At 37.2% G+C, this 72,089-nt stretch overlaps 1 protein-coding gene and 1 long non-coding RNA gene across 2 annotated transcripts; one reads left to right on the top strand and one right to left on the bottom strand.

Annotated features, from left to right (window-relative positions):
• Positions 1–6,376: 6,376 nt before the first annotated feature.
• Positions 6,377–13,001, bottom strand: LOC135087329 (uncharacterized). Its single transcript, XM_063982127.1, has 3 exons — positions 11,541–13,001; positions 6,985–7,164; positions 6,377–6,744 (listed from the first exon to the last, which is right to left on the bottom strand). Exons 1-3 carry the CDS (start codon positions 12,535–12,537, stop codon positions 6,377–6,379), a joined length of 1,545 nt encoding a protein of 514 aa, XP_063838197.1. The 5' UTR covers positions 12,538–13,001.
• A 9,522-nt stretch (positions 13,002–22,523) lies between these two features.
• LOC135087339 (uncharacterized) lies at positions 22,524–26,940 on the top strand. The gene is made up of 6 exons (XR_010260750.1): positions 22,524–22,827; positions 22,920–23,068; positions 23,437–23,493; positions 23,769–24,251; positions 24,676–24,727; positions 25,507–26,940. It is a non-coding gene; the product is annotated as an uncharacterized LOC135087339 (long non-coding RNA).
• The last annotated feature ends 45,149 nt before the right edge of the window (positions 26,941–72,089 follow it).

Below are 72,089 nucleotides of genomic sequence, written 5' to 3'. Positions count from 1 at the left end.
CATAAATGTTGCCGTCCAGTGTCCAGACCTTCGTGATGCCAAATCTCTTGCGTGCCTCCATGAAAAGAGTCTGTCGACTACGCGTGAGGAACTCCGAGATGACAGTGGGAGTACCTTTTAGCACAGTCTTCTTCTTCCAAACGGTGGATTTTATTGAGTGATCAGCAAACTGTACCAGAATTGGACGTGGCCTGCCTTCTCTGCTGGATCCAAGTCGATGGCATGCCTTCAAACCTTCAATGCTGATGTGGTCACGTCCGACAAGTTAAAGCGGGCCCTCAGTAGGTCACAAATCGATACCTCTGGGCTCAAAGGTCGTAAAGGACAAAATACCGAAAATGAGTTTTTTATACAGTTGTACTCAGAATTTAATTCTCTATCGATCTGTATATTTAGTTTGTCGAAATTCTCAAAATAAGTGCCTTTACGACCCATCATATTTGATAAGCTAAACAGAATTCATCGTGAAAATTGGGATGTAAATACCATTTGATTTTTTAGTACAGTTAGCATGGTAGTAAAGAACAAGTAAACACAAATTTTTGGGCGTATAATGTACATGTAGTATAATCTATTGTCCTATACAACCCAAAATGTTCGGTGCAGTCCTGTTGTCCCCCCTGCTTGGCCCCCCTGGGGGAGCCAACAGGATTTCGAAATCCTGTTGTCCCCCCTGGCTAGGGGAGACAACAGGACTGGAATTTTAATCACTGATTTGAGGACTGTTGTCCCCCCCTGGCAATAAAAGTCATACATTTTTATAATATTTAAGAAAGACTGGAGTACCTGAATGAATGCCAAATTGCCAAACTGAATACCTAGACGTATGTCAAATATTAATAATTAACATTATGTTACGAAAACAAATATAAGTTTTTGGTACCGGTTCTATTTCTGCATATTCCAAAATCTGCTTTACTTGGGTTTAACAGATCGTTATGAATTATCCCTTCTAAATAATATTATAAATGCGAAAGTAACTTTATCTGTCTGTTTGTTACGAATTCATGCCTAAACCATTTTGATATTTGGTTAAGATATAGTTTTGAGTCCTGGGAAAGGACGTTAGACAGTTTTTATCCAGGTTTTTGAAATAGATATGCGCTCTATATTTTTTTCTGTGACAGACAAAATTTTACGCGGATAAAGCCGTGGGCAAAAGCTAAGTAGGTACCTCTATATGCTATTCTCATGTATAAAAAATATTAACTACTGTAAAGTTTATCAAGTGTAAGAAAAAATCGATTTAGTAGTTTTTACGTGAAAGAGTATCAAACATCCATACTCACAAACATCCGCATTTATAACATTAGTAGGTAGGATGCTAAAACTGCATAATTTTAAATTAATCATAATATTCAACAAATTAGCTACTTGCTCAATGATTCATCTAGCGGACGCCCGCGACTTCGTACGCATGGAGTCCGTTTTACCCCCTTATGTATCCTACGTATTATTTCCTATCCTTAAATAAATAAATTCCGTTCTTAGCGGATGTCTAAGTACATCCTATGAAACCTACCAGCCAAATTTCAAGTTTGTAGGTGTTAACACCGGCACCAACACCTATCAAAATGGTAATTAATTATTTGAAAAACGTTTAGGTATTCGGTTTGGCAATTTGGCATTCAGTCAAGTACTTCAGTTTTTCATAATTATGTTTGCCAGGGGGGACAACAGTCCTCAAATCATTGAGTAAAAATTCAGTCCTGTTGTCTCCCCTAGCCAGGGGGGACAACAGGACTGCACCTCATACCAAAGTCTATATAATTTGTCCTTTACGCCCTAAACAAATATTTTAAAAATCTACAAAGAGAGGATATTAAAACAACTGAGTAGGTAAATTTTATAGACGTTTCTTATTGTATTTAAGTATGTGCGTTTAGAACAAACGAAAGAACTAAAAAACCGGCCAAGTGCGAGTCGGACTCGCGCACCGAGGGTTCCGTACAAACCTGCAAGGTTTACAAAGTTCGTTCATTACGACAATCGAGTCATAACTATGGTATTTTTATTGCAAAATGAAATTCATAACATTACAATGGGGAAAGATGGAGGAGGAGCATAAATTTAAGACAAAGATCTCTTTATCGTTTAAGTAATCCTTTATTTTATATTAACATATATCATTTATCTATAATATAACTGAAACACTTATACTAGCCTTGCAGCAGACTTGCGAAAGTTCTTTTATTAAAGTTATTTATTTACTAAGTTTTTTAGTCACTATTTAGAAATCTGGTTCAAGGTTTGTTTTTGTTTGGTTTTCACGGGTTAAAGGCAATTACATCTAAGTATTTGATATGAATTTCAACTTGATAGCTCTACGCGTTCATGAGGAAAAAAGTAATAAGTTTATATTTATTAAAAAATATATATTTTGTAATGTAACTAAAAATTTAAAGTTTTCGGAATTTTCCCTTTATGTGTGCTATAAAACGTTACTTCATGCCAAATTTCAAGATTCTAGGTCGACTGGAAGTACCCTTTAGGTTTTGATTCCCTTGCGAGTACTTGCGAGTTTCAAAATATGCAGCTTAAATTGCTGTTTCTTTTGATTGCGTTGACATAGAAGTTTGATTTTGTTACAGCTTAAAGGTATTATAGACCTGAGTATTTGGTATGAATTTCAATTTAATACCTCTACGCGTTTATGAGGAAATGGGTAGTAAGTTTAAAATTATTAAAAAAATATATATTATGTGATGTAACTAAAAATTTATGGTTTTCGTAATTTTTCCTTTATCTATGCTATAAGACGTTGCTTCGTACCAAATTTCAAGATTCTGAGTTCACGGGAAGCACCCTGTAGGTTTTGATTCCCTTGCAAGTGTCGAAAATTTGCGGCATAAACGGCTGTATCTTTTGATTGCGTTGGCTTAGAAGTTTGATTTTTTCACAGCTTCAAGGGACAGTAGACCTGAGTAATTGATATAAATTTCAGCTTCATACCTCCACGCGTTCCTGAGAAAAAGGGTCTTGACAGACGGACGGACGGACAACAAAGTGATCCTATAAGGGTTCCGTTTTTTCCTTTTGAGGTACGGAACCCTAAAAATCATCAAAAATATGTAATAAAACTATTTTAGAGTGTAACGATTATGTGATTTGTACATTAAAAAATGTTGACATCTATCCACATCGGGTAAAGCTCAGATCATAGAAGGGAATAGATGTGAAACGGGGGCGTGGCGCGTGTCTCCGCGATATGCCCAGAAACGAACATCGCCCGCGACGCCAGGTTAGTCGCGATTCAGTCGTACTGAGGAAATGTTCTCCGATATTGTTGGATAATGCGTCGTAACGTGCAATAACATAAGTGAAACGAAGAACTACAGGAACAATGAAGTCATTTACCACATGTAAGTATTGCAAATCCATTGGTATTTTGCTTATAAATAAAAAAAACTAAACATTTTTACGAACGAATTCAGTGCCGTGACATTTACTGCGATATCGAAATTAGTGGTGATAAAAATTCAAACACGTTGTACATTGACGATTTAGTTAGCAACCACTTTATGTCATGCGTAACTACTGCGCAATGTATTTTATTTCTTCCGATATCCACTGACGCGTGAAAATACACAGTACGGCCGCATGTGCCGGTCGTAACATAGTGCAGGGCTCGTGTTCCGTTTATTCCCGATGTCCCCCACTATTTGTCCACCACTGGTGGACATCGAGAAAAAAAGTTGCAATGTCCACCAGTGGGGGACAGCGCTACTGAAATCTTCCCGTTGGGCCCTACTGGTGGACACTGAGAAGAAATGAGTTGCTCTGTCCCTCAGTGGTGGACATCGAAACCAAAAAAGTTCCGTTGTCCTCCACTATTATATTTGTGTTCATGAATACAAACATTTTAAGTAAATCTTATACTAATAATTATAATACATACATTTTTAAAGCATCTTTATTATAGTTTAAAACAATCCTTAATTTATACTGACGCCCCTAGGAAGTGTGCGTTAATCGGAACGGTTTTGTCATTTTTAATTTTCCAAGTACCCACAATGTTCATGTTATCAGAAATTATTGTGTCGGTAATGTTACTATTTTGCACTTATTATCTGTAATAATGTCGGAAATTGCAGGATCTAGTTCACGACAAATTGAAAAAGTTTACATAAATAGGAAAGGTGGGATGTTAAAAAACTGAGAATCATATTTGATACGAATTAAAAAAAAATATTTTTTAATAATCACGAAAACAAAACAAATAGTGGGGGACAACGGAACTTTTTTGGTTTCGATGTCCACCACTGAGGGACAGAGCAACTCATTTCTTCTCAGTGTCCACCAGTAGGGCCCAACGGGAAGATTTCAGTAGCGCTGTCCCCCACTGGTGGACATTGCAACTTTTTTTCTCGATGTCCACCAGTGGTGGACAAATAGTGGGGGACATCGGGAATAAACGTCGTGTTCTAATACGGTTTCCTATTATCGATAAATATAAGTAAATTATTATTTTCTATTTTCTAATTTTGAATGAAAAAATCATGAGTTGCTTGCGATTTTTAAGTTTTTACAAAAACAATAACAATAGTAGAAGGGATTAGTAACTGTCAACTATGTATATAATTACTATAAGAGCTAGTTGAAAGCCTAATATATTCATTATTTTTGATAAACATAGGCGGTACGAATTTCGCCATAATTAAAAAGTTAATGCGCGATAGTAGTTAATAATAATTACAGTGATCCTGTTATTATTATTAAAGTAAATAATAATATATTACCAATATTGTAAATACTGGTAAAAATCGCAAGTACCTACTTAACCCATGACTTTTCATACAAACTTTGTCAGTCTATAACTTCTATACTCCATCGATAACGACATTGAGCTTTGGTTGGGGTAAATTAATATAAGGTAACTTCATTTAGTCCCAATAATTGATTCTGAGTTTTTCGTCCATACAAAATGGAACTGACTCCTTTATGCAAAAATCGTTAAAGAACATAATAATAACGTATAATAATAAAAAGGTTTTCATACAAGCATTTTTTAAACCAATTTCGAGCCTTGCCCCCAGGATTTAAAGTATCGATATCTTATCGACTCCATTTTATCTTTCTTCTCTCTAATTGCTTTTTTCAAAGTGTGCGTCACGTCACGCGGCCATTGATTGGCCATAAGGCACGCCTTCTGGCCAATCACAGCACTTTTAAGCCGGTTGCACATGTTGTCGTAGACTCTCAGTCGCTTTGTTTTTACACAGTTGAATGTGTGTGTGGGAGCTGTGGTGGGGGAAATGTGGGGACACTGGTTCTCGTTGTAGTTACGCGCTACTTCATATCTATTCTCTTTCTATGATCTGAGGGGTAAAGTAATGATGCTTTTTATTATTTCTCATATTTGACGAAATTAGGTATTTGTCAGGTAAAAGATAATTAAAAGATGATTTAACAAAATGAAAACATGCTATAAAATAACGTATTACCTAATTAAGTTAGGATAGTCAGCATACAAATTTGAAAAATGAAAAAGCTAGATGAGAAAAAGAAGTCACCTTACTGTAGCACCAAAAGGTGTCATTATTACACGACTGCAGAAGGAGTGTTGCGGAGAAAAACTGGAGCCGGTTTGGTAAAGTTGTATTTGTACTACACGCAGTAGATGTTGCTTTTACATTGGTTCGAGAGAGAATGTTACAATGGTCGCACTCGTGCACAGCACGGACGGTCGCGCGTAGCGCCATCTATGATTCCTTGTTTAAATCATTTCGTAAACTGTTAATTGTACTGTTAGTTCTTATAAAGCAAGATGAATTATAGATGGCGCTTTACAAACATAATTTGTTTTATAATAATATAGGTAGATGGCGCTAACATGGGTTCGGAACATGCTCCCCCCTTGAAATAGTTAAATAATTTAATTTTAAGTATTTAAATTGTTGTATTTAAAGTGTATTAATTGAGTTTACCTACTAAGTTAAGTGTTTACATTATTAGGTTTAATTGCTACAATAAATTGAAATCTAAATTACTTGTGTATTATTAATTTGTTTGAAATAGGTTACCTACCTATCTATGTACCTACTCTGGTATTTCAATGAAACCCACACAACTTAAGTATTTATTGAAGTTTCACAAATAAATATTGGCATTAATGATAATGTACTAACTAATGCAATACAGTTGAGTACTATCTAATAATATGAAATTATACTGTATGAGTTTAAGATACATTTGCTTGAAACAAGTATTACACAATATGAAATATGAGTCTAAGTTAGATTTGGTTACAGGCAAAATGGTTATAATATAATAGTATGATACTCTAGATATTTTAAGTTATTATCAATGATAAATAAGATACATTACTCGGTTACAAGAAAGGTTAATACATAATGTACTAAGTTATTTAAGTAAGTTAATTATTATCTAATATTGGTAGAGGACAAATCTTCGGGAAGGACAGCTTGATGGTGGAGCCCTGGGATGTCTTCAGTGTGGCAACGCGAGTCACGCCGTCGCCCCCGGGGTGTGTCTCGATGATCCTTGCCAGTCTCCACTGGCATGGTGGAGTGTGCTTGTCCTTGATGAGAACTACGGAGCCCGCTGCCAGCGTGGGTCCCTTGGAGCTCTGCCACTTGCCTCGTTGTTGGAGTAGCCCCACGTAGTCTCTTGAGAAGCCCTTCCAGAAAGATTGGTAGATCTGTTGGAGTTGTTGAAAGTATTTAAGTCGGTTGGTTGGGACTTCGTCGTATTGGTAATCCGGCAGTGCCATTGGAGTTCTTCCTATTAGGAAGTGAGCTGGTGTAAGGACTTGGAATATTTCGGAATCGGAAAAAGGAATGGGACATAAAGGTCTGCTGTTAAGGATGCCCTCTATCTGAATTAAAATTGTTGAGAAACCTTCATAGGTAAGTAGACTTTGTTTTAGGACACGCTTAAGATGATATTTACAACTTTTGACAGCGCCCTCTACCAAACCATTCATGTGAGGTGAGTAACTAGGTACAAACTTCCATTCGATACCTTGGTCGGTGTACGAAGTTGTCAATTCGTTAGAATTCGTGTTAAGAAAATCGTATAGCTCCCTTAACTCCCTGTCAGCACCCCGAAAGGTGGTGCCGTTGTCGCTCACCACCACTCGTGGCTTCCCGCGTCTAGCTATGAACCTTCTGAACGCCGATAGGAAGCTGTGAGTTTCTAGACCTGTAACAAGTTCAATATGTACGGCCTTCGTTGAAGAACATATAAAAATGGCAATATAGGACTTGTAAGTTTTGCAACCACGCCCCTGCCTGTCTTTGAGTAGAAATGGACCCGCATAGTCTAGTGCCACAGTGTAAAATGGCGGCGCCGGTTGCACTCTGTGACCTGGTAGGTCGCCCATAATAGGCGTCGGTGTATGTGGCTTGGCTCTGAAGCAAGGTACGCATTCTCTAAAAATGTTATTGGCTAAAAGCTTACCCTTGATAGGCCAGTACTGCTCCTTCATGCTAGACAGCAGCAGCTGGGGTCCTGCATGCATGAGGCGGACGTGCTCGTTCCTCATAATTAGTTTGGTTAATGTGTGATTGCTGTGTAGTATGATGGGGTGTTTTTTGTCAAATTCGTAGTGTGATTGACTAAGACGTCCTCCCACCCTTATAAGATCATTATCTATAAATGGTTTAAGACTCAAAAGTTTTGAGGTTTTAGGTAATTGTGAGTTATTTTTAAGAAGTTTGTATTCGTTAGGAAATGATTCTATTTGTGTAAATATTATTAGTTTATTGGCAGCTTGCCTTTGCTCTTGGCATGAAATTGGCCCTGTAATTTTGTGGGTTTTATTTTTGCAGTTGTGTAAAAACCTTAGTACGAGTGCAAATATACGAAATAGTTTCGTGTCACTGGACCACCTTGAAATTAAATTGTTTATGAATGTGTTGTCGTTAGCCCTATTTTGTGTTGTGTTGCATAATGTTTTGCATGGGGAATGTTTTGCCTTTAGCTCAATTAATTCTTGGGTTTGCTGTTTATTTTGAGGCCACTCACCTTGTGGTTTACTCAAAAATGTTGGACCTTCAAACCAAAACTTAGAGGTAGTTGTGCAGTTAACTAATTTGTCAGGTAAAACCCCCCTTGAAAGCAAATCTGCTGGGTTTTCATTACTAGGAACCCAGCGCCATTTGGACTTGTCTGTTAGAGCTTGAATCTTGGTAACTCTGTTGGCTACAAATGTATTTAGCTTGTGAGGTTCTGTCTTTATCCACGCTAACGTGATAGTCGAGTCGGACCAGTATTGAATGTCGTTTATAGGGACTGAGTGATGACTGCAAATCCTTCATATTGACTGCCAACAATAACGCCGCACTCAATTTGAGTCTTTAGTGGTGCTACTCGTGTTTTTGAAAATAATAATCGAACTAGAGTTTGGCCTTGTGCATTGGTTGTAAGCACATAAATGGCCGCCCCGTAAGCTTGTGTGGAGCTGTCTGCAAACCCATGTAATTGGAAAGTTGTATAATTGCTTATTGTAACTACTCTGGGAATCTGTAATAATCTTAGGTATTGAAGTCCATTGTAAAATGTTAACCAATCTTTTAAAAGAGTTTGTGAAATAGGTTGGTCCCAATCCGACCCGTCCACCCATAGTCGTTGAATGAAGCATTTGGCAAGAATTAGGCATGGGCCAAATAGACCCAAAGGGTCGAAGATACTTGAAACTCGAGATAAAATAACTCGTTTTGTTACATTATTTGGTATAGGTTGCAAATTAATTGAATAATTCAAATTGTCGTTTTGGTTTGACCATTGAAGTCCTAATATTTTGTGCAAGCTATCCCCTGGTTGTCCGAGTTGGACGCTTTGTGATGTTGTACTTTCTGTTTGTGTAGGTAGTGCTTGTTGAATTTGTGATGAATTAGTTTTCCACTTACGTAGATGAAAGTTGGCTGTGCGCAGGACTCTGTCTACCTCCAGGGCGACCTGCGTGATTCTGTGCTCATCGTCACCTGAGAAAAGTAGGTCATCAGCGTAGAACTGCTCCTCGATCGCTGCGGCCGCTGCGGCTGCCACCGGCAACTCGGCTGAAGACCGTGCTGCATCTGGAAGTTGTTGCAAAGCAGTGCGAGTTTCTTGTGCCAAATGCAGTAAGCAGCGTGTTGCAATGTGCGGCGCAGGTTTCAGCCCAAAGCTGAGTGTTGTTAATTTGAAAGTTTGAAGCTCATGGTGAGGCTCCTCCCTCCACAGAATGCATTGCAGAGATTGTTGATCAGCATTTATGTGTATGCAACAAAACATTTTACGTATGTCGGCGTTAATTACATATTTGTGCAATCGAAAACGTAATAAAATGTGATTTAGTGTATCCTGTTTGATTGTGCCCTTGTGCAAAATATCATTCAGAGAATACCCGGACGAAGTTGGACAAGAAGCATCGAAAACTACTCTCAGGGGTGTGGTAGACTTCTCTAGGTTGACAACAGCATGATGTGGTAAGAAATTAAGCGGGACGTCAGAGGAAGTACATTTCTCCATGCGCCCTGTTTGTTCAAATTCTCTCATAAATTGAATATACATTTGCTTAAACTCATCGTTTTTTGAAAATTTTCGTTCTAATGAATGGAATCGTTGTTGGGCAATGTGCTTAGATTGACCAAAATTACTAATAGGAAATTTGAATGGTAATTGTATTACAAAGTTGCCCTCAGCAGTGCGAGTGTGTGTCATGAACACCTTCTCACATACTTTGTCATCATAGGACACTTGATCATTATGGGGAGTGAATGGATTGTCACCACATTCCTCCATTTCCCAGAAATGTTTTAATTGAGTTTTTAATGATAAATTGCATCGTACCTGTATGGGACTTGCTAAAGACCCTGATACTATCCAGCCCAGCTTTGTCTTTTGTAATATAGGACAGCCCTCTCCCAGACTATGCCTTCCAAAGCACAATAAGTTGTAAAATCTATCTTTTCGACCACACTATGAGCACATAACATCAAAAGCCAATCAACTCCTTGGTTTCGTCTTCAGATCCACTAAAGGTTTTAAAAAACCCCGGTCCTTGCTTTATTTATTCTCCGCTATCGTCAGGAGTATCTTGGAGTACGGCAGCCCCGTTTGGTCTCCTCACTACAGGGTACATATTGACGAAATTGAGCGGGTACAGCGGAAATGTTTACGAATGCTTAACTATCGCCTGCGTCTGGGTCGTCCAGGTTTCGATTATGAAGCAAGTCTTCAAAAATTTGGCATTCAAAAACTTGAATTGCCTCGAAAATATTTTGACTTTGTCTATCTTTACAAAATAATTAATTCGGTTATAGACACCCCTTACTTACTTTCTCAAATATCATTTCACATCAAACATAGTGCTCGAAGATCCAACAAAACTAACCTTTTTGCATTACAGATTTTTAAAAACAATACCTCCTTTTACAGTCCCTTAGTTAGAATGGCTCGTCAGTATAATGAATTGGCAAAGCATAACCCGGAGATCGATATTTTTGCTTCCAGACTCACACATTATATCGAATCACTGCAGGATGTCCTCTACGCCGCGCCTGACGGGCTCGGTGATGACTTTGAGTCAGCTCGACGTCGTCGCTGAGTCTCGCCTGATTAACCTACCTACTTATTTGTTTGCTCGCGTCCGTACGTTACGTGCATGACTGCGGTGACGTTTGAACTGTACTGACCTACCCACCTTGCTTTTCTAATAACACATACTTCTGAATTACAATCTAGATCTAAGCAAAACAATTTTGTTAAAATATTTTTTTGAAAATTGTAATTTGTCATGTGTTTTATAAAATAAAATAAAATAAATAGCTCGGCGCCAATGAGTAGGTCAACCTCACCCGCTGAAGAGAAGTTCTCGTCTGCCAATTTGATGTGAGCTGGAATGTTCAAGAGTTGAGTTATTTTTGGTGAATTATAATTTGGTAGATTACAAATTTGTGGCACAATTAAACAAGTCAGCTTTGTTTGAAATTGTCTATCATTTGACTCAATATTGAGGTTACAATATTCTTTTATTTTGGTTGAAGTATCATTGAAACCTATCACTTCCATATTGACATTTCGTTTGGCTAGTTTCAACAATTGAAAGGCCTTTTCTGAAATAAAATTGGATTGTGAGCCACTATCTAGTAAGACTCTCAAGTTGTGGGTTTGATGTCGCGAGTCGTATGCTCGGACCATTGCTGTAGACAAAAATACATTTTTTTTGATTTTTGGTTGGTGCGGTGACCGCATTATTATGTGTATGAGTATTGATTGAACCTGCATTTGCTGCTGGCTGTACATGTTCCCTCACTGGCACTTGGTTATTTGATTTATTGGTTTGGTGAGAGTGCAGCGAGGTACTTGAAATTGGTTGTGCAACATGCATTGTAGAAGGAGTCACACTGTCAATATGTAACAGTGTGTTGTGCTTACCTTTACAGTACTTGCAGTGCGAAGAGCGACAATTATATTGCTCACATTGTGATTTTTGCCTAGGCAGTTTGCACACAAATGAAATGATTTTACAGCCCTATAGCGTTCCCTTGCATTCAGAGCCAAGAAATTGTTACATTGGTAAAGATAGTGCCTACCTTTACACTGCGGACACGAAGGATTTACAATTGGCTTTGAGGATGTGGTTACCAAACTTTTCCGTGCCTCCGGGCCCCCAGGTTTAGTGGCATTCAAGTTGTCGAGAATGTCAGCTCGCCTCCGTATAAAGTTTTTGAAGTCCTGCAACGAAGGTAGTACATTTGAGCTTTGGTTTTCCTCCCATGATCGTTGTAGCGAGGAAGGTAATTTGTTCGACATAAAATAAATGATAATTAAGTCCCAATCATCAATGGGAATGTTAAGTGTGTGAAGTGATCGCAGATGTTTGTTTATATTATCAATTAATGCTCTAAGTGACTTGGCATTTTCAGATGAAATAGATGGTATTTCAAAGAGAGATCGAAGGTGATTTGAAACTAGTAAGCGAGGGTTGTTGTAGCGTTCACACAACAGCCTCCACGCCATTTGGTAACCATCAGATGTGTATTCTATCGAATTGACAACCTCGAGAGCTCCGTCCTTCAGACAACTGCGAAGATATTTAAACTTTTGTATTGATTTTAATGAACTCTGATTTATTAAGGCATCGAATGTCTCCCTAAATTCAAGCCATTCCCTAAAGTCACCGCTAAAACTGGGTAATGCAATTTCTGGAAATTTAATGGAGTCAATACATTCACTACTATGAGATGGTTTGGCTTCAGGTTCATCATTGTCGTTTCTAAAGGCCATAACCAGGCCTTTGGCCTTGGCTAGGCTCTCAAAGTAAAGCTCCTCGAACTTTTCACGTTCGAGGAGTTGAAAACTGGTGTCCTCGGACAGGCACTCTAATTGCATCTGAATTGTGTCAAATTTCTCATAAGTTGATGTAACATTTTCTATGCGAAACTCAAGGTTTAAAATATCATCTGCAGTTAATGGAGTTGCTAAATTATCTATGAAATTGGTGAATTGGGTAAGTTTACCCTTAAATGCTGCTCTACTGCGTGAAAGTTGAACAATGTCGTTGGGAAAAGTTTTGTCTTGTGACGTCATTTTGAAAAATTGTGTAAAATTTGGTTAGAAATTGTAAGTAAGTAAGATAGAGGGTTTGGTGTGAAATAATAAAAGGAACCAGCTCACTCTCCTTTAGAAGCTCGAAGTCGTCTTGGCGTGGTCTTGGTTGCACGTAGAGGTTATGCACGCTTTATCTTCCGGCGGCGTCGAAAAATTGATGAAAATATCCAAGCGTCGCCCCCGGGCGTCGCACGATGGAACCAGCTCACTCTCCTTCAGAAGCTCGAAGTCGTGTTGGCGTGGTCTTGGTTGCACGTGGTGCACGTGCACGTTTTTTCTTCCGGCGGCGCAATCGGCGGACGACGGCGTCGAAAATTGGATGAAGTATCCAAGCATCGCCGTCGGGCGTCGCACGCAGGCACCACGTAGAGCACAGGGGTCACCAAAATTTGTTGCGGAGAAAAACTCTGGAGCCGGTTTGGTAAAGTTGTATTTGTACTACACGCAGTTAGGTTTGGGTAAAAAATATCGAATGCTTGCCCATCCCTACACGCAGTAGATGTTGCTTTTACATTGGTTCGAGAGAGAATGCACGGGGTGGAAACGCCATTAGAGGTTTGCACCGGAGCAGTGAGTACCGGAGAATAACCGGTGATTTACCGGTAAAAGTAATCGATTGAAATAATCGGTACTTAACCGATTGATCTCCGGTGATCGTCGCATATATTTTCTTATATAATAAAGTAACACAAATAAAAGACACATTCAACAATATTTTTTTTTATACAATTATTTAACATGCCACTTATTTACCAACTTGTTTCTTTCTAATTATATTAATTTTTTCAGTCATTAGTTTTTGTATAACGCCTAAACAAAAACAAAGGGTAATATTTTGGTGTTATACATAGAATTCGAATATAAAAAATATATAATTCAACTAATTAAGACATGACAAAAAAACTGAGGTATGTCTCGTTTCTGTCGGGTCTGGGTTTTTTTTGTATGGGGCGTGACCGTTCTTCTTTAACACTAATATGCATTTATATCGTGGCCAAATCGTAAAATTGATCACGTTATAATGATGTGACCAATTATTTTATAAAATGGTGTTATTTCAAGAATCGTTGAACCGATTTAGAAGAAATTTAGTAGGAACACAATAATTTGTGATCATGGCAAGGACATGGAGGGGGGGGATGCCAAAGATGCCAAACTTTCTCTTTGATGACATTACGGTATAAAGTTACAAATAACAACACCAACTACAAAGTACTTCTGCTTAAAAACTTGAAATCGAACCGCCCTTCCGCCACTGTAACGCATTGTAACGTATTTCAAGACCTCCTCTCCCCCCAGATTGCATTAGGTAACACTAGAACGCCCCCTTAGCAACAAATACCACTTCTCACTTTAAAAAAACGCTATTTTTGTTTTCACCCACCAGAATGGGTGATAATGGGTAAAAACCGGGTTTTTACCCAAATCACCCAGTTTTAACCCAATCGGGTGAAATGGGTTTTTACCCACTACCCATCTCTACATGTTGTGTTTCTTAAATCAAAATCAGCATTTGCTAACAATATAAAACGTTTTTTTTTTCTTAATAAATGATTATATAAAGTATATCAATCGCTTATTCTTATTTCATCATTTTGAATGTATAATTAAAAAATAGGAACAAAATTTCTTTATTCTCCGGTGATCTCCGGTTTTTCACCGGAGATTGCCCGATCACCGGTGAATTCAATCGGTTGTTAAAATCTCGCTCCGGTGCAAACCTCTAAACGCCATTGTGTTTTGCAAGAAAGGATTTTTTCCTGGCGGCTTGGTGACTGGAATTGAACCGCGACCGGTGCAGACGGAGAAGATGGTGAATTGTCTGCACGTGAAAAAGAGGTTGTCCGGCTTGCAGAAATTTATATAAGTTACCGTTCCTTGTGTGAAATTAGAAAATGTAAATAAAACAGCTCCCTCTCAATTGACACAATTTATTTTTATCTCGTATGCTCATATACAGTTAACAATTAAGATATTATAACCACTGTAATAGATAGTGCCAACCTCAAGGGATTCAGGGTCGTTAAATAGGTTCGGTTTGGTGAATATTATTGCCACTACAAATTTCTTAAAACTCAGCCTAAATATTAAAAGACTCTACTAGTTAAGATAACTGCGCGATGTCAGGTCAGAAAGACTCCTACTTGAAGGATGGAAAAGTGGGTACCTTGGAAGCCATGCGGTTATAAGCCGTTACCCTGAACGTTCCTCTCTTCTTCCGGGGTCCAACGGGTCTCGCACACTTTTAGGTTACAAGCAGCGTCCTCCACGGCCTCAAGCGCGCAGTGCCAGATAAAGCTCTTGCATCTCTTCGACAGGTAAGCGTTCAAACTCTTGCAGAGACAGAGGTTTGATGACAAGGAGGAAATGCGAAGAGATCAGCAGTTCAGAAAGGAGTAATAATTATAGAAATCAATATGAAATATTGAAATATCTAAAATATGAAATGTAAAATCGTAAAATATGAAATTTGAAATTTGAAAATATAAAATTTGAAATCCCGCATGAAGACCGTTCGCTAATCTGAGCCTCACTCACAGTCTTCAGCATCCCAGCTGATCCCAGCCCTCGTCCAACATAACGTTTAGGAAACCTCTCATGTGTGAATATTTTTAAATTATATTAATAAATTATCGTGGATGCATTCCGCATCACACGATTTGAAACATGGGGGATTACATCCCCGAAAATAATAAAACTGCGGCCGCGCAAGATCGACCAAAATTCCAAAGTCATTTGACAGCTCAACTGACAGCTTGCGAGTCATTGACATCGCAAGACGTTTCGTTTCGCCGCTTAGAAAAGCAAATACTAATAAAAACCATGATGAAAACAATCTCCTGAACACTGAAAATATTCTATTAAAAAATAGAATAATCAAAACAAAAACATTAGGAAATGTTTCAATAAAATATATTTGAATTGACTGAGCAAAAAGCGCCATCTATTGCAAATTAATTCTAAATCACGCCAATAGATGTCGCTAGTGGTATCCTAAATCCAAACATCGAGTAAGAAAAACAATTTGTGAAAAACAGCCAAAACTGCAACGCTACAATACCCTCCCCCCTAGACATTCGCACGGAGAAAGAATCTGAGCTGCCCTCAGCGAACTACAAACTGAAAAAGAAAAAAAAAATGTGTCTAAACGCAGAAAGACCCCAAAAAGAAAACATTCCAGCAGAAACTTCAACTGAAAAAAAAAATCTAGAAAACAAACAACGAGTTGTAGGGTATGCTGACATAACAGGAACAAAAACAAACTGACTTTTCACTAAGCAAAACAAACCAGATGAAAACCAACTACCAGGACTGATGTTCTTCAAACCTAAAATAATCTCTGCTGTCCGAGCATAAATATAACCCAACACTAACATACAATCATCTTTCAAACCCCTCTTTCATACCTGTAAGCATCAGTTTCAAATTACACTGCTTGCCACCTGCATTCAAAATTCCCCATAGAGTCCCAACTGTGAACCAGTGGTACTCGAATCCCCAGTAACGTTGTAAGGCTATTTCGGCCATTACTAACATATTTTCTGGAATAGCCATCCAGTGGGCCCTAGGGAAAGTGTATATTTCAACACATGTCATCCCTAGAAAAAAAATGTCTGGGTTTAAAACCACAGAACAAAACGTCGCTGGCCACAATATAAATTGGACGTCATCGCAACAAAACATAAAACACAGGGAATAGTGCATAAAAGCACATGATGTCATCCCTGGAAAAGACAAAACAAACGAGGCATGTATACAGGGTGTTTCTTGTAAGGTGTCAAGCCGAAGGCAGGTGATAGGTGAGGACTAGACCTATCGATTTCACCCCCATGTATGTTCTACGATTTTTCGTAGTTTAGAAGTTATCGTTAATTTTGTGATTTTTTCAAATTTTATGACCTAGTAGGCATTAAATTTTTTTATCTTTTTTTTTGGTTGACTTTTCTCAGATTTCTTTTTTTTTGACAGATTCCCTATTAATTGCAGATGTTTGAAAAAAATAATCACCTTCCTATCTTTGATGCAAGATACAAAATTTTTGCTAGAAACATAAAAAATATGCTTTTAGCAGAACGTTCTAAAATTTTCTACTTAAAAGTTTGAAAAAAAAAAGAACTTCCAAAGGTCCAAAATAATTTTAAAAACTGCGCAGTTTTCTGAACCTTCATAATAACATAAAAAAACATGTACTTAATAGGCCATTATTTTCTGTAATCGCTCCACTAAAGTGGTAAGTCGGAGATTTCGTTACATGTTTTTGACTTTCTTAGGACTAACTAATGTTTGCAATCCCCTAAGTTTACGTACTGTAGAACACATTTAGAGACAATAACTGAAAAGAACATTTTTTTATCCACAACGAGGAAGCTCTTGCCCTTCATCTGGTATACAACAGGGAATATGAAAATATTGATGAACTGCGGACAAAGCTGACTGAAACACAAAACCACATTACAATGCAAGAAGAAGCTTTTGTAAATTTACGAAGAATTTTTTTACTTCGTTGTCAAAATATGTGCATTCAGGTCAAAATTAAATCATTACACCCTTTTTTGCTCTCCCTCTCTCTCTCTCACACAGACACACTCACACACACACTTACACACACACACACACACACACACACACACACAAACTCTTTCCCTTTCTCTCACACTCTAATAGGTAGGTATATCAAATTTAATCGTAAAGTAACAATCACTACTGTGGTCTAGTGGTAAGACCACCTATTTAGGACAGCCAATTCCTCTGTGGTTTAGGATTCCGGGTGAAGCTCGCTGATCATCCATCAGTTTCCATCAGGTCAGATGAAGGGCAAGAGCTTCCTCGTGGATAAAAAATGTTCTGTTCAGTGATTGTCTCTAAATGTGTTCTACGTAACGTAAACTTAGGGGATTGCAAACATTAGCTGTTAGTCCTAAGAAAGTAAAAAACATGTAACGGAATCTCCGACTTACCACTTTAGTGGAGCGATCACAGAAAATAATGGCCTATTAAGTACATGATTTTTTGTGTTATTATGAAAGTTCAGAAAACTGCGCAGTTTTTAAAATTATTTTGGACCTTTGGAAGTTCTTTTTTTTTTTCAAACTTTTAAGTAGAAAATTTTAGAACGTTCTGCTAAAAGCATATTTTTTATGTTTCTAGCAAAATATTTGTATCTTGCATCAAAGATAGGAAGATGATGATTTTTTTCAAACATCTTCAATTAATAGGGAATCTGTCAAAAAAAAGAAATCTGAGAAAAGTCAATCCAAAAAAAAAGATAAAAAAAATTAAAGCCTACTAGGTCATAAAATTTGAAAAAATCACAAAATTAACGATAACTTCTAAACTACGAAAAATCGCAGAACATACATGGTGGTGAAATCGATAGGTCTAGTCCTCACCTATCACCTGCCTTCGGCTTGACACCTTACAAGAAACACCCTGTATAGGAGATACATAGCACTCACACAACACAAAACAAAAACACAGAGATAAAATCTCTGGAAAACAATTTCTGAACTATAAGTTACAGAATAAAGCACCGAGGCTAGTAAGTATGTAGCAGTTACCCGACAACTCGATTGTGTCCAAAAAAAAATTGCTAAAAGAATCTACCGTTAATAAATTCCTAACAGAAAAACTACACAATTACGATTGTGTCCAAAAAAAAAAATCTAAAAACTAAACTCAAGTTAGTTATGAAAGTAAAGTACCTACCTACCCAGAAAAAAAAATCCTAAGTCCTACGACTGAGAACCTTGGTATAACCACAGTATAACCATAATTAAAAAAAAAAAAAAAAATATTTTTGAAAAAAAAACTAAGTGGCAAAAATATTTTCCAAAAGTTATAAGAAAAATTATTATTATTAATTATTAAACTACACAAAAGTTATACAAGAAGAATGGCACTTTACTAAAATTAATAACTTTTTATTGTTATCAAAACCAAAATAATAATCAATTAAGTTATTCCCGTATAAAAATTAACAAGTTAGCAAGTGTACCCACAAACAACTCACTAGCCAGTAATAACATTATGTACCAAACCTTATAATACACTGCAGTATAATGCCTAAATAACTAATAGGAATATCTGCCTTAAGTTATAAAAATTTTGCCAAATTAAATTAATTAATTTCAAAAAAGGTTATAATATTATGCTAACATTATGTAATACAAAATAATGTGTACTAGGTAACATGAAATAAAAGTTATATGTCCATAGTGACACAAAAGCAATTTGTTACCTAAGTACATAAACAATATTAAAGATTTAAGTTAGCATTATGTAACAAAATATCCGGGTAGGTACTTTAAAATACATTATGTACTTACTTATTATGAGTACAAATGAATAAACACTAAAATTAAAACTAAAACTGTGTTTATCTTGTTTGAAAAAACAAAATAATTAAAGTAAGTAACTAAAAGTTATAAGCTATAAAGCCCAAAAACAGTGTAGGTGTCGCAGGCAAATTGTATGAAACCGCATTTTACAAATGGCGTCGTCAGTTCACAAACGCTCGCTGTTCTATGAAATGCCGAAGGCAAAATGTAAATTGCCTTGGCACTTTATAATATGCCACAAAATTTGATAGCCAATTCAATCGCCGTTTACAAAATGCCGCGGCAAATTGAAGAATTTAGTTCTTTTTCTTACCACGCGAGGCGCTGCCAATCAAAACAAGAAAAATGGCGTCGAGTAGTGGTGTTGTGATACAGAAAAATATTGAAAACAGTGCAAATTCTACGTATTCAAAGGACTTTTCACAAAAAACTATTGTTTTAAAGACATTTATTTTACGATTCAAAAATAGGAGCAGTGAAAAAGCGTTGACAAATGAAAAAGTTTTTGAGGTTATCAGGCATGTAAAAAACGCTAAGGTGACAATGGGATCTGGTGCTCGGAGGACTGCTGCGGAATATGGTATGGTATAAAAAATATGATGTATGAGTATTGGCGATGTGGACTATCTTATTCTGAAAAAAGACAGCCCTGAGAGCCCAACGGAAAACATACCTATGGAAGACTATTATGATATTATGTGAACGCTAAAGTGTAACCTTGTTGGTGATCAAATCTATCTATACTTATAATAAATCTGTAGAGAGGTCAATTCTGTACATGAAATATATTTTCAAAATAACTATCTGGGGGTGATTAGTGATCGATACTGATGCCAAAAATGCAATCAGTAAAATTTTTGTCTGTCTGTCTGTCTGTCCGTCTGTATGTTCCTTATAGAAACAAAAACTACTTGACGGATTTTAACGAAACTTGGTACAATTATTCTTCATACTCCTGGGCAGGTTATAGTATACTTAGGAATTCCCACGGGAACAGGATTTAGCGGGAAAATCCTTTTGTATGAAAAATCTAAACCGCTTAAGTTAGACGCTTAAAACTTGGCATGCAGGTACCTTAGTAAACTTAAAGCTTAGTTACAACAGGATATTGCAAAATTCCCACGGGAATGGGAGTTAGCGGGAAAAAACTTTTGTATGAAAAAATCTAAACCGCGTAAGACAGATGAAGGGGGTAAAACGGGATCCACGCGTACGAAGTCGCGGGCGGCCGCTAGTAAATAAATATTGTTAGATATTCATAGGGACAGTGGACACGGTAGTCGAGGCAAAATTCAGTACCAAATTAAAGATCGATATTGTCTATTTGAATAGAATTTGAATTACTGAAATAAGGTCCGATTTATCCAACATGTGTTTTATGATGGTCACCCTATTGCAACAATCATAGTCGAAATTTTATCAATTGAACGAGTCGCCAATTTGCCTTCGGCATTTCACAGAACAGCGAGCGTTTGTAAACTGACGACGCCGTTTGTAAAATGCGGAATCATACAATTTGCCTGCGACATAGGTATAAAATAAATATAACCTAACAAAAAAAATGTTACTTACTTGTCCCAACATAATATACAAAATAAGAGTTGCAACACAAAAAATATGTAACCTAACATCATGTAAACTAACCTCATATAGAGTAGTACGCTCTGTTATAATGGTTAACATAATATTATGTAAAAAGTTGACAACTTAAAAAAAATTATGTGGGCATCACAAATAAAATAAATTACAAAAAAAACAAGACAAACAACAGCACACACATGAGAGATTCCCTAATAAAAATTATTAAACAATAAAATAGAAGTGTATGAGCGGATAGTCAGCACACAAAGTTGCTTCTATTATTGGCTTTCCACCCATAAACTTCATAAAAAATAATGTGGCAATAATAAACATCAAAAGATGGGCGCCACTGCAAGAAAGGATTTTTTCCTGGCGGCTTGGTGACTGGAATTGAACCGCCACCGGTGCAGACGGAGAAGATGGTGAATTGTCTGCACGTGAAAAAGAGGTTGTCCGGCTTGCAGAAATTTATATAAGTTACCGTTCCTTGTGTGAAATTAGAAAATGTAAATAAAACAGCTCCCTCTCAATTGACACAATTTATTTTTATCTCGTATGCTCATATACAGTTAACAATTAAGATATTATAACCACTGTAATAGATAGTGCCAACCTCAAGGGATTCAGGGTCGTTAAATAGGTTCGGTTTGGTGAATATTATTGCCACTACAAATTTCTTAAAACTCAGCCTAAATATTAAAAGACTCTACTAGTTAAGATAACTGCGCGATGTCAGGTCAGAAAGACTCCTACTTGAAGGATGGAAAAGTGGGTACCTTGGAAGCCATGCGGTTATAAGCCGTTACCCTGAACGTTCCTCTCTTCTTCCGGGGTCCAACGGGTCTCGCACACTTTTAGGTTACAAGCAGCGTCCTCCACGGCCTCAAGCGCGCAGTGCCAGATGAAGCTCTTGCATCTCTTCGACAGGTAAGCGTTCAAACTCTTGCAGAGACAGAGGTTTGATGACAAGGAGGAAATGCGAAGAGATCAGCAGTTCAGAAAGGAGTAATAATTATAGAAATCAATATGAAATATTGAAATATCTAAAATATGAAATGTAAAATCGTAAAATATGAAATTTGAAATTTGAAAATATAAAATTTGAAATCCCGCATGAAGACCGTTCGCTAATCTGAGCCTCACTCACAGTCTTCAGCATCCCAGCTGATCCCAGCCCTCGTCCAACATAACGTTTAGGAAACCTCTCATGTGTGAATATTTTTAAATTATATTAATAAATTATCGTGGATGCATTCCGCATCACACGATTTGAAACATGGGGGATTACATCCCCGAAAATAATAAAACTGCGGCCGCGCAAGATCGACCAAAATTCCAAAGTCATTTGACAGCTCAACTGACAGCTTGCGAGTCATTGACATCGCAAGACGTTTCGTTTCGCCGCTTAGAAAAGCAAATACTAATAAAAACCATGATGAAAACAATCTCCTGAACACTGAAAATATTCTATTAAAAAATAGAATAATCAAAACAAAAACATTAGGAAATGTTTCAATAAAATATATTTGAATTGACTGAGCAAAAAGCGCCATCTATTGCAAATTAATTCTAAATCACGCCAATAGATGTCGCTAGTGGTATCCTAAATCCAAACATCGAGAAAGAAAAACAATTTGTGAAAAACAGCCAAAACTGCAACGCTACAGTTTGACAGATGGTTAGTCAAATGTCATTTCTAGGAGCATCCACGTAATCTCAGCGAACATAGCCTGTAGGATTGGGCCAATTAAAAAAAAAAAGAGTATCCTTTACGTCAACTGTCATTTTATAGATGACCCACGCTGAACTGTCCCACCAAACTCAATGACAGGGGGGCGCTCCCATCGTTCAACTATATGGTTTCCAACATGGCAAAAATCTGAACCAGCGATCCGGTATTGACGGTGGCGCCCCACTGTCAATGTCATCGACAGGACAGTCCAGTATTTTGGAACTATAATGACATTGACAGGACAGTATCCACTCATTCATTCGCTGAATTCGCTCGCTCATTCAATCAATCATTCATTCACTCAATTCTTTTCTTTTCGAAATTCTGAGTTAAAAAAATCTTGATTCCGAAATATTCGGAAATAAAAGCAAACAAAAAAGCAATTTTCATTGCTCATAATGGTCATTTTACCGTATTTACATTGTTTACCGTGTAAACAAGATTGTTTCATATTACGTATACGATACCAAATGCATCGTGACCGGTTGCTCGTCCACCAAGTCCAGGGTTTTTTCTCTGGCACGTGATGAAGCATTGCAGGCTCTAAGGATACAGTAACTCCTGCTTGCAAATCCTTTATCAGGAACTATGACAAAGGAGCAACTTCGTCAAAGAAAGGCAAGTGATTTTAGGTTATTAAACAACATTCCAAATTGCTATAAAATTTGCTGCAATTTCCCTAGGACTGAACTGACTGATTTTTGTTTCAGGTCTGCCAATCGCATTTTGAGGATAAATAAATCTAAAACAATCTATTGATTATGATGAATGGATGTCCAATTTTTTTATCCATGAAGAAAATAATAACATCTCGGCGACCATCCAAGCTGTTGCTGATCAGGTCATCCAGTAAGTTAAAGTAAGTATATACCTAGATTAAACCATAAAGTGTTTTGCAAGTACTAATTTAATTAGTCTATACGAATAAAGATATTTTAATTTTTTGATTTGACTAAAGAAGTAAACAATGTTCTTAATAAGTATTACTTTTATTTTAAGATCAATCTACTTAGTCAATAAAACCAAAATAGAAAGAGCTATTTTACTACATTTCAATAAAACAAATTATCTTTATTCTATTTGTTTGGATTAGGCACCCTACATAAATTATACGAGTATTATTAACACAGTAACTTACCACTAAAAATTGAAACACTAATTTTAACATTTAAGATTTCAATACAGGATGTTGCAATAGATGATTGTTTATATTTTTTTTCTTTCTAGCTGCTAATAGAGATAACTTCAATTCAATGTTGTTGCCAGATAATGCTGTGAGTGAAGGTATGTTCAACTCAGTTGTAAATAATACCTAAGTACTTTTAAATTGATGAGTCACCTACAATATTCTTCGAACATAATTTATAATTTCAATATGTAAAATACTTATATTTAGTAAAGGTTGCAGTATTCTATCTTATAAAATTATCTTTTTAAATTAATTTTACATAGTTATACCACAGGTTATACCATCATACTTAATTAATTTTATAGGTTTATTTTATGCTAATTTTTTAATTATGTAATAAATTTTAATTATGTTTTATTAAATATTTCAGAAACTGTATCCTGCCATCTACATCAGAGCCACATCTGTCATTATGGATAATATTATTGCTGCGTCCTAAGATATCATAATAATGTATTTAATTTATTAAAATTCCCACGGGAACGGGAGTAAGCGGGAAAAAACATTTGTATGAAAAAATCTAAACCGCGTAAGATAGATCAACGCACAGCCGAAACGGCTAAACATAGGCACTTGAAATTTGGAAGGGACGTAGCTTAGGTACCGTAGAGATGCACTAAGAAAGGAATCCCCGAAATTCCCACGGGAACGGAAATCAGCGGGAAAAAACATTTGTATGAAAAAATCTATACCGCGTAAGATAGATGAAGGGGGTAAAACGGGATCCACGCGTACGAAGTCGCGGGCGGCCGCTAGTATTCTTCTAAAATTATTAATATCCGATCCGACTCCTTCCGTCTCCAGGCCATAAGGCTCTGGAACTCTCTGCCTGAAGAGACCAGGCAAGCGTCTAGTAAGTTTTCTTTTAAAAAATCTGTCCATAATCACTTCCTCCAAATGATTTCATCTTCATGAATTGTAATTTCAGTTTAACTCAATCATCTATTTTATGTATGTATTTATTTATTATATATTTTATATATTATTTATGTATGTAGCATATTATTATTTGTTTTTGTTTTTCTTTCCTGCACTAGAAGTACCGCCAAACAAATTTCTTTTCTGCTCAACCCAAAGGTAAACTGGTCGAGAATGCTTTAGTGCATTAAGTTCGCCTTATGTACAAATTTATTTTGGCATAAAAGTTTAAATAAATAAATAAATATTAAGTATTTCAGTTACATGTTTTGATGCTTTTTACAAAGTAGATAATTAATTTTAAGTAAGCATTTATATGATTAATACATGTATTATACTATTGTTATTAATTATTTCAGGTTCAGCTTGCAAATAAACCCATCAAGCAGAGGCGGTACACACAAACAAAAGGTGGACTCTTTGGGTTTTTAAAACGGAGCCCGAAAGCGTATGAGCTATTGCGCCACATATTTATTTTGCCTAGTCAACGATCAAGAAAATGAAGGTATTGAGTGAAAAAACTGCCGCAATGATACAGCCCCAAATTTGGAAGGTTTGACAAACGCTCAATAATATCATTTAAATATAAATTATGTACAGTCGAGTTCATAAATATAAGCGCAGTGCCAATTTAAAAAAATATTGTAAGCGTTTTAACGATCACACAAATCTAAAACAAATTCAGACAAATGTAATCATAAGCTGTTCATAAATATGTTGCGGTAACGCAGTATTGACTACGCTACTGCGCTATAATCTGTTGATAATGCGCGTGTGCATATACCTTAAGTTGTAAAGGCTATAAGGTTTATTTTCGTGCGCCATAATGACTGTGATTTCATGGATAAGTCCACGCATGCTGTTTTTGATAATAATAAATTATGAAATAAATAAAAAAATCTGCTCTTTACGTAAATCGATTAAGTTACTAATAATTCTGAGTCGCTCATAAAAAAATGACAACACCTTAAAGAATCACCCAGTATGTAGTAGTATTATCCTTAATAATATTGTAAATGTTACACCAAATTTAATCTGGTTTAATATGAATGGAATAAGCGTCGACAGACATCACGTGCACACAGTGGACACAAGTCGCCAATTTGAGTTCTTTTTCTATTATTATAAACCGCTTCTTCAGTCTGTTATGATTTGTAAGAATCATAATAATGTAATTAATATTGTTTCAGATTCCGGCCCAGTGTATGGTTTTTTCAACTAAAGTTTTTTGTTATTTTTGCCTCAAGAATGTACTTATTGTGAATTTCTTTGTTAATGGCTGTATAGTTTTACTTGAGTCAAAGAAAATCGTAGTTTTTGTATAAACAAATAATTTATAAATCTATATTAGGGTAAATTTTATTGTCGTCTTTTTTTTTCTTAGAAACTTGCAGTAGATTATTCACTTTTTGGAAACTGATAATAACTTGTTAATACCATAATTTATTATGGAAAATTGTACTGTTAAGTAGGTCTTTTGTTGATGGCTGTATAGTTTTACGCAAGTTAAAGAAAATCGTAGTATATTTTTTTCTACACAAATTTTACTTATAAGGGGACATAATTGATTGTTTGTTTGTTTATATTGAAGAGGCTCCGAAACTAAGTACTGGACTTTTTTTCGGAAAACAATTTGAAAAATTATTTCACAATTAGAATCCTTCATTTTCCCTAATGAAGATAGGCTAAAACCGGATTTTTACTGGCGGTACGAAGTTCGCCGGGTCAGCTAGTTTCTTATAAACATGCAAATACGGTAAAAATGATTCATTTTGTTAATGGCTGTCTAGTGTTACGCAATTACAGGTAATCATCATTTTTATTGTAAACAGAATTAGGTACCATTTATTTATAAATAGCTTTTGCCCGCGGCTTCACCCGCGTGAAATTTAGTGCCACAGATTGGCATAAATTATACCCTATTATGTTAATCTGGGTTACAAATAATAATACTGTAAAGTTTCAACCAAATCCGTTCAGTAATTTTTGCGTGAAAGAGTAACAAACATCCACACAAACTTTGACCTTTATAATATTAGTAGGATTTATAGTCTGCGACAATAGAAATGTTCGCTCGCTTGTAAACAATAAATTATTGCAAAAAGTTAATAATTATATTATTCTGTTCTGTTGGCTTCAATGGTGGGTACTTTTAATTACAAAAAGTTAAACTCTCGGTAAAATTGATATTTAGTATGGAAATGTAATTTTAAACCAGTGTTCATCCCATTCATAGAGGAGGTTTAATTGTCGAAGGTTCATCCTGGGCTTAATTTCTTTTGTAATAATGGGTTTAATGACTAAAATTGACTCAAACAGAGATAAATTAACTAAGAATCTTTAACATTTACTTACTTGGCAATTAAAGATAGATTTACTCAAATTCTACTTCCTACTAATATTATAAATGCGAAAGTTTGTATGGATGTCTGGAATCTGGATGTTAAATGTTTGTTAGTCTTTCACGAAAAAACTACTGAACGGATTTTGATGAAACTTTGCAGTATTATACTTTAAAACCCAAAGTAACTAACATACAGGGTGGAATTTTGTAATGCCACTCGGAGGTAAAGTACTCTTAATACTGTAGATACAAAATTGTAGTCAAAGAAAACATTTCTTTATTTTTTAAAAGAAATAGGACTGCATTCTAAGATTTCCAAAACTTAGCTTGCCACACCCGGGAATCGAACCAACTAAAATTTGTGAAAAAACTACAGCCTTTATTTTATTGCACCGATCGTTAAAGTTAAGTATAAGGATGAAATCTTAAATTATTGTAATTATTTACGGAAAATCGTATGGTATGGTGGTGTATTTTCGCAAAATTTTCGGAAATCTTTGAATGCAGTTCTCTTTCTTTACAAAAATAAAGGAATGTTTCCTTTGTGTAAAATTTTCTATCTACAGTATTAAGAGTAATTTCCCTTCAGGTGGCATTACAAAATTCCACCCTGTATAGGCTATAATTTATGATGATATTTGACAAACTAAATTACACGCGTGTGAAGCCGCGGGCAACAGCTAGTTACTGAATATTATATTCATAAATAGTTCAGTCTCAATGTTATTGATGAAAATAAAGCCCAACCAGACTTTATTTTCTATTGGCGCGGTAGGTTTTCTTTTATTTTCCTTAAAAACCTGCAGTTGATGATTCTGTGAATTAATGGCTGTATAGTTTTACTTACTAATAGTATTTCATAGTTTCCTAAGTTTATGGTGCTTACTTATAATTATCGAGTTAAGCGGATGATTTTTTATTCCATTATTATTTTGTAATTTTCCTTACGGAATAAGAAATCATCCGGTTGGTATAATTATTATCTTCGAACGTGTAGATAATTCTAAGATGTAATTCATGTTCAGACTCAAGTGCTCAAAAGATAGGACCACCTTTGTAATTTTGTCGATAGTTGTATGCATTTGTTTTTAAGTTGTATTTTTATGAAATAAATTTCTTAATAAAACTTATTTATTTGGTTTTTTATTTCTATAAATAATTTGAAATAATAATGTACCCGTACCGTTATTGGTGCGGTAACGTTACTCGTTATAAAATATATTAAAGCGGTACTGCAACGTCGCTAAGGCAGTCGTTATTAAGAAGTTACGATCTTTTTTTTTTTTTTTAGCGCTACCCAATGGAAGTCCATAGATGCCGGAACTTTTACTATGAACGGACCAATCATAGGGCCGTTTCCTATCTGTCCCTGTCTCATCTGTGAGAGAATGTTACAATGGTCGCACTCGTGCACAGCACGGACGGACGCGCGTAGCGCCATCTATGATTCCTTGTTTAAATCATTTCGTAAACTGTTAATTGTACTGTTAGTTCTTATAAAGCAAGATGAATTATAGATGGCGCTTTACAAACATTTGTTTTATAATAATATAGGTAGATGGCGCTAACATGGGTTCGGAACAAGGAGGGTTATGTTTTTTCAAGTGTATGTATGTTTTGTATGCATAAATCACACAAATGCTACGCTTTACAATTGACAACATTTCAAAATTAACAAGACCCTAAAACAAAAATACCATTTCTTTATTTTCCTGTCCTGAGTACTAACATATTTTTTTCATATTTTTTTATTGCTTTATTTCTGAGAAAAAAAATAAAAACGAAAAAATATGTGATGACGTCACTTATACGGTTGAATGAGATAGTTACCTTTGCCTACGAATTCACGTTTTTGTTGAAAAAAAAAAAGTACAAACAAAATAAATATGTCAATGTCACTTGAAGTGGAGAACATAAACAAGTACGAATGGTTTATTTCGTTAGATAATAAAGGGGATTTATTCTGTTTACTGAGTGACTTTTGAGTCGTATTTTGTCAATAAAATGAATCCTAATGAAGCGTGGATGCCAATGAAGGATCCGAAATATTGTTTCTTACCAATCTGCAAAAACTGTTCAAGAGATCATCAGAAAGCATTTTTTGCGGTGCCTAGCTCCGCAAAACAAGAGTGGTGCAATGCTGTGGGTATTACATGCCCTAAACGCGTTTTATATATATGCGAAGATCACCTCAATGTATGTAACTACATTTTTAAATGATATTATTTTAACATTTCTATTAGTTGTGTTTGTGACACACTGATATGTTTATTATTTTTTTAGTTGGAGGAAGATGTGGAGAACTATAGGTATTGGAAGACAATGAAAGTGCGACCAAAGTTAAAGTCTCGGCTACCAGAATCTCTTAGAATAACGCTTTCAACGGATCATCAAAAAATTTGTGAACCTAGACCAAGCACATCTTCTGCATCATCTACACAATCGAATATAGGGGCATTTTATAATAATCCCTTAATAACTAAAGCCAGCAAAGCAGTACAAGTGAAGCCAAAAACATCAGATCGAACTACTTATTGTGCCATTTACAAAAAGAAAGAACAGAAACCAGAAGTGTTTGAAGAAGATTATGAGATGGAAGAAGTTTTACCTTCAACTCAAGGAAGCACCACCTCTGCTGAAATCTCAGAAACTTCATCTGTAGTTGTCACTAAAACTACAAGACAGGGTAGAAACTTTATGCTTAACCTGATTGAGAAAAAACCACAAAACTACATATGTTTGCCAAAGAATTATTATTGGTTGATTGAATATTTAGAATTAAATCTAAAAATAAAATCCTTTCATATAATAATCACATTATATAAAATTAAAAATAGCACACCCTTTTATCAAATTTCAGGCATGTTTGAAGTGTCACTAACCACATTATGGAGAATTTTTTTGAAGACATTGTGTACTTTATCTAAGTTCTTTAAACAATTAATATTTTCTCCACGTGTTTATGAAGTCAAAAGAAACTTGCCAGCCTCCTTCAAAACAAATAAAGAATATTCAAATGTTTTTTGCATTATCGATTGCTTTGAAATAGAAATTGAAAAACCATCAAATCCCATTGACCAGTCTCTAACATGGTCACAGTACAAAAATGCTAACACTTTAAAATATTTGATATCCGTAACACCTGATGGTTTTGTTAACTTTGTATCTGTTGGCTTCGGTGGACGTATATCTGATGCCAATATAGTAGAAAACAGTGGTTTTCTGGATGTGCTCCCACCCAAGTGTACTGTATTGGCAGACAGAGGATTTAAGCACATAGATTCTATACTGAGTAGAAATCAGAATAATCTACTTCGGCCACCCAGTGTCTTAAAAAATCAAAAGTTATTAAGGCAGGAAGCTATCAAAAGCAAGGTCATTGCCAGTCTACGTATTCATGTGGAGAGGGTGATAAGAAGAGTGAGGCAGTTTAAATTATTGAAACCACATTCTGTAATAAATAATAAATTAATTCAACATGCAGATGATGCAGTTATTGTGGCATGTGGATTGATAAATTTACACAGTTCTATTATTAAGAATTAATTAGCTTTTAAATTTTGCTTGTCACATATCGTTAAAATTAAAGCCTATAATGTTATTCTGATGTATACACAAAAATGCAGTAGTTTCATCAAAATCCGTTCAGTACTTTTTGCATGAAAGTGTAACAAATATACATCCTTACAAACTTTTACATTTGTAATATAAAGTAGGATTAATAATATTAAGTTTATAATATAATAGGATGAATAAAAGACTCAAATATACAAAATTATAAATGTTTTATTTTGCACTTTGTAAAATAGTCTTAAAAATAAATTGTTTCCAAAACTCTTCAGCAGCATTTAATAAAGCGACCACATACATCTCATATTCTCATCATACTCCACCCAGTACTTGTGTATTAGTTTTGTCTCTTCAAAACTAGGATCGGCAACACAAAACAGTCCTTTTGTTTTTTTTGCAGCATGCATTTGGACCATTATCTGGGCTTTATATTTTTCATGTAATATCCCGTCTCTTACATAACTTTTCATAGTTTTGTCACTCATAGGGCATTTTATTTCTATGACAAAATCAGAACAAATCCCGTCAGGTGAAACTCCAATAATTGGGGAAATTAAAATCAATCCTGTATGTTGAATTACTCCATAGTCTTTTTCTAACTCATTGATTACTTCTTTTTCTAACAACTTGCCCCTTTTGATAGCTTTTGTCTCCGGCACCTTGTATCCACCTAGTATGCTTTGTACTAACGCACCGTTCTCTGTTTTGCAGTGAATGGCTTCATAAATTCTGGACCCTGTCACTCTGCCTTGACGCATAGAATGCCACAGTTTTGATTCTGCTTGAGCTTTTGTAGCTTCAGCAATGCTTTTAACCACATCTTCAGTTAATGTTGTGGCACAAAATGATTTTAAATTGTCATAACTGTGATCATAAAATTGGTGGACAAACTGCAGCATCAAATTGAATACCGTAAAGTCATTTAATGTGGGCTGTTGATTCCCACAGTAATTTAAAATCATTCCAGTAGTCAGTTTTCGCCTCTTGCATTCTTCAGAGAACATAGACAGATTGACACTTATGTTTAGATTGTCCGGATTTTTTTTCTTTTTGCCTATGTTTTTGGCTAAGATGAACTGCTGGTCACCTACAGCTCCAGCAAGTTTTGGTTTACTCCAATAGCATGTTGTTGATGTAGTAGAAGGTTCATCAGACCTTTTTATAAGCCAAATGGCAAAACAGATTGCATGTTTGCATCCTCCTGCAGAAGCTGCACAGTCGTTGCATTCTACCGTGACTATCTTTTCGGCAGATTCGTCAATGACAGCTGAAACTTGGTACAACTTCGCTTTCACTTTATGTTCGGGTGTTACCCTGCATTTAACGGTGCATGAGTTTCCTTCTCTCTTGATTTCCACATATCCTACGGCTGTGTCGACATAGGCTTCCCGTGATGCTAGTAATGCCTTAGCACTACGTATCTCTGCAACATTGTAGCATTCATTCTCGTGCATGTACTGCAATAGCATGAAATAATCGACTTTCGGCAAATTCCTGCTATCGGCAACTAAATATCCTTCCGAAACTCTCATTGTGTTTTAATACAAACAGAATGAGGATAATATCACTTGGAAATATAGGAAATAATCAAAATAAATTGAAAAATTCAGACGCCAACGACTAAGTAACGAGTCTGACAGCCAATCATGAATGACATTGACAATGACATATCACAACTTTCTTTTTGTCGGTCAGAGTATAGCAAAGGCATCACCTGCGTTCAACCGTATGTATGACGTCATTTGGCGCTTACGTCTGTTTGGAATGTACCGAACTTCTAAATAGAATTTAATAATGAAAAGTACATTATTTTGAAAAATGAAAAAATATGGGTGTCCTAGTTTTGTATCTACTTTCATTTAAAAGAATAAAACATGCATGTTAAAAATATGAAATGTTGTCAATTGTTTTTAATGATTTCCTAGTAATTTTGACTAACGTTCTTTTGAGTTTTGACTGTAACAATTATAATAAATAAGTCTAGTTTCTAAAGTTATTTGGATCAGCTAATAAAGTATAACTAGTAGGAAAAATATTTGCGCTTAACATGGGAAAATATGTACTATAGTGTCAGTTGAGACTTAATGAACTAAAAAGCGTGAATGCACTTTTTTTCGAAGTTATATTTTTATATTAAAAACTAGCGGCCGCCCGCGACTTCGTGCGCGTGTATGTCGTTTAACCCCCCCTTCATCTATCTTACGCGGTTCAGATTTTTTCATACAAATGTTTTTTCCCGCTAACTCCCGTTCCCGTGAGAATTTTGCAATATCCTGTTGTAACTAAGCTTTAAGTTTACTAAGGTACCTGCATGCCAAATTTCAAGAGTCTATCTTACGCGGTTTAGATTTTTTCATACAAATGTTTTTTCCCGCTTACTCCCGTTCCCGTGGGAATTTTGCAATATCCTGTTGCAAATAAGCTTTAAGTTTATTAAGGTACCTGCATGCCAAATTTCAAGAGTCTATCTTACGCGGTTTAGATTTTTTCATACAAATGTTTTTTCCCACTAACTCCCGTTTACATGGGAATTTTGCAATATCCTGTTGTAACTAAGCTTTAAGTTTACTAAGGTACCTACATGCCAAATTTCAAGCGTCTAACTTAAGCGGTTTAGATTTTTCGTACAAAAGGATTTTCCCGCTAATTCCCGTTCCCGTGGGAATTCCTAAGTATCCTATAACCTGCCCAGGAGTATGAAGAATAATTGTACCAAGTTTCGTTAAAATCCGTCAAGTGGTTTTTGTTTCTATAAGGAACATACAGACAGACAGACAGACAGACAGACAGACAGACAGACAGACAAAAATTTTACTGATTGCATTTTTGTCATCAGTATCGATCACTAATCACCCCCTGATAGTTATTTTGAAAATATATTTCATGTACAGAATTGACCTCTCTACAGATTTATTATAAGTATAGATAATTGGCTTTTAAAAACTGTATTACATAAGAGTAAAGTAAGTGGATATACTTTACTGGAATGAAAAACTTCCTACTTGTAATCTTACTTACCTGACATTTCTACTTTTGTACCAAGTACTATGACATAATTTGGAGTCCTTTTTGGGCAGCGTTCGAGAGTGGACGTGCACAACACGTGCGCTCTAGACGGTCCGACCCGAAAAGACCCTTGCAACTTGCAAAGCCCTACCGCGTATAATACAAACGGTCGTAAACCCAAAGTGCATTTTAAGCCGTGGAACGTAAACCAACAAACAAAGTGATCAAAAATAACATAAGTACAAATCAAATTAATTAACATAATTAGTACAGTGCTGCAATCGTGATAATCAAGCGAAAACTAACCAAAATGAAATAATATGTAAAAATTAAATATAAAACAATACAGTGTTACAATAGTGAGAATCCCACGAAAACAAATCAAAATTCAATAATATAATAGGTAACAGTGTTACAAGAGTGATAACCCAAATATATAAAGCTGGATTCCTATTCTTAAAACTAAAATCGCAAATATTCTGATATACTTTTATCAGAACTAGCATCCAGTGTTAAATTTAGTATTAAAAAAAAAAAAAAAAACGCAGCATATGTACTTATCATAATATAATTACATATTTTTACTGTATATTCAATCATCTTCTTCCAAAAAAAAAATTAAACTAAATTAAATAAATTAATACATGATATAGGAGAAAAAAAATCCGCCAACACAGTGAGTGGGAAAAGCCTCCAGGTACCAGAGCAACACCTAAGTCAAAGGAGTACAAAATCAGCTAAATCGGCGAAACCTGGTGAGATCTTTCCTTATTTTTCTATATTGACATATCCAATATCTACTGTGTTTACTCAAAAACTTAAAAAAAAAAAAAAAACAATATTTAGGTAAACATTGTTTATACCAAAATTAACGCGCATACGAGCGCACAACTTACCGTCAATATAAATCCCAGTCGCAAAAAACAAAAGCAGTGTGTTTAAATCCTAGCTAAATCTGAGGCGCATCTCTTATAATAACTAGTACCTAGGTAGATTCAGTATTTACTTTGCTAACTAAAGATAACAACTAGTAGCCCTTATTTACTTCTCATTTTACATACCACTTTAATATCAAGGAAACGGACCTTTGTGCCGTAAAACAATAAATAGTCGGGGAAAAAAAAATCACTGTATCCCTACAGATGTAAAGGCTTCAAATACATTCAAACAAGAAAAAAACCATTGCACCAACTTTCCAAAGGCATATCCAGGAAAGGTCAACCAAAGAAACATCCTGTCACCATAAAAAGTTTCCAAAAAGCAATAACTTAATTCTAATATTGGACTAACAACAGAAGATACGCATTTAAAACAAATGGCAATGCCAGATTTTGTATGGAAGGTGGCGTCTTTTTTTTTTCGCGCGGCCATCGACCAAACTTTGTTTTTCGATTACAAAATAGTGTAATAAATCAAACTTACTATGACATGTATACCTCTAAACTCAGTCTGAACTGAGTTACGAGCGTTAGAAGTTTGATGATTTACATACTAGATTTGCTTTTTGCGCGCAAGTTTTGTAAGAAATTACAACAAAATATTGCGCTATTTTTTTATTGCGCTGATTCTGCTCCACACTGATGTCTGGGGCCTTTAATGGATGGTATTCTTTGTTTACACATACAATGGCACTATTTTGTTGCAATTTCTTACAAAACTTGCGCGCAAAAATCAAATCTCCTAGTATGTAAATCATCAAACTTCTAACGCTCGTAACTCAGTTCAGACTGAGTTTAGAGGTATACATGTCATAGTAAGTTTGGTTTATTACACTATTTTGTAATAAAAAAACAAGGTTTGGTCGATGGCCGCGCGAAAAAAAAAAGACGCCAATTTCCGGCATTGTCTTTTCTCACGAAACGCACACAAATTATCCCACAGAAACAAAAGCGAAACCTTGCGTAATATAAACAAAAGAAACCCAAGGGTCAGCAACATCTGCACACAGCTGTAATCCATTCAAAAGTATAATTACAAAAAAGAGGCGTCCTCACATAAAACTTTTGCCAAGGAAGAAAAAAAAACACAAAAGACCGAGTAGTTACTTTCACAATACAAAGTTAGTTAATTCACTTTAGTCACAGAATACATAATAGTAGCAACAGAAATTGCACTCCCTTGATCAGGATCAGATGCGGACATTTTAACGGTAATAATAATAATCAAAATTTCCAACGAACCTGGTGCATTCGAAATCGCACCTTACTACTACGCTCACAAGAGCGCAATTTTTTTGTGATCAGAATTGATCGACCTCGCAGCTCAAGCGTCAGGGTTGTTTAAGCAAAGTAAAATAAATCAAAACTTAATTTTAAGAAGCAATTATTGTATTTACGATTAGTAAACGTTAATCTAGTGGTGTTTGTATTTCGTACCATCTCCAAAGTACCTATTAATAAACTTCAGTGTTGCGATAATTCGAAATTGGACAAACAGTTTTAAAAGGTGTAGTGTCGGAAAATAGACACGGTGAAGTAAAGTTAATGTTTTATTAGCTAAAATAATGTTTTTGCTATAGCTTTTTGCCATAAGTATTTCAAAATTATTTAAAAAAAATGCTGACATTTTTAATTATTTAAATTACTACCTACAGTTAATTATTATTTCTAAATATACGATTTTCCATTATAAAGACGAATAACAGTGCAGTTGGAACAATAAACCTTGATTGCGACGATGATCGACTGAGCGAGTATAGGTACGCGTGTGTACACAGGCGCGTGGCGGCCATGACTGATTTGCAACTTGAAGTTGTCGCGCGCTGTAGGTAAATACCTCGGCCGGCATAGGCGAGTGACGGAGGCCTGCTTTAGTCTTAAGATACTAACTCTTTAGTTATAAGCCCTTTTCCACAGCTCAAAGAACCAAAGTTAAAAGAATGGAGGCTTCTATTTTCAAAATACCGGGCGACGGAAATTGCCTGTACCGGGCAATAGCTCACCAAATCAATGAGCTAATGTATCTTACACTTGATCACAAGGCAGTCAGGCAGGATCTCGCACGCTATGTCGAAGAAAACCAAGCAGATGAAACAATGAGGTTAGCGATTGCCAGCAATTTCTATGCGACGGATACTATTCCTACAGACTTACAATATCGCGATTATATAGCCAAGCAATACAACGTTGGAGAATGGGCCGGTACTGACATAATAATAGCAGCATCTAATCTCTACCTAGTGAACGTCAATATCCATCAAGCTCTTACCAACTCCAAAATAGTTTTCAAGCCAAAAATCCCGGAGGATTCAGTAGGAAATATCAATCTTATATACGACGGCAGCCATTATGACAGTCTCATAGACTTGAATCCGGAATCAGCAGTCCTATCACCAGCCACAGACCCTACTCAGATAGAAAATCACCAAAAATCAGACGACCAGTCAAGCAGCCCGATCAACACACCCATGAGCATCGAAGATTGCGCGGACGACACAGGTTATCGTCTTATTAGCACATATACTAACCCTGCAATGAATGAGATGATCGAACCGACAAACCTAAGACTTGGTACTTGGAATATCAGAGGCGCAGCGAACCCTAAAAAGAGACATGACGTCGATAACTTTCTACACAAAAACAATGTTCATATCGCTTTTCTACAAGAAACCCACATGCGCAACGGCACTTACAAGTCAAAAAACTACCATTGGATATTATCAGGGTCAAACAAAAGCCGCGGTTTGGCAATTGCGATAAGGAGAAATACCCAGCTTGAAATAAAAGACAATATAAACCTCCCCAACATCATGGCCGCCACTATAACTAGTGGCGAGAAAAAACTATTTGTTATAACAACTCACATCCCTAACAGAACATCAGTCGCCACGGGAACTGTTTCCAGTATCCTACAAACAATCAAAAGAAAACCAAAAGAGGCCACCCTTATAATTCTAGGAGACTTCAATGCACACATAGGGTCACTTGACGTATGCGACCTCCAACAAACCGGCCAAGTAGGAAACAACCTGTTACACAAAGTGTCTAATGACACAGGAAATATCATTATAGATATCGTCAGAAGAGAAAGACTCTGCATAGAAACTTCATTTGGTAGACCAAGCTGCAAGAAAACATGGAAATCCGGAAATAAAATCTCGCAAATTGACCATATAATAACGAAAGCCAATAAAAACCACAAAAAATTCAAACTTATTATAGGCACAACACATCCCAATAAGAAAATTTCAGATCACAAGTTGATAGTGGGCGAACTCACTACACGCGACTCTACCACCATCACCGGCCAATTAGAACCGAAAGGGACTCCAACCAGAAAATTGGAATCTAATAAGAAATCTACTGCTCTATATGATCCAATCAAGATTAACAACCGATCCTTTAACTACAGGCACATGAACTACGAACTCTTACAACAAGAACATACTTGTGACAAATATCAACTTGATATCATTTACATCATCAAAACGCAATCCAAATATAGTGATCGTCGCCTGCTACCCTGGGACAACATAATGGATATCATGAAGACAGCAGCAAATAATATACTCGATAAATATAGAAATAAATTAAATATATCTAGGGAACACAGAATAGCCTTAGCCAAGCTGCAAAAAGCCAAATTCCTTTACAAATTGTCACCAAACCCATCAACACAGGCGAGTCTAAAAACATGCCGCAAAAACATCGAAGCTATTGTGAGGAAAAACGAGGAACGTGAATTTAAAAATTTTTTCAAGGACCTTAATAAGCAACACCCATCGCAACGTATGAGAATAACTTATTGTAAGATTCGGAAGTGGAAACTAATTAAAAAAAACAAATTCAATAGAAAACCCGTTTATTAATTTTAAACATTTATTCGCAACAACTCAAAATAATTTTTATCACATAAAAATAACAATTGCACACTTATTTAACAAGAAATAGAGATAAATAAAAATAGCTCACGTGACCTTCAATCGACCGACAGAGATTCCTCCAGACAACCGTCCGTTCCGAGCGCCGAGAAGCAAATGGGCTCCGGTACACGCGGCGTTGGTTTTTATAAACGACGCCCGGTAGTTTGATGACGTAGCCAGGCAGTTCCTTACACGGCCTCTCCTGACTGTGTGTCGTCCTCGACACATGTTCTTCGGGTGGTGCCACTGGGACCTGCTACGCCTGGCGCCGACTGTTCAGGTTCTGGGTCAGCGTCCAGCAGGGGCATCGAAGGGTCAGCCGGACGAGTAGATGCTGCTGGTGTGGTCTCGTCATCTTCAGAATTCTCGTCTGGAAATGACATTTGTATGAGAAACAGTACATAGGACAGCTAAATACACACGACCTCGTATGTCTTTCACTCGATCAACCAGTCAATTAATTCAAACATCAATCTAATAAACACTCCTCTAGTTCGCTCATTCATACATCCATCTTTATAAAGGTAAGTCAGAGACGTCTCTTTAAAATAGTCGAACCCAATGCAGACTGCTCTCCAACACTGAGGTAGTCTCTCCAGCAAGACTCCCTCGTCCAACTGGCCGCCTGCAGTCTCAGCTCCTGTAACATGACTTGACGCAGACCATAATCATACGTCAAGTCGTTTGCCACGCAGACCGTATTCGTACGTGCAAACCCGCCCAACGCGCAGACCGTATTCATACGCGTGAGCCTGCCCAACACGTAGACCATAATCATACGTGTGAGCCGTCCGACCTTTCGGACCATAAGTTGACCATTCTGGTGAACTTATGACAACTAGCTACTTGAAGCCATTCAAGAGCCATCCACAACATCATGGTGCAGCGACAAACGCCAAGCGACACACGCCTGAGTGTCTGATACCACAGCGATCAGCACTTACACCGTATGACCAAAGCCTGCAAGCAACAAATGCCATGAGACAACTTACTCTCAAAAAATGCAGCACACGTTTCTGGGCACCATTCGCCGTGCCACGGCACCATATATTGCGCCGCTGCCTGCGTAGTCTTGCCGTAGCCTCCGCTCAGCAAGCGAAGCGTATAACGTCCGCTAGGCAGCACGTCAACCACTTTATAAGGGCCGCGCATGCCGGGATCAAGCTTCCCCGTAGACTGCGAAAACTTTATGACGAACACAACATCATTAAGGTTAAACTGACGAGGTGGACGACGCCGTCGGTTAACTTGTTCGTCTTGCTTAGCTTGGTTGCTTCTTAACAGCCGGCGAGCTCTGTCTCTGGTGATTTCCCGCAGGGCCTCCCGGTTGGGTGACGAACCTTCGACAGCCACATCGCGCACCAATGCACGAATAATAGGCGTCGTTGCCTCCGTGCCGATCAGAAGATTTAACGGAGAGACTTGTGTGGTTTTTTGCTTTGTAATATTAAGCACAAGTTGAAGTTTCCACAAAGTGCTGGACCACGGTACGTTTTTGTGGTTCGCTTGTATACGTAACATGTTAAGTACTGTCCGCATATATCGCTCCGCTTGACCATTAGCGTGATGCATTTCGGGGGTTATGTAGTGAAGACTACAACCTAGCTCATTTATCCATGTTACGAAATCATTTGACTCGAACATCCGCCCTTTGTCCGTAATCATAAGCTTTGGCACCCCAAACAATGAAATAGCTTGTGTGACCACACGTTTCAACTCTACAGCATCTTGTTTGTAGATGGGATACAAAAGGGAATACTTAGTGAAAGCATCCACAATGAGGAGAACAAATTTGTATCCTTCGGATACGGGTAGGGGACCTAGTGCATCAACATGCACCGTATGGAACGGGGCATCTGGTTTTTCCCATGAAGTAATGTTTTGCAAAGGGGCACGAGGCACCCTTTTTTGTGAAATACATATGACACAATGACCTACGTATTTGGCGACAAACTGTCTGAGGCCTGGGAACCAGAAGTGTCTCAGAATAAGATCGAGAGTTTTCTCCGCTCCAATGTGCTCATGCTCATCGTGAAACACTCTAAGGAGACTGAGTCGGTGACCTTTAGGAATGTAACACAGCAGTCGGGGCTGCTCACCTACCGGGACATACTTATAGTACAGGACACCATTTTGGACGGAATATTTAGTGGCATCTAAGCTGCCATCCTGAAGCTTTTGAATAAGGTCTTGCGTTTCGTTATCAGCTGACTGAGCTATTTGTGCCCAATTGCGAGGCCTTGAGATTTGATTGACGCTGGCTATGGGATTGCGACTTAGATAGTCAGCGTGAGGCATCATTACCCCTTTGCGGTATTCGATAGAAAAGTTAAAGTCCTGGAGATAGATCCACCAGCGGGCGACTCGGGGTAATAAATCTTTCTTTCGCTCGGTGGATTTTAGCGCGTTACAATCAGTGACAACTACGAATTTTAACCCAACTAGATAGTGCCGGAAGTTTTGAAGAGCCTTAACGACGGCAAGGGTCTCCAGTTCGTAGGAGTGGTATTTGCTCTCAGCCCCTTGAGTAGATCGACTAAAGTAAGCTACTACGCGCTTTTTAGAATCTGGGTGGACTTGCAAGAGGACAGCGCCATAACCTGCGCTACTAGCGTCCGTATGGACTTCAGTAGGAAGTTTCGGGTCAAAGATTGCGAGAACTGGCTCTCTCGTAAGATGTTTTATAAGATCTTGCCGGATAGCCTCGCATTCAGGAGTCCAAACGAACTTTACGTCCTTACGGGTCAAATGAGCAATGGGGGCAGTTTTGGTGGCGTAGTCTTTTATGTACCGCCTAAAGTAGCCTGCTAGCCCAAGTAATTGGCGAACCTGTTTTACGTTCTCTGGTGGCGTGGTGTTAGCTAAGGCTTCTACTTTTCGCGGACTCGGTCTAACCTGACCCTGACTAATAACTTTTCCCAAGTACTCTACTTCGGTTACGAGAAATGAGCATTTTCGAAGATTAATCGAGAAACCGGCCGTAGTGAGTGTTTTAAGTACCTTACGTAATAGCTCGATCCCCTCATTTACGCTGTCACTTAAAAGGAGCACATCATCGACATAAACAAGAACGTTCCCAGCGTCAATATGTTCGCGTAAGGTGTCATTAATTATACGTTGGTACACTATGGGTGAATTGGCTAAGCCGTATGGCATTTTTACGTATTCAAAATGGTCATGTCACGAATCCGGTTAGAGGAATACTCTCTTCTTTAAGAGGGATTTGGTGAAAGCCGGTAGCCATGTCCAGGCTTGAGAAGAATTTAGCACCACCCAACCTATCAATCTGGTCTTCTATTAGGGGAAGCGGGTAGCGATCTTTTACCGTGATACGATTGAGCGCTCGGTAATCGACGCAGAGCCTATCGGAACCGTCGCGTTTCTTAACGAGTATAATCGGACTGGCGAATTCCGATTTTGAACGCCTAATGACACCTTTGTCTAAAAGATCTTTGGTGATCTCCCGAACTTTAAGTTTCTCATCATACGAGAGCTTGTACGGTCTATATACCACAGGTGTCGAATCGGTAAGCTTTATCTCCATTTCGCCCGTTTGCACAGTCGTAGCGGCGGTACCCGAAATCAAGAAATTGGAAAACTCATTGATGACAGACATAAGACTTTCCAATTCGTCACCTTGAAGAGGTGTATTCACTTTGACTTCCTCTGTTTTCACGGAGTTAATTTGACCAGAGAAGCTGGTGCTACGCGTAAGATACTGTCTATCCTTGGTCCGCACATACGTTATTCCGTCGCGGTTCATTACGTCGGTGCCTATTATAATAGGGGCGTTCATGAAAGATGCTGGGACTACCAACAGATCTACCTCAATTGATATGTCACTGAATTCTACGGTCACTGTGACATATGACGTGGTCACTAACTCTTTGTCACTCAAGCCCTTTAATACACAACGTTTCGGCTTAGGTTGGCATGAGATGTATTTAAGAACGTCTGAAGAAATGAGAGACACACCGAGAGCACCACTATCAAGAAGTACGTCCACCGGTACCCCATCTACCACCGCAGGAGTAATATCATTGTTTTGGAAAGATCCCGGTCTTTGAGAGCAAAGGTTTACGTTACGCTGATTCCGCGGCTCCGATCGTGCCTTGGCAAAGCAGTTGTCCTCAGTATGTCCCTGCTTCTTACAAAACGCGCACAGATTACTAGGACCTGGTTTCGCGCTTGATGTCGTATCGGATTTCGGTCGTTTGCAATCACGACTGACGTGTCCCCGTTGGTTGCAAGTAAAACACTTTAAACCGAACCGATTATTGTGTCGAGCCGGGGCTTGTTTTTTAGCATTTGTCGAGTTATCTCGCTTCGCAGTATTGGGTTTGGTATAACTTGAGAGAAAAGAAACGATAGTGTCCGGCGTCAGATTGGCATTAGCAGCTGCCGCACGTACTTGTGGACTGTCGATTCCACGGATAACAATGAGTGTCCTCAAATCATCGCTTAACCCTTGAACTATTTTTAGGCGTAACAAAGTGCGACGCGCGTATTCCGCAAAAGTCGAATATTTGTCTGACGTCGTGTTCATGGCGTCTAATAAAATGTTAGCGTAGTCGAGTTTATTGGGACACAGAGACACAAATTCCTTTTTGAAGTTAGACCATGTTCTATCGTTCGAAACCCACTCGCTCAGCCACACTTTGGCATCACCCTTTAGACATGAGGCCACACGCGAGAGGCACTCGTGATCGTTCCAGCCGTTCGCGTCTCTGGCGCGATCCACTTCTTCGCACCATGCCTCAATGTTATTTATCAGAGGATCGAAATTAGACACGTAATAGCTTTGTGACTTCGAAGGTTGCATGGTTTTAATAGCTTGCATTAAGGCATTTGCAAGAGTGGATGCCTCAGAGGACGCGACACCCGAGCCTAGCGAGGCCTGTCGATGCGGTGCACACGGGCTTGGTTCCCTAGGTGTAGAATCGCGTTCGGGTCGCGTTTGATGCTCATGGTTATTCGAAACATTATGCGAAATAGGAGGCGATCTATCGGTGCCATAATTTTGTGATCGATCTCGGTTTCGTTTACGTGATTTCCTACACGACAACGACCTAGACCTGCAACGGCTAAATCGCGAGCGACACCGACGACGAGAATACGAATCGCTTCGCGAGCGACGCCTAGTCCTACCGCGCGAACGGTGTCTTTCGGCACTACAGGAATCACGCCGATCTCGGACACGAGAGCCACTCCGCAAATTATGCCGTGCACTACTCGAGCTATGTCGCGAAACGCCATCACTACGATCACACGACCTACTCTGCGAGACTTCCCTACTTCGAGAGTTACGACGCTTACGCGACCGACCTCGAGTATGCTTTCGTTTACGGTTACGGGATCCAGTACGCACCATTTTATCACTCACTCACAGAAATAAATTCACAAAACAAAAAAAAAATACAAAAAGCAGGTAGTTAAATAAGCTTGCAATTGCTTCGTTACTTGAAAACAGATACGATTTTCTTACAATTAGCTTTAGTAAATCATTTAAATGTACAGGTGGGCGAAAGTAGTCCTTTATCCCACTTCTGATGTAAGATTCGGAAGTGGAAACTAATTAAAAAAAACAAATTCAATAGAAAACCCGTTTATTAATTTTAAACATTTATTCGCAACAACTCAAAATAATTTTTATCACATAAAAATAACAATTGCACACTTATTTAACAAGAAATAGAGATAAATAAAAATAGCTCACGTGACCTTCAATCGACCGACAGAGATTCCTCCAGACAACCGTCCGTTCCGAGCGCCGAGAAGCAAATGGGCTCCGGTACACGCGGCGTTGGTTTTTATAAACGACGCCCGGTAGTTTGATGACGTAGCCAGGCAGTTCCTTACATTATAGTTACTACAAGAGATTTAAAACAACAGAGAAGTATAAAAAAAAGAACAAGTATATACCAATATGTCATTGGGAAAACGAATTAACGAAATCAGAAGGACCCGCCATAAAAACTTACGAAAACGAAAACATTAACGACCTGGCTGAGGGTCCAACCAACGATGAAGTCAGAGAAATTATTACAAAAATACGAAATGGCACTGCGCCAGGAATGGACCAAATAGTTACCGAACTGTTCAAAGCAATACCAAATCAACTGCTTGAGGCGCTAACAGAACACTTAAATAATGCCTGGAAACACAACATAATCCCGGAAAGTTGGACTCGGACCGTACAAGTCCCAATATGAAAAAAAATGAATCCACAGTGCATCGGTGACTATAGGCGTATTTCGATATGTAATACCGGATACAGAATATACGCCAACTTCCTTCTTAACCGCTTAGACACAGAGATCGAAAGCCTTGGTAGTTACCAAGCAGCGTTTTTAGAAAATAGATCTACAGATGACCACATCTTTACGCTCCGAAGAATCCTTGACGAAAAGTGGAGAGAGGGCACAAAAACGTATGTCATGGCAATTGACATGGAAAAAGCCTTCGACACAGTTGATTTAAATGCCCTTAGAGAAATACTTGCGTCCAGAACCAATAAAGCCCTGACCAATAGGATTATCAAAGCATGCATGAATGAATCCACATGCATCAAATGGTACGGACAGCAAACCAGATTTGTTACCAAAGGGAAGGGAGTAAAACAAGGCTGCCCACTGTCCCCTCGTTTATTCACCATACTAATAGATGACGTCCTTCAAACACTGCAAGAAGAAATACCAATACTACGACTAAACCAAGACTCACACATTACGTTGCCCATCTGCCTATCGTTTGCTGACGACCTGATCATACTAGGGATGAAACCTAGTCAACTGAAATCAATCTTCAAAAATCTCAAAGATCTCCTACTAACAGTGGGACTTAAAATCAACGACACGAAAACAAAAATCCTCATCCGAGATCCAATCAATCCACCAAACCTCACACGGTTCATTAGTATAGCCGAGGGAATAAATATACAGCCAGCGAAAGAAATGAAATATCTAGGGACCTGGATAACATCTGGACACAGCAGAAAGGAATAAAAGCCCGCTGCAAGCAAGGGGTTAAAAACTCTAAAACACTTATACCCTTCATAAAGAAAACCAAAATGCAATGGGAAACGGCCAGGCTACTATACAAAATAATCATAGAACCAACCATGACATATGGTATAAAGGCCGCATCCATTACCAAAGCAAACCGCTCAATGTTTAGGAAATACGAACGTGTTATTCTGAAAGACATGCTGAGCTATAGCAAAAACCCCCCAAAAAATAAAAAAGTGCACCAACTTCTGCAAGGCAAAACAATATCTAAGAGAATCAAGTTCCTCAGGATCTGCTACTACGGCCATGTTTTGCGACGACCCGAACCACATATCCTTCACAGTGCTATGCGATTTAAGGCAAGAAGATTAAAGATTGGCAGGCCCATATACACCTGGAAAGACACATTAAAGCAAGACTTAAAATACTACCGAAGAACACGAAATGAGTGGACTCAATTAGCACTAGACAAAAAAGAAATAAGAAAAGCAGCACAGGAAATATTGAACCTTGAAGAGACAGACAGCGAAGAAGACGACCAAAATCCAGAACCGCAGCCATTGATGGAACAATGAACCAAGAAAAGCAGCTGTACAAACCAATAACAAGTAGGCAACCACACCAAAGGCCAGACTGCCCACCTCATCGCACCAACGCTCAGTCCTATCAACGATAAACCCGTCTTTACCTATTTTCCTAGACCAGGCTCAGGATGCATATCTACTTGGTTGTGGTCGACCGGTTGCGGTTTAAAGACGCAGCGGCTAGTCGGCCGTCCTCTCCCATCCCAGAGCGTGTCCCTCCTTAAAATTGTGCCTCCTGGTATGCCGGTTTGACCGGAGCAGGCCTCGTCCTGGCTGGGTGAGCACTATCGTATCGTATCGTATCGTAAGTACTATGACATAATTTCAATCTATTATGAATAACAATGTTTAATCCTTCAAGCTCCGCGAATCTAGACACAATAGATTAATCAATTGTTATGACATTAATTAATGCCGTCTGGGACTCAATCGGTTAATCTATTTAGAATTTAGAATAATCATAGTTTGGTTTTCGTTTGTCCTTAATAATTCTATCCTATCTGCAGTATCATAAGGTCAACTGGTTGACAGACTGCCCTATAGAATTAAGTCCGCCATTTGTAGTTTTTCGAAACAAAAATAATGATTAAATAAATAAATAAAATTAAATTGTTTTCGGCTTTTCGTGTAAAGTAGACATTATTATGAAGTTTTATTTAAAAACGTCATAATATTTATTTTCTAAAATCGCTCTTATATCGGAAATGGTATCTTCTAGTTCGAAGATATCAAAACTTCTGAAATAATAGTTTCATAAATTGTGTGCATTAAATTTTGAAGCCACGAAAAATCATTTGATTTCATTTAAAATACTATAATTCATTAAAAATATGTGAAGAAATGGTATATTACATATCAAATACCATAAAACATTAAATATTTAAGCTAAATTATCAATTTGCCCTTGCATAATACCTAACCTGGGTGTTCCGTTACGACCTATGAAAACCTATAAAACTCTGTAAATTGTCCTTTATTACCTTGATTTTGTAGTTTTGTAAAATAAAAATAGACTTACGCCCTGAGTAACTTGCCTAGGACGAATATTTGAGGGGTGTAAGGCCTCAGCCTCGAACTTAGCGGGCAGCGGGGCGGGAGCGGCGGCGGCGCGGGAGCGGGGCGGGCAACGCAGACCCGTTCTCGAAACAAGCGGGCAGCTCGCGCGGCGCTTTAGCGGCGAAGTGTTGTGATCGGGGTTGTGTTGTCGAGATATTTGTTTTTATTCGCAAACGAAATGTCTGAACAACGGCGACAATTTTATTTCGATTCAAATTTATTCCTAACGCTCGATTTATTGTGGGCAAAAGAAGGAGTGCGCTGCCCGCTCGTTGCCCGCTCCCTCGCCGCTGCCCGCTCGTTGCCCGCTCCGGCGCCGCTGCCGCGCCGCTGTTTTCGAGAACCGGTCCATTTGATTTTACGCATAAGATCCTGCCGCTCCCGCGCCGCCGCCGCCGCCGCCCCGCTGCCCGCTAAGTTCGAGGCTGAGGCCTAAAGGTCTTTTTATTGTAATTTTGAGGGCGTAAAGGAAATCTATCTCAGTAAATACTGCCCTAGTCCAGTTTTTCAATACTTCCTCGGAAAATGCTGTGAATTCTAAGCACTTTCTTCTTAGGTCATATTTTAATAGCTCAAAAAACAAAAAAGTTATTGTCGAATAAAAAAATAAAAAATCGTTTTTTGCTTCTCCTGAAAAGTCGTACTTTGTCCTTTACGACCTTTGAGCCCAGAGGTATCGAAATGACCGTAGGGGCATCCTCCTTTGTGTCCTCGGGCATTCCTCCAGGGCATCGGTGGCACGAGAAAGCTCGTCAATTTGTGAGCGTAGCAGCTGTACAATTCCGGCAACACTCTCCTTGAAAGCCTTGAACTCGGCATATAGGTGTCCGAGTGTAGTAGGCTCCGATGCCGATTTTTTAATAGTGACAGGTGCAGTGAAGTAGTGATCACAGCATATAAAGTGATGCAAACGTTAGGGGGTTTAAATTAGTGCCCTTTGAATAAGATCACACAATAAAAAGGTAATTATTCTATCTATTACTATTTTTAAACAAATTTTAATGTGAGAGGGAGCTACGAACTACTTTTACGCCTACCGCCGAAAAAAAAACCTTATAGGTGCTTTTATACGCATTGTTGAAGAGTGGCCGGACCTGTGAAGCAACCAGGATAGGAACTTTGTCTGAGCCAGGAGTTTCATAAGGCCTGGAAATAAATGCAATTTACTGGACAAATAGCGTCAACACTAGGATAGGCACTACATTCCAGTGGCAAGTACAATCTGTGGAGGTCTGCGGAAGGTTGGCGTCCGGTCGATCAAGTACCACCTGAAAAGAATACAGTCAGTATTCCCTAATCGTACATACGAAAAGATGGCAACAGTTTTGTATCAGGTTGTTGCATTTTTAAACGTCTGACCATTACGAGTATGTCCTTTTGATTACAATAATCCTTAAAATACATATATAAACTTGTGTCATTCTATAATTGGGGACACACCGATTGTTGCTTACTGCTCCAAAAGACGTATAGATACATACCTTGTCACGCTGGCAATACACGCATAAGCTGATAAATGAACTCATGCGGCGGTAGGCGCCGAGCGCCGTGCTGAGCAGTCACGTAGTTAGTTGTTCCGTAGTTTTGTATTTATTTGGTGCTCAAAAAATAAACAATTCATTATTAAACTTACATCAGTCTAATACTCAGGAAAGACTGATAACTGTGTTAAAAAACTGTTATTCAAAGTGGTGTATTAGTGAAATTATCTTCAAATAACTATTTGGGATACGTAACAAACAGTGAACGTTTTTTTAACTTATAAATTCGCTCGAGTCACAGAATACATAATAGTAGCAACAGAAATTGCACTCCTTTGTGTAGGATCAGATGCCGACATTTTAACGGTAATAATAATAATGCAAAATATCCAACGCACATGGTGCATTCGAAATCGCACCTTACTACTACGCTCACAAGAGCGCATTTTTGTTGTGTTCAGAATTGATCTACGTCACCGCTCAAGCGTCAGGGTTGTATGAGCAAAGTAAAATAAATAAAAACTTAATTTTAAGAAGCATTTATTGTATTTACGATTGGTAAACTTTAATCTAGTGGAGTTTGTATAATCGTACCATCTCTAAAGTACCTATTAATAAACTTCAGTGTTGCGATAATTCGAAATTAAACAAACAGTTATAAAAGGTGTAGTGTCGGAAAATAGACACGGTGAAGTAAAGTTAATGTTTTTATTAGCTAAAATAATTTTTTTGCTATAGTTTTTGTCATAAGTATTTCAAAATAATTTATTATTTAAAAAGTGTAGTTTTTTTATTATAAATTAAATAACTACAGTTAATTATTATTCCTAAATATTACAATAATTTTTCATTAAAAAAGAATAACAGTGCTGTTGGAACAATAAACCTTGATTGCGATTTGCGACTATGATCGACCGAGCGTGTATAGAAATACCCGTGTGCAAACAGGCTTGTGGCGGCCCGGACTGATTTGCAACTTGAAGTTGTCGCGCGCTGTAGGTAATTATCTCGGCCGGCATAGGCGAGTGACGGAGGCCTGCTCGAGTGTTGGTGGAATGAAAAACTGTGACAAGTGCTCGGGTGAATAACCGACCTTGTTGGCCTTGGCACTACTACCACAGAATACATAATAGTAGCAACAGAAATTGCACTCCTTTGAGTAGGATCAGATGCCGGCATTTTAACGGTAATAATAATAATGCAAAATATCCAACGCACATGGTGCATTCGAAATCACACCTTACTACTTCGCTCACAAGAGCGCAATTTTTTTGTGTTCAGAATTGATCTACCTCACAGCTCAAGCGTCAGGGTTGTATAAGGAAAGTGAAATAAATAAAAACTTAATTTTACGAAGCATTTATCGTATTTACGATTGGTAATCTTTAATCTAGTGGTGTTTGTATAATCATACCATCTCTAAAGTACAGATTAATAAACTTCAGTGTTGCGATAATTCGAAATTGGACAAACAGTTTTAAAAGGTGTAGTGTCGGAAAATAGACACGGTGAAGCAAAGTTAATGTTTTTATTAGCTAAAATATTTTTTTTTTGCTACAGTTTTTTGTCATAAGTATTTCAAAATTATTCAAAAAGTGTAGTTTTTTTTAATTATTTAAATCACTACGTTAATTATTATTCCTAAATATTACGATTTTTCATTAAAGAAGAATAACAGTGCTGTTGGAATAATAAACCTTGAGTGTATAGAAATACGCGTGTGCTCACAGGCGCGTGGCGGCCCTGACTGATTTGCAACTTGAAGTTGTCGCGCGCTGTAGGTAATCTCGGCCGGCATAGGCGAGTGACGGAGGCCTGGGTATTTCGCCGAAACAGTAAATTTTCTGTGTCCAGGCAGGCGAACACATGTTTTTTTATATCTATCTGTATAAAACTATTTTTATGGGAAAGTTCATCAAAAGTTTTATTTGTTTTTGCTATTACAATAGCAGAAACTACAAATAATACCGTAGAAAAACTTAATCAAAAGTCGTTTTTCTAATTTCCTTGTTATGTCCATTACTGTTGTTTGCCAAAATGAAGGCTCATTATAACAAATTGAAGCGTAATTTAATTCTAATAGCACTCTCTTTACATTTGAGAAACGTTTGGCTATCGGAAAATAAAAACTTTAAATGTCAAATACTTATAGGAAGAAAATAAAGTGAAGTTAAGTTCTTGTCCAGGTCAAAAGTATAATTTCCCTGGGTCTTCGTTTCGACCATTGTTGTAACGAAACGAAAAAACTTAGAATGTAACGCACTGCACCACTACACTCGGCCATTTCATCCCAAGAGGCCATTGAGGCAGGACAGTACGTCGTTGATCAGTTTCGCGACAAATCGCATAAATAGGTCCCTCCTTGGGTTTTTGTTTACTAAAAAGTCAATTTCTTTGGACGGTTTTTTGCAGCTAAACAATGGATTAATTTTATTGTTTATTTACACAAATGTAGTGTCTGTAGGGGTAAACCCATGATTTAAATAGTAAATGCATAGGGTAAATAGGTTTTTGTCTGTGGTGTCTTTTAGGCATAAATCTAATTTCTTTGGTCCTAATTTCCTTGTTTTCCGTGGCATAAAATGACCTGGGAAATTATAAAAGACCTTTAATAATTCGGCGTAAAGTCAAATTTTGAGTATTTCTTTATTGGAATAAGTTTAAAATTTACATTTTAAGAAATAGGTATCAGAATAGATACAGAAAAACTTTTTTTTAACTCTTAACTCAATCAACTGCATTTATCTTCCTTAGTTGTGTAAAAAGGTCGTAATGATATAATATTCATTGGCATGTTTGCTTGCGAAAGTACACAAAAATGGGTCGAACAAAAAAAAGCAAACCACAGAAGAAAATTTAGAGAAAAAAATATTTATAATAATTTCCTTGGCTACCAAAAATTTATGACCTCATAACTTTGTTTCTAAAACGAATTATGACACCCCTTCTAGATATATTAGCTTAGTTTTGACTACTTAATGCATTGGGAAACAAAAAATAGTTAAAAACAAAAATAAAATTCGTGCCAAGGAAATTAGGCAAAATTGACCATTTTTGGCGAAATACCCGCCTGCTACTACGACGTGGTCTCACAGCAGCCACAAAATATATTCAAATTCAAATTCAAATTTTTTATTGCTTATTAAGTGTTTACAACAGTTTATAACAGAAGGTAAACTCATGTATGTACTTCGCTTCGCGAGCCTGCGCTCGGCCGTCGCGCTAGGGTTGTCTTGTCATGTGTTGCGTTTATTTCGTTATGATAGAAAAATGTAACTCTTAATACTATGGAAGAAAGACAATAACAGATATCCACATTATATTTATATTATTATGTAGTTATGTTTAGTACCTACGTTATTATTATAGTAATAGTTTGCAAACAAATACACGAGAAGGAAGTAGTTACACGTAGTATGTAGTTGGGTGGTTGACACTATTATCCAATAATTCCTAAAACCTCTTTAAAACACTTCGATATTCCTAATAATTGAGTTGGATTTCAATTTGTCAACGTTAAACGAACTATTGAAATACAAATATGTAAATACCTTACTTACCACCCGAAATCAACATTGGTAGTTTAAAAAACGAAAATTTAGTTTTTAATGTTGAGTGTAAGCAACCATCTACTTAACAAATGTTATAATACCCCTTTTTTGTTGTTCACTCATTTTCGCACAAACAAAATAATTTCACAAACGCGTGAGCAGCGTCACTCAAGCGAACGCAGTCGCGCTTCGCATTCGTCCAAGACAGTCTTGATAACGCGTACGTGAGCGGTGTCTATGTGTGCGTGGCTCGAGCGCGTTTAGTATGGAGTTTGCCTTCTGTTATATTTTGTGCAGCAGCGTACATTCAATTTCGTTAGCACCGTTGTAACGTCCTTGGCCTGGCGGTGTACGCGACGGTATCAACGCGGCGATCCCAAGTTCAAACCTCAAGGACCGAAGATTTTTTGCTTTTTTATTTTTCTATTTTTGGTTCTTTCGTGGCAATCAATGGAAATGGCACTACACTGCGCAAAATGCAAAACCACAATAACAGATAGACTTTATTTAATATGCGTAATTTGCAAAAAACCTATGATCTTGCCTGCGCCAACAAATCCGAGAAGTTGTTTCGCCTGATGGACATCGAGAGGAAGTCAGCGTGGAGGTGCGATGACTGTATTTATAACCATAATTCATCCCGAGTGTTGCAGCCCGCAATACGTGATAGCGACCTCTTTTACGATCAGGAGGACAATGTTACGATTCGAAGAAAGTACAGGGCAAATATCTCAACAGAAAACTCTTTTGATGCACTATCGCTGGATGAGGACACCGAGGACTTATCTATGATTGTAAAAGGAAATGGACAATTGAACAGGAGTTGTCCCGATATCAGATCTGATAATTTTAATGAAATAGAAGCCTTACAGAATAAAATCGCGAAACTCACAGAAAAGTTAGAGATTGCAGAGAATGAAATTACGAATCTTTTGACAGAAAACTCCTGCCTAAAAAAACAAATCTCATCATATGATGTACGACTGAACCAGTTAAAGGATATCTTATCGCAAAACAGAAATATAAGCTCTCTGAATAAAACAAGACTAGATTTTTCTATTGAACAAAATACTCCAAGCAAGCCGAGGGATCAAGTGACTCCGGGAGTTATTAAATCAAGCCAAGGCTCACCAATCAACAAAAAATTGCCAAACGTTACGAAAAGGTTGAAAATAAGAAATGTTTATATAATTGGCGATGAACAGGTGAAAGGACTATCAGCAAACTTATGTAGAATGAAATTCGACAAGGGAAGTGAAAGATACAACTTTCAAGGATTGGTGAAACCTCATGCATCTTCAGCTGAAATATTTGGTAATTAATTTGGATAGTTTACTCCTAAAAGTTAAAGAAGGAGACATTATTGTAATTTCAGTTGGTAAACATGACAGATATCCGTGTAGTTTGCTTAAAAGGTTGTATCATATCTTAGGTCAATTAAAAAAATGTAAGGTTTTTCTGTTGAATGTACCAATGAATCGAAATCTAAATGTAAATAAACTAAATAATGAATTACGAATGCTAATAAAAAACTACGATCACTGTAGATTCCTAGAGATCAAAGACATGTTTAAAAGACATAATCAAAGGTCTGTCTTAGACTTAATAACATTTAAACTGACTCTTGCCTTGAATACTGATTCACCGATGTACTCTTATGCGTCGGGCGATATTGGAAGTGGATGTAAGTCTCAAGTTGAGGGGGAAGTCAACCTTAATAGGGATGTAACGATGGGGAATAATTTTTTTCCACTACAAGCCGCTCTCATGAGCGGACTTTGATAAATATTAGCTCTAAGGGTGCTTCAGATAAGTTAAGAATTCTTCACCAGAATATAGCTGGCCTTTGTAGCAAAATTGATAACTTAGAATTGTTTTTATATAATTTAGAGATGAGTGATAGTGAAGTGGACATTTTATGTTTTACTGAGACAAACGTAAAGTTACATAATGAGACCAACGTTAAATTAAAAAACTTTAAGCTAGCATCGGCTTATAGTAGGGATAATGAATCTAGAGGTGGGTCATGTATTCTAGTCAGGAAATAATTTAATACTAAAATTGTTAACATTCCGCCATGTTTAGTGACAAAATACAATTTTGAATGTTGTGGGACGGAGATTGTGGGCCTGAATATTGTTATTTTTTGTATACAGGGTGGAATTTTGTAATGCCACCTGGGAGGCAAGTACTCTTAATACTGTAGATAGAAAATTTTACTGAAATAAAACATTCCTTTATTTTTGAAAAGAAAGAGAACTGCATTCAAAGATTTTTAAATTTTTTTCGAAAATTCACTACTATACCATACAATTTTCTGTACGTAATTGAAATAACTTAAGATTTCATGGTTTTCCTTTCATTTGATTTATCAAGTTTGTTAGGGAGATTTCATCCTTATACTTAACCCTAACGATGGATGCAATAAAAATACAGGATGTAATTTTTAACAAATTTTAGTGGTTCGATTCCAGGGTGTGGCAAACAAATTTTTAGAAATCTTTGAATGCAGTTCTATTTCTTTTCAAAAATAAAGGAATGTTTCCTTTGAGTAAAATTTTCTATCTACAGTATTAAGAGTACTTTCCCTCCAGGTGGCATTAGAAAATTCCACCCTGTATATAGAATACCAGAAGATAAAAAATCAAAGATAGGAACCTTTCTGCATAAACTTGATAAATTACAAGGTTATGCTTCGAACAATTTCAGAAGGAAGAAAATAGTGGTTTGTGGGGATTGGAATGTCGATATATTGAGGGAGAATAAGAATGCATCTGACCTGCTTAATATACTTCACAGCTATGGTTTCCAGACTCATATTAGTCTGCCTACTCGTTTGAACTCGTGTTTGGACCAAATAGCCAGTAACGTCAAAAATGTTCAATCTGAAGTACTTAACTCTGGACTGTCTGATCATGAAACGGCCCAGATGATTACGCTGGCTGTTAACACTAGAAAGGCCGCCGTCCCATTTTTGTCCCACTCGCGACTTTGATCGTCTCAAACTTTTTTATTTTCTAACGAAAGTCCATGAAACTTTTTGACTTTTTCTGATTTATTGAGTTTTATCATTTTTTAATGTTTTTGATACTATAATATTAATAGAAAATTTTTAAAAATCGGTTTTACCTAGAAGCGCCACTGGGTCAATTTTGTCCCACCCTGGTATTTGCAACAATAATTCGACGAAGAGTCCTTGTTTCGAGGAGATACGAGAGTGGAGAGGTGAGGAGCGTTTAGGTGACTCGTGACAATGCAGAAATGTAAATATATTGTACTAGTTTTTGCCTGTGACTTCACCCGTGAGAAATTAAGTTTATCATAGAAAGACCTAATTTATTGACATTTATCGTTGTTATTTGACCAAATAACTGAACATTATTCTAAATTATAGCTTATATTATGTTATTCTGAACTATTAGCAATAAAACTGCTAAGTTTTATTAAGATCGGCTTAGTATTTTTTGCGTAAAAGAGTGAAAAAACATCCATCGATCTAACCATGAATCCATACTCACTTAGTTCAAGTTCAAGGCATATATCCACCTATTTATCCTTCCTATCCATTCATCAGTCCATCCATCCTTCAATTTATCAATCTTTATTAACTTTTACATTTATAATATTAGAAGGAAGGTGGCTTCTAGACAATGGCCAGTTCATACATTGTATGATTTGATACATTTTTAAAATGTGTGACTTATACAATTTTGAAAATTAAACGTACATACTTTTCATTGTACCAAGTAAAAAACTTCACTGTGTGTGTACGGATAACAGAAAAATAACCCTACCTATAGACATTCCTAAACACATAGTACACCAGAGAGACAAAAAACCACACAAAAAAACTTTGTGCAAAATGTGCACTGATATTTTTTAAGATGTTTATTTTTCTTACAAAAATAATAATGACTAATTAAAGTAGTAATTTCATAATTTTAATACAGTATAACACCATGTAATATGAGACTATTTTTTATATGAAACCAAAAATATCTAACTTTTAATAATTTAAAATTAAAATTAAATACATTTATATTTTTAAAGAAATAAGTACATATTGATTTCATTTTATAGATAAACCTTTTTTTAAGGATACTACAAATAGTTTTAACCATAATGTTCATGTCTGAAACTAAAAAATGTTACAAAATATATGCTGGGACAAAATTGACCCAGCGGCGCTTTTAGGGGGGTCGCAATCTTCGGCACTTCTAGTGTTAAAAAACAGAGAGCCTATCTTTGTAAAACTAAAAATCGCATGTCTCTATCCCTATCACAACATTTGCTATGACCGTTTGAACAAAGGCCTGCCACAACATTATTCTCCGCTACAGGTAGAGACAATTTTAATTTTAACTAAAATGCTTATTTTACTTCGAAATCTTTTGTTTTTATTTGAAATCTAACTTGTCTTTGTCAAAATTACAAATCTAGAGCCATTTTCAGTTTCGTTGTTAACGAAGCGTTGAATGGCGCGCCCGGAGAGGCTTAGTTCAAACGATCATTGCAAACGTTGTGATAGGGATAGAGACATGCGATTTTTGGTTTTACGAAGGTAATACGATAGAGAATAATACAAAGTAATAAAAACCACCGGTTATAGGGGCATTTTTTGGAGAAATTTATCAAATAACCAAAAAAACACGAATTTAAAAGAAGATTTTTTTCCAAAATTATCATTTTTTATTATTTGTTGGCCTTTTCTGTGTATTTTATGTATTTTTTTAGTATCGCCTGTTATTTAGCATTATTACTGTTTTTATTTTATCAGGATATACCGCTTAGTTTAAAAGTTATTACGTTTTCTTTACAATAAGTAATTGGAAGAAAAAAAATTCTATAAAAAATTAAAAAAAAAATCTCAAAAATTTTTTGACCTCTTTTTTGTCGATAAAAATAGGTCTAGTTTCATCTATTTTCATATGTACACTTTAACGTGACTCACACTGTAAACAATAATAATGTCACTGAGCAACAGTAAAACTAGTGGCTATGACGAAGTTACTACATTAGTGCTGAAGGCCTGTGCCAAATCAATATGTCTTCCACTTGCACATATAATTAATTTGTCATTTCTGCAGGGCTCATTCCCGGAACCACTTAAAATGTCCATTGTTAAACCTCTCTTTAAGAAGGGAGATAAATCTGATCCAGGCAATTACCGGCCTATTACTATGGTTCCAATATTATCAAAAGTCCTTGAAAAAGCGATGCTTTTGAGGTTGAATAGCTTCATTAACAAACATGAAATCCTCCATAAAGATCAGTTTGGTTTTCGCAGTGGAAGTTCTACTTCTCTAGCGGGTTTTACTTTGATAAGGACTATCACGGAATACCTGAATGGTGGTAGCGGTCCGGTTTTGTCGTTGTTTATGGACCTGAGTAAGGCATTTGACTTTGTCGACCACGACATACTTCTCCGTAAACTATATTGTTATGGTATTCGTGGCAAAGCGCTTGATTGGCTAAACAGTTATCTGCAAAATAGAAAACAGTGTACTGAGGTGACCAGAGTCATTAGAGATGCCAAGAAGAACTTCATAAAGCGTAACTTCAGATCTATGGAGCTCATGAATGATTCTGGTGTTCCGCAGGGGAGCATATTAGGCCCATTACTATTCTTATTGTTTATTAATGACTTGCCGAGGCATATGACACATAAATGAATTTTATTTGCCGATGACACTACGCTTGTGGTCAAAGTGGAGGATAAGTGTCTTGCACAACAAACTTTAAGAAAAGCCCTAGAAGATATAATTAAATGGACAGATAATAACAAATTGCGTATAAATATAAATAAAACTAAAATAATTCAATTCAATTCTTATAATACTAATCCACTACATCTTGACATTGAATATAAAAATGAGAAGGTATGCGAGGTAGCCTTGTTTAATTTCCTAGGAATAACTGTAGACTCACCCTTGAACTGGAGGGAGCATGTTAATCTTGTATGCCAAAAACTCAGTCGACACGTATTTGCCCTCCAAAGGATACGCCAAACTATTTCTTTTGATGCAGCTATGGCTGCGTATCATGCCTATGTCTCATCGGTGTTAGGTTATGGCTTATTGTTGTGGGGCAACTCAGTAGATGTACACAGAGCATTTAAAATGCAAAAAAGATGCATACGGGTGATAAATGCGGCTTGGTATCTAGACAGTTGCAGGCCACTATTTAAGAAATGTAATGTCCTGCTTCTTCCATGCATGTATATAAGAGATGTGTGTATATTTGTAAAAACCCATCCATATTATTTCAAAAAACGCAGTGATGTGATAACCCGTCAAAAAAGAGCTTAATTCACAAACCTATTGTTTAAACCCCAATGCCACAAAGTAATATATAAGAAAAAAATTTATAATATGTGTATAGAAATATATAACAATTTACCTGAAGAACTAAAAGTACTTGAAGGGAATTTATTTAAGAAGAAATTGATAAATTGGTTACTGAGCCATGGTTTTTATAGCATTGACGAATATTTTAACTTAAATAGATAGTGTATGAATTTTATTGTGACATCTACATTTAACTTTTGACATTGTAAATTTATTATACGGAAATATTAATACATTAATTTGATTTGTGACATTGTATGTTAAATAATAATCTGACTGATAAAATATTTGTACGTCTGCTTGCAGGCTGAATACATGGGAATCATATTAGCTACTAGCGGCCGCCCGCGACTTCGTACGCGTGAATCCCGTTTTTCCCGCTAATTCCCGTTCCCGTGGGAATTTCGGGAATTCCTTTCTTAGTGCACCTCTACGGTACCTAAGCTACGTCCCTTCCAAATTTCAAGTGCCTACGTTTAGCCGTTTAGGCTGTGCGTTGATCTGTCAGTCAGTCAGTCAGTTTCTCCTAAAAAAAAAAAAAAAAATTAGTTAGTCCTAAGAAAGTCAAAAACATGTAACGGAATCTCCGACTTGCCACTTTAGTGGAGCGATTACAGAAAATAATGGCCTATTAAGTACATGTTTTTTTGTGTTATTATGAAAGTTCAGAAAACTGCGCAGTTTTTAAAATTATTTTGGACCTATGGAATTTTGTTTTTAGAATGTTCCGCTAAAAGCATATTTTTTATGTTTCTAGCAAAAATTTTGTATCTTGCATCAAAGATAGGAAGTTGATTATTTTTTTCAAAAATCTGCAATTAATAGGGAATCTGTCAAAAAAAAAGAAATCTGAGAAAAGTCGACCCAAAAAAAGATAAAAAAATTTAAAGCCTACTAGGTCATACAATTTGAAAAAATCACAAAATTAACGATAACTTCTAAACTATGAAAAATCGTAAAACATACATGGGGATGAAATCGATAGGTCTAGTCCTCACCTATCACCTGCCTTCGGCTTGACACCTTACAAGAAACACCCTGTATATTATAATGCGAATAAAAGCTTCGTGGAAGAATTAGGCATCTAAACTCGGATTTTTAATTCGACGGAATTTTGACATTTCAAAAGTGTTGCTAACATTGAAACATTCCCACTAAGAATGGAGAGCATTTTCACAAATTAAAAAATAATCCTTTCTTGAATTTAAGGTTTCACTTGAAAAACTAAGGCTTAAAAATGTACTGATCATTTCAAAATAGTTATTTGAATTTTTATTATCATATTTTTGAAGTTACAAAAAAAATTGGGAGATTATTTTTCTATTAATGGACTCCCTGGCCAATAATCCAGGGGTGACAAACCTTTTTTATGAAAATCCTTTTGTTAATAAAATCTTAGCTTCATAAAATAATCAATTTAACAAGATGCCAATTTTATAATCCAAGTTGATTATGATGACGATAATGATGATTGATGATCAATACATATTTTCGTTTATTATAATATGTTGTTTTACTGTGTTAAAACACGTTTTTTTCTATTTAATCTCTAAAATGTACATAATAATTAGTGTACATTGAATTCACGATACAAACAATAAGTTCATTCTTGTAAGTTGTACTTGATGAAATTTCATTTCATATTATTTATTAATAATTCAAAGCAAAAAAGGCTTATTACATCTGAATTGTCAAAAAATGACAGCTGTCAGAATTCCGTCGAATTAAAAATCGGACTATAGACTTGCACAAAATTACCAGCATAATGTGCACAAAAGTTTCGTGGAAAAACTACGCAACTGAACTTGCACTACGATACCCACCAAATAATATCCTAAAATAAGTATGCAACAATAGATACGCGTAAATGTTTTTTAAAGTCTTCGTGGAAGATGTATGTAAATATTAATATGCTATTATTCATACGGAACTTTATTAAACAATTAAATGCAAATATTTTACTTCGTTTTTGTTATGGAAATTTAGATATTTTAATGTTGCAATATTTTACATATTTGTACATAATTTCTTCATTTTTAAGAGAAAAATTATGAAAAAAATTGACAATATGTATTACCTCCTTCTCGATTTTTTAGTGCAATAAAAAAAATATCGCACAAGTGGACTTGCATACTTCTTCCAGGGGGGGTGCGATATTGGCATAGGTCATTAATGGACTTGAACTAATAAGTAGGTGGTTACGTAATAATCTATTGACATTAAACACCGCAAAAACCAACTATATCTGTTAAAGCATCTACAGCAATAAACAGCCTTCTGACGATCTAAGCATAAAAATTCACAACTGCAATGCTGTTGATGCTGATATGCTGAACTGCAGCTGCCCGAAAATTCAAAGGGTCGAGCAGACGAAATACTTAGGTGTTTATGTGGATCAGCGACTGTCTTGGTATCCACATCTAGAACATGTCATCTCAAGAGTCAGGAAACTGACATGGATATTTAAGACCTTGAGATATGTGGTGCCTGGAACGGCTGTTGATCTACTGTGCTCAAACAGAGATCTTTTCACAGAGATCTATATTTCGTTGGTTCAGTCTGTCTTAACATATTGTGTACCAATATGGGGTGGTGCAGCTAAAACCCGCTTCATTGATGTAGAACGGGCCCAACGTAGCCTAATTAAGGTTATGTATTTTAAAAAGATCAAATTCTTTATCAAATTAGTGGCCTTCTTTCAGTTAGAAAGTTGTATGTGCTTCACACAGTTTTGAGAAAGCACAAATCCATGCCTTATAACCCTGACTTCACCAATAGGAGGAGGAAAGATATTGTTGCACATGCTCCTAGATTTAAAACCTTCTTTGCAAAAAAGCAATATGATAGGTGTTCGCGCAGTGCGCTTACAACCTTTTTCACCCCTCGCCGGACGTCACTATGGCTAATGCCTCCAAACAGGAAGTAAAGAACATCACTAGCGGCGTCGTCCGGCCATCTTTACCTTTGGATATGCTTTGGATCGAATCCTCGAGCGCGTAGCTCGTATTTTTCTACATTTTTACCATTGTAAACGCAGCATATTATGAAGAATAGACAACTCCTCAAGTAAAAAAGGGACTCTTTTATTTGAAATCCTGAACATGGATTTTGGCGACTGCGACGAAATGAAGAAATGAACAAGTTATGAACTCCAAGAAAAGATGAACAAGCAACTTCGGTTTGGGTGCAATGGGATAAAAGGAGACTGCTTCGGAGCCTGCTGAATATTTGGGAGGTCGTTCCAACCGGGAAGTAGCCCTATTCCTTCTATATCCCCTCCTAAACTTTAGTGTACCTACGTTTTGTGTGAATAGCATCTTGTTCATCTTGCTAAGTTTTTGCCTACTATTTACTGCAAGTCTACTATCATGTCACTGCAAATCTAACTATTTACATAGTCGAAAAACACGTAGCTCGTCGTGGGTTTTCTTTTATTTGCACTACAAGTTTCAAGAAATAGTTCTAGCCTATTTTCACCTATTTTTCGCATTTTGAGAAGCATTGCCTATCTTCTAATTTAATTTAAAGCATTGTGTGTACGTTCCTACTTCCTACCTATTTTGCCTGAAAGATTTACTCATTTTCCTTGAAATTTGCTGAAAATAAAATAACCTGTAAATACACGTGCATTGGTAAAAGTCTAATTCTATCGCAATTTTCAGTGGTTTCCTGTGGCTACTGTAATAAAGTAAGCTGCTACAGCCCTGCTGCACGCGGTAGGAGCGCCTGGCACGTGGGATTTCGGCTGCATCTGGACCTAGATTCAAAACTGTCCCCGTCCGGAACGGGTTTGACTTGAGTCTAACTAAGGTTTTTTATTTTGTTATTTTTGCCTAATTGAAACATTGTTAGAGCCTTTAAAATGTCTGAGGACGAAGCTCAACTCTTGTCTTATGAGGAAAAGACTGAATTTAGTAAGTTAATTAAGCAACGGGGAATTATCAAGGGACTTTTAACTAAATACAGTAGTAACATCGATGAAATACTCAAATCTGAGCCCACAAGTGTGTCTTACAAGAAGTTACAATTGAAAGTTACTAAAATTCAGGATATGTTATCTAACTTTGATGATATTCAGGGGAAAATTGAGATTTTACATAAAAATATTGAGGAACAAATTATTGAACGGGAAACTATTGAGAACTTATTTCAAAATGTTTTAGCTTTGGCTCAAGATTATTTGGAGTCATCTCCTTTTGGTAAAAAGACTTTAGAATCTCTACCTCAGGATAATGCTTCTTTGTACAGTTGTCAGTCGAACCAAAACAATGCTATTAAGTTACCTACAATACAGTTACCAACTTTTGATGGTAATTATTTGCAATGGCTAGAATACAGAGATACTTTTGAGTCATTGATTAATAGTAATGATGATATCCCTGACATAAATAAATTCCACTACTTGCGGTCATCTTTACAGGGAAGTGCAGCGGTAGTGATCAAGTCTATTGTTTTTTGTTCTAAAAATTACAAAATGGCATGGGATATTTTAAATAAAAGATACAACAATACAAATGTGCTGATAAATAATCATCTAAAATCTCTGTTCAGTTTAGAAACTCTTAATAAAGAAACTTATAAATCTTTGCGGTTCATTGTAGACCATGTGTCAAAACCAAAATCAATTTACGTGGCAATTATTCTCACATCTCGTGCACATGTCGGTCGTTGACAGTAAGTGACAGTTCTTTCTTTTTTTTAATCTCTTTTTTTTTTTTCTTTCCTCAATCACTTTTCTACCATTGATTTTAAATAACTTGAGGCCTTATGGTTATGGCCACATATCAATGGCAATAGATAAGTAAAGAATGGTGTTTTTTGATAATTTATTTGTATTTTTAATCTATTATTTTTTTTTTTTAATGTGTTTTAATTATGTAATTAATAATTAAAATCTAAATTTATTGTAATTTATTATAATTTTAATTTATTATTATTGTAATTTATAATTAATGTGAAATGAATTTATTTTTATTAATTAATTTTTATGGTGCTTTCTTGTTTCTTTCTTTTTGTTTGTTTTCTCTTTTTCTTTTGCGCCCCCCTGCTGCGTTCTCCCTGCTGCCGGACTTGTGGACTCCTTTCTCCTCTTGCATCTCCGTCAGCAGGGGTACGCCGTGACAACAGAGGGCCCCCGCTGAAAATCAGTTTCAAGACAAGCCCTGGCGGTCTTGATGTACGCTGAGCGGGTGCCTTTTTGTCAGAGGGGCACAAGCAGTTAATTGTCCACTTGTTTATTTCTCTCTGTTTTAATCTATGTCTTACCTGCTTGTATACCTTTCTTGCAAATAAAAAGTTTTCTATTCTATTCTATTCTATTCTAAAACATTTAAGGGCTCTTGAAAACTTAAATCAGCCTACAAACCAATGGGATACTCTGATTATTTTCATGGTGTCCGGCAAGTTAGACATCAACACGAGTGGAAGGTGGGAGGAATTTAAAAGTAATCTTTCTCACTTGCCTACTTTAGAGGAATTTTATACATTCTTGCGGAATCGTGCTGATGTGCTAGAAACTGCCTACAATAGGTCAGACAAGTGTGATAATAACAGATTTTCTGTCAAAATAAATAATCAAAGGTCAAACTACCAATCTAAAAGTTTAGTTGTTTCAAGTGACAAAAGTTCAAAGTTGTGTGTTATTTGTGAAGATGATCATCGCCTTTATGAGTGTCCAAGGTTCAAAAATATGAGTGTTGGTGAAAGAACAAATGAAGTGTTCAAATACAAACTGTGCAAAAATTGTTTATTGCCAGGTCACAACTCTTTTATATGTCAGCTCAAGGGTGGTTGTCGCACATGCAAGAGAAAACATAATCCACTAAATCTACTAAAAAACATTGTTATTAGATACAGATTGATATTGTGCTGTGTACTATCCTTAAATAAATAAATAAATAATACACTTCTACACAAAAATTCAAATGTTACAATGTCAAGTCATTACCAGTGTCATTATCTGCGGTGTCTATGGGTCAAGTTTTGTTGTGTACTGCCATTGTTGAAGTTATTGTTAATAACAAGACCTACACTGCTCGTGCTTTGCTTGACACTGGTAGTCAATCTTCATTTGTAACCAACGGGTTAATTCAACGAATGGGACTTTCTTGCAAACCGAATAATTCAATAAACAATGTGAAATGTGAAGTGAATGAAAGTTATGCGTTAAAAGTGAAATCACTCATTAATTCTTTTGAATTCAATACAAGATTTTTAGTTATTCCTCGCATTACTGGACTATTACCAAACTCCAAGGTTAATATTGACAATTTACAGCTGCCACTCAATATCAAACTCGCTGACCCACAGTTTCATTTACCATCAGAAGTGGACATGCTATTGGGTGCAGATGTTTATTGGCAAATTATTGATAATAAAGTGATTAAATTAGGTGCTAACAAACCTGTGCTGCAAGATTCAAAGTTAGGATGGCTAGTTGCTGGTCCATTATCTGTATCATCTCCTCCTACTAAAACACAACAAGTTTATTGCAATTTTACACAAGAGATTCGCGACTCACTAGAAAGGTTTTGGCACATTGATGACCTCCCAACTTCAAAGACTTACTCTTTGGAGGAAAAACTTTGTGAGTCACATTTTTTAGACACTGCTACTCGTTTACCTAATGGTAGGTTCAGTGTTCAGATGCCTATGAAAAAATGGCCTGAACAAGCGTTAACTGATAACTTTTATACTGCCAAAGCGTGTCTAGACAATTTAACTAAGAAACTTGACAAACAACCTTCATTAAAGCAAAAATACAAGGATTTTTTAAAGGAGTATGCAGACTTAGGACATTTAAGTAAAGTTGAACGACCTACTTTTGGCTATTATATGCCACATCATGCTATTTTAAAGGAAAAAAGTGAAACAACCAAATTGCGGACTGTTTTTAATGCTTCATCCAAAACCAAGTCAGGTTTGTCATTAAATGACATACAATTAGTTGGACCAGTGATACAAAGTGATTTAATTTCTATTTTAATGAGGTTCCGCCAATTTAAGTACATCCTTGTAGGTGATATTGAAAAGATGTACCGCCAAATTGAAATAGATCAGTGTCAGCGTCATTTGCAACTGATTCTTTGGCGTGAGGAAAGGGACTCCAAGTTTTACAACTGAATACCGTCACATACGGTACTGCTTCTGCACCATTTCTAAGTACTCGTTGTCTTCTGCAGTTAGCTCTAGAGTGTCCTGATAGTGTAGTGGCTGATGTGATCAAACATGATTTTTATATGGACGACCTAAATACCGGTTCTGATACTATTGATGGTTTAAAACATATTGCTGACGGAGTAATTAAAGTTCTAAATTCTGCCTGTTTGCCTCTGCGTAAATTGCGCACTAATTGCTCAGAGTTATTTGAAAATGAAAGCAATATTTCTGATTCTCTTGATCTTTACAAAGAATCCAGTGTGTTGGGTCTTAATTATTCACCTAAATCTGACACATTGCAGTTTTCTACTGATCTTCAACTAAATTCTAATGTAACTAAAAGAATAGTTATTTCTACTACATGCAAGATATTTGATCCACTTGGTTTATTGAGTCCCTGTGTAATAATAGCAAAGATTTTGCTTCAGCGATTGTGGAATGCAAAGTTAGGTTGGGACGATCCAGTTCCTGATTCTTTCACAAAAAACTGGTGTAAACTTATAAGTGAATTTCCTATTTTATTTACCATTCAAATTCCAAGACATGTTTTATGTGATTCACCTATAGTAATTGAACTGCATTGTTTTGTTGATGCATCTGAGCAAGCCTACTCTGCTTGTGTTTATTTGCGCTCTGAAAGTGTTGATGATAACATTTTGATAAGGCTGTTGTGTGCTAAAGCCCGAGTTGCACCAATTAAACCACTGACTATTCCACGACTCGAGTTGTGTGGAGCATTGTTAGGTGCGCGATTGTCCACAAAAGTTTTGCAAGCTTTGAGATGTAACATTCATCGCAAGTATCTCTGGACTGACTCTACAGTTGTGTTAGGTTGGTTAAAAGCACAAACTAGTGACCTAAAAACCTTTGTGTGCAATCGTGTCAATGAGATTAATGAGTTGGCATCGGATTTTACTTTCAATCATGTACCTACCCATGAAAACCCTGCTGACATGGCGTCCAGGGGCGTAGATCCAAAATCTTTGCAAACTTCTCCTCTTTGGTGGGAAGGGCCTACATTTCTCAGATCTAAGTCGTGCGAATGGCCTAAGCAATCACACAACAAAATTCCAATTAATTTGCCAGAATTAAAGAATAAAGTACCCAAGTCTCTCCAATGTCTGGTAGGGACTCAAACTGGTTTTGACAATTTTATACAATTTGAAAAGTATTCAAGTTACATGCATTTGAAAAGAACTTATGCCTATTTGTTGCGTTTTGTGAACAATTGTAATAAAAGTAACCCTAAATTGACTGGCCCATTAGAGGTCGAAGAATTGAACAATTTTTTTTTTTTTTTTTTTTTATGTGATAGGAGGCAAACGAGCAGACGGATCACCTGATGGTAAGTGATTATCGTCGCCCATAGACACCCGCAGACCCAGGGGCGTTACAGGTGCGTTGCCGGCCTTTAAGGTAAAGATACGCTCTCCTCTTGAAAGCTTGCAGGTCGTATCCGTCCGGAAACACCGCAGACGACAGTCCATTCCACAGTTTGGTTGTACGGGGCAGGAAGTTTCTAGAGAAACGTACTGTTGTGGACTGCCAACCATCTAAGTGATGGGGGTGGAAGTGCTGTCGGGTAGATCGGTGGCGAAAAGTGGCGGCAGGAATAAGTCCGGATAATTCTTCGGAGCACTCCCCGTGATACATGCGATAGAAGATGCACAGTGAGGATACATCTCTACGCAGCGCCAAGGGGTCAAGCCGATCCGAAATGTCCTGGCAGTCAACGATTCGAGCTGCTCTCCGTTCAATGCGGTCCAGAGGGAGAAGCTGGTACTGGGGCGCACCTGCCCAAAGATGAGAACAGTATTCCATATGAGGCCGAACCTGCGCCTTGTAAAGTTGCAGACGATGGGCTGGAGTGAAATACCGTCTCGATCTATTGAGCACACCAAGCTTCTTCGAGGCTAATTTAGCCTTACCCTCTAAATGACCACGGAACTGGACTTCGCTCGATATGTCGACACCAAGGATTCCGATATTGGCTGGCTATCTTTACTACTTTTAGTCAAACAAAGTCAAGCACAGTCTTTTTCTACTGAAATTAATGATATTTTAAGTAACAAACCTTTGCATCATAATTCAAAACTGCTCTCACTCGCTCCTTTTATTGATTCTAATGGCATTTTGAGGGTGGGAGGCAGAATGGTAAGTTCAAATTTTGATTATGACAAGAAGCACCCCATGATCCTAGACGCCAAGCACCACTTAGCTAAATTAATATTAACTCACGAACATGATCGCCTATTCCATGCTGGTGCTCAATCTCTTTTGGCATCAATAAGAGAACAATTCTGGCCTATAGGTGGCAGGTGTCTGGCACGCAGTATTACTAAGCGATGCTTAATTTGTACTAGATTTCGAGGTAAAACATTGCAACCTATAATGGGTAGTTTACCCACTGAAAGGATTATTGCTACATTCCCATTCTACTCGTGTGGTGTTGACAGGGCTGGACCCTTCTTAATTTCAAGTAAAAAGGGCAGAGGAAGTCGAACCTCAAAATGTTACCTATGTTTGTTTATTTGTCTGTCATCAAAAGCGTTACATCTTGAACTTGTTAGCGACATGAGCACAGAAGCATTCATCCTATCGTCGAGAAGGTTTATTTCTAGACGGGGAAAACCTGGTATAATCTATTGTGATAATGGGAGCAATTTTAAGGGCGCTAACAATGAATTAGGTAAACTTCTAAGGTCCAGTCGTAAGTCGGTTTCCCATTTTGCCAATGACGAAGGCATTAAATTTGTCTTCAGTCCCGCATATTCTCCTCATTTTGGGGGAATATGGGAGGCTGGAGTCAAATCGGCTAAACACCACCTTAAGCTCGTTGCTGGCAATGCTTCTCTGACGTTTGAGGAGTTAGCAACGCTATTCACACAGAACGAGGCTATACTGAATTGCCTTCCCCTTACTCCACTGTCCTCCGATCCTACTGACCCGTCTCCTTTGACTCCTGGGCACTTCCTAATCGGGCGACTTCTCACAAGCATACCGAGCCTACCCATCACCGCTAAGAACCCAACCCGATATCTGCGCATCGAGCAATTGCGACAACACTTCTGGGACCGATGGCGCCGGGAGTTCATAGCGGAATTGCAACTTAGAACCAAATGGAAGAGGCGGCAGAAAGACCTATATGTCGGAGACCTCGTAATTCTAAAGGAAGAAAACTTACCTCCACTTCACTGGCGATTGGCACGGATCAGTCGTCTTTATCCTGGACCTGATGGCATCAGCAGAGTTGCAGACGTTCTCACCAACAAAGGCACGATCAGGAGAGCCATAAACAAGATGTGCATAATACCTGCAATCCAAGAAGAAACCAAGGACGGAGTTCCAATCACATCATCGTAGTCTGTACCTTGAGCGTCAGCTGAGCCAATGATGTCTGCATCAGGAACCCTGCAATCAAGTTGAAAGCGGCACCTGCTTTCAACGCCCCCGAAGATGTTCGCGCAGTGCGCTTACAACCTTTTTCACCCCTCGCCGGACGTCACTATGGCTAATGCCTCCAAACAGGAAGTAAAGAACATCACTAGCGGCGTCGTCCGGCCATCTTTACATTTGGATATGCTTTGGATCGAATCCTCGAGCGCGTAGCTCGTATTTTTCTACATTTTTACCATTGTAAACGCAGCATATTATGAAGAATAGACAACTCCTCAAGTAAAAAAGGGACTCTTTTATTTGAAATCCTGAACAATAGGCGTTCTGTGTATCTCTATAATTTACTTAATAAGGAGATTAATATTTATGACAAAAATTACTTCGAGTGCAAGAAACTTTTAATGAAATGGCTGAAGCCTTCCATCTTATGACGACATTGAGACAATCTTAAGCTACACACACACACACACACACACACACACACACACACACACGCACACGCACACACGCACACGCACACACACACACACACACACACACACACACACACACACACACACACACACACACACACACACACACACACACACACACACACATACACTCACTCACTCCGCGCGCGCCATCCCCCTTACTTTGTTACTACAGATATGATAGGACCTAATATGCTACCCTGCGGCACCCCATACGTGACACCAGCATCTCCACTTAATCAACCATCTATTTTCACTCTCTGAGTCCTATTATTTAAATAGTCCTCAAAAAATTTAAGGGGAATACCTCTTACACCCACCTTTTCCAGCTTATTCCAGAGACGAGGAATCGAGACCGTGTCGAATGCTTTCGCAAGATCAAGGAATATCACCAAAGGTTTCTTATGATCATCAAGGGAAGTTACAATGGAATGAATAAGTTCGTGGACAGCATCATTTGTAGACCTTCCCTTTCGGAAGCCGTACTGAGAAGGAGATAAAAGGCTATTTGACTCTAGAAACTGAACAAGTCTCTTATTAACCAGTCTTTCCAGGATCTTTGATAGAGTCGGTAAAATTGAGATGGGTCTATAATTATCGACACGGTCCCTCTTTCCGCTCTTGTGTACTGGCTTAATAAGTCCCACCTTGAACACCGCAGGAAACACCCCGTTTGACATTGCTAAATTGCAGATATAAGTGATTGGAGTAACCAGGAAGTGAGCGTATCTTTTGACTATTTTACTGAAAATTAAATCAATTCCCACAGCACATTTCTCCCTCAGACCAATTATGATCTGCATAACCTCAGAGTCGTCTACAGGGGCCAGAACAAAAGAGCCTACAGGCGAAGGGATCGAGTTGATATCATCGTAATTTACGGGAACGTTAGTGTCGATCTTCTCTGCGTATTTTCTGTTGGGGATTCTGCGGAGAAACGAGGAGCGATGAATGGTCAGTAATACGTTTAGAACCGCTTATTGTTTTGATCGTCTCCCATAGTAGCTTCTTTTTATTTTGTACTCGGTCTATCTCTTGTTTTTCGTACAGTCGCTTAGCTTTTTTTAGGGTAGAAGAACAAAAACTTCGGTAGCGCTTATAGGTCAACTTGAGAACTTCATTTTCAGGATGTTTTTTAGTTTTTTTATGCAAGTTGTCTCTGTTCCTCATACAACGCAACAGACCTGTAGTTATCCACGGTTTGCTTATCATTTTTCTTTTCGGGGTCCAGTGTTGTCTGATACTCTCTTTAACGGCCTCTGATAAACTTGATACTAGTATATTCGCTGCAAGATTAGCATCTGTAGATTCAAGGATCCGTTTAAAGTCTAAGTCTTCGAAGGTTTTGTCTAGAACTTCAAAATTAATACGGTTGACTACATTTGTCTTAAAGAAGATATCCGATTTAAAAGTAAGATTAAGAGCAACTGTGTAATGATCAGTAATAGACGATTCGATTACAAAACAAGACGCTTCAAGCTTCGTTTTAGCGATGATATGGTCAAAACACGTTCGGCCGTGAGTGGGTTCAGAATGAGCGGGTAGCATACGATGACTCGCTAGAAGATTTAGGTAGTCCTGTGAGCGACTATCATTACCATCCGGACGTATGTCAATATTAATATCGCCGCACAGGACTAAATTTTTAAAGTTACTTAGCTTTGACAGAACTGAGTCAATGGAGTTTATAAAGTTACTAGTATCACTTCTAGGTGGCCGGTAAACTCCAATGACGCAGGTCTCGTGGTTCAATTTTAAAATAAGACAATGAGGATCATTTCGATTTTTAGCTGTGAATGCAGATTTATAGGGCTAAGAAATCCTTAATACACAGTCCAAAAATTTTTGTTCTACGACAAAAATTGACGAAGTTATGGCCAAATTACTAAAAAAAGTTCACTGACCGCCCGGCGCGGGGACGATGACGTCACTATATCCGATCCGAACGCTGCCGGCGTACTGCGTGGATAGAAAATATTTTTTTCTAGCCAAACTATCAGTTTTAGAGAAAAACTTGTAATGACATTTATTCATCAGAATAAAGTAAGCCATCGATAGGTAATTTTTAAAAATATAAATTGTGAAAAATAACGCAAAAAATCCATACGCTCATACGATTCAATGGAACGCAGAGACGCGATTGGGGTCTCCGCGGTGGTATATTTGGCGATTTATTCGGTCTATTCCACTTTGATCACCTGGCTTTGATGACCCAGGTGATCAAAGTCCACTTCCAGCGACAATTTAGTGTCCTTTGATCACCCACGGATACTATGCCCTGGGTGATCAAAGTGGACTTCAGTTAAATTATTATTTTAGTGTCCTTTGATCACCTACATACAAATCACAAATCGGCTTATACTTAATGTACGGACAAACATTGTTTAGGTAACGCTTTAAAATATTTCATGCTGTAAAAAAATTGCCTATATTAAGAAAATGTTTGTACTTACAACAATTGGACATGACGCGGACGTGTCTATTAAGAGGAGGTGTGATTTGTATGTAGGTGATCAAAGGACACTAAAATAATAATTTAACTGGAGTCCACTTGGATCACCCATAGCTCATATCCGTGGGTGATCAAAGGACACTAAATTGTCGCTGGAAGTGGACTTTGATCACCTGGGTCATCAAAGCCAGGTGATCAAAGTGGAATAGACCATTTATTCAAATAAAGTGTTCATAAGTGTTGTTAGAGTCATATCTTCTTCCAAGTAAAATATAAAAATGTATAAGTATGAATTTATTTACTTCTAACAATAAGGTAAAGCTGAGGCAGATACACTCTGCCTAGGCTCTAAGACATTGCTATGAAGATCATTTCGATGTACACGCAATACCTACCTGTTATTTAGTTTTTCTGAGTTAAACCTACGTACCTACCTATCTATTCGCCGTTCCCATGGGCGGGCCAGCTGCTGCAGGAACGGACAGCT

This window comes from Ostrinia nubilalis (assembly GCF_963855985.1).
Source record: "Ostrinia nubilalis chromosome W unlocalized genomic scaffold, ilOstNubi1.1 SUPER_W_unloc_1, whole genome shotgun sequence".
Taxonomy (NCBI): domain Eukaryota; kingdom Metazoa; phylum Arthropoda; class Insecta; order Lepidoptera; family Crambidae; genus Ostrinia; species Ostrinia nubilalis.
The sequence above is the reverse complement of the archived record's forward strand: the minus strand, read 5'-3'. Positions and strand labels throughout refer to the sequence as shown.

Coding starts and splice junctions, on each gene's coding strand:
- LOC135087329 (XM_063982127.1), bottom strand. CDS start 12,537: ATGACGTCACAAGACAAAACTTTTCCCAACGACATTGTTCAACTTTCA. Junction 7,165..11,540: donor TTCGTGTCCGCAGTGTAAAG/GTAGGCACTATC, acceptor AACTTGTTACAG/GTCTAGAAACTCACAGCTTC. Junction 6,745..6,984: donor AACTTCGTACACCGACCAAG/GTATCGAATGGA, acceptor ACTTCCTAATAG/GAAGAACTCCAATGGCACTG.